General features: G+C 38.1%; 1 long non-coding RNA gene across 1 annotated transcript; it reads left to right on the plus strand.

Annotated features, from left to right (window-relative positions):
* The first annotated feature begins 19,504 nt into the window (after nt 1-19,504).
* On the plus strand, nt 19,505-57,858 carry LOC307108409. The gene is made up of 3 exons (XR_013814314.1): nt 19,505-19,546; nt 31,617-31,703; nt 57,386-57,858. It is a non-coding gene; the product is annotated as an uncharacterized lncRNA (long non-coding RNA).
* Nucleotides 57,859-72,089: the final 14,231 nt, after the last annotated feature.

The following is a 72,089-nucleotide window of genomic DNA, read 5'->3' on the forward strand; positions in this document are numbered from 1 at the left end:
AACACTCCTGGAGGGCAGACTTGTTAGCGCACTACCACAGGAATGTTGATTTTCTGTACACTTCTTCCAAACCGACCAGAGGCCAATTCCACCTGGAACCCTAACTTTCCAAACACCACTCGGCAGCTAGGCCAGTGGCTTGGCTTGGTGAAGGGGGCACGGCCAACAGGGAAGTCCCTGCTGCTGAGGACTCAGTATATTGTGGGGAAGGGAATTCATCTTTGGAAAAATATCTCAATAGTTACATTACACTCCTTAGTCATTGACTATTCTTTGTTTTGGGAGCAGATACATGGTCATACTGATGCTGGAGGTCTTTTTAGTGATCCTGGGAAAATTTGGATAACACCAAAAAATGGGTGAAAAAAATATCTATAATCTCACCACTCAGAAATGATTTTTATTAATTTTTTTTTAAATATATTTTATTGATTTTTCACAGAGAGGAAGGGAGAGGGATAGAGAGCTAGAAACATCGATGAGAGAGAGACATCGACCAGCTGCCTCCTGCACACCCCCACCGGGGGATGTGCCCGCAACCAATGTACATGCCCTTGACCGGAATCGAACCTGGGACCTTCCAGTCCACAGACCGACGCTCTATCCACTGAGCCAAACCGGTTTCGGCGATTTTTATTAATATTTTGATGACTATTCTTCCAGTTCTTTTAAAAAATGTTCTCTGTGTGTGCGTGTGCATGTGTGTGTGTATGTGTGTGTGTGTGAGAGAGAGAGAAAGAGAGAGAGAGAGAGAGAGAGAGAGAGAGAGAGAGAGAGAGAGGAATTTATTTGTCATAGTGCTTTGTAGACCCTTCTTTCATCTGTTAGCTCATTATGGACATTTTCCCATGACAATTAATATTCTCCTGTAACTGCCATTCTCAACTGGGGGCAATTTTCGCTGCCTGCTGCCTGAGGACATTTAGTAACATCTGAAAACAATTTTTGTTTCTGGCATCTATTGGGTAGAAGCTAGGTATGCTTCTAAACATCCTACAGTGCACAGGACAGTCCCCAACAAGGAACGATGCAGCCCAAAATGTCAATAATGCTGAGCAACCCTCCTTTATAATATTATTTGAAATAGTTATCTAGCATTCTATCCTAACGTAGGATCATCTATTGCTCCATTGATGGGAATTCTGCTGTTTCTACATTTTTGTTGGTATTATCAACAAACTGTTGAATATTCTTGGTCACATATATTTGAAGCATTACATTTAGATGGAATCTCTGGATACTGTGGTTGATTTCTAGTGAACCAGTTTTAGTAGACTTATTTCCAGCAGGACCAGCTATGTCAGTATTGAGCCAGATTGAACTAGAATAAAAACACTTAAACATGAAAATTGGTGCATCAAAGAAAATGTACTTCATTGAGCCTTTAACTGCTGTTCTCAAATTTTTCTGAAGAAAGGTGATTTCACATAATCCTCCCACTGGTGTGATATTCCTATCCTTAAGCCTCTTTTTGTTAGTAAAGTCAACCTCCTTAGAATGTCTCCTCGTTATTTGAAGGGACTTTTTAGCTCTTGCTTGAGTCACAAGGTTCCTCAGAGAGGGACAGGAGCAGGTCAGTCGCATCTATGGGCCCTTTTGCTCTGACACTCACAGCGAGTTGGGGGGTGACGAAGACGGTATAAGCAGAGGTCTGTGATGCTATTCTTATTCCTAATCTACCTTGCACTGAATGGATTGCACTGTGGCGGGGTCTCTCTTTTTCGTGTCCAGCACGGAAAGAGAGATGAACCGGTTCTGAATAGAGGCAGCTGGGGATTGAGAAATAAAAGAAAGAAAGAGACAAGACACAGAGATAGAAGGAAAAAAGCTGGGACCGGGTGGGACCACCGTCCTCTCTGATGGAGGGACAGGGACCCAGAGCCGATACAGCAAGTTTATTTTATACCCCCAAATACCAGGAAGTTTCACCAAAAGTTAGGATCAAAGGAGATTATTTGCATTCTTGAGTAGGCCCGAGCATTCCTGGTTCTCAACTGGATTTACATATCAAAAACCCACTACCCAACACCTGGGCAAAGATAAGAGTCAATGCTGATAACACCCTTGCCTTTTTGGCAAAGCGTGTTCCCAGGGTGTGGCTTTGCCTGTTTCCACTGGGTTCAGCTGACAATAATTACAGAATGCCCATGTGCCTTCCCAGGTGCTGTCTACATTGCATGTCTGGCCCTTGCTGTGGCCAATGGACAGAAAGAACAAGGGTTTGACCAGAATTTACTTCCAGGGTTTTGTCAGACCCAAATCTAAACCGTTGATTTAAAATGAATGGAGGGTAGGGGAGGGTGGGGGTAAAGGGGAGAGGTCAACCAAAGGACTTGTGTGCAAGCATATGAGCCTAACCAGCGGTTAAGGACAACATGGGGGTTGGGGCATGTGTGGGAGGGGTGTGGGCTGGGAATGGGGGGATGAGGACAAATGTGTGATACCTTAATCAATAAAGAAATTAAAAATAAAAAAAATAAATAAAATGAATGATACATACCAAATGCTTGGTATAGAGCCCCAGCTGTAATACATGCTTAATACATTTTGGCTACTTTTACTATTTTAGGGTGAGAACAATCAAGTCCTCTAACTAACCAACATTTTCTGTTAGGTGCTGCAGCAAGCCTAGTGTAGACGTATCTTCATTATTTCCTTGGCCATTGATCATCCTTTGAGGCATGACAGCTCTCTTTGTTCAGAACCTGCATTGCTAAACGTGGGTTCAAATCACCAGTATGTGCAGCTGAGCTTAAGAAATGTTAATCCCAAAACAAGACATCCAGCTTTTTAAAAAGGCATTTTCCTGTGACAGCATATCATATATTCACAAGAGACCAAGTGAATGCAGGTCTGTTTTTCTACTTCAAATTAGTCATTTCAAAAATTAATTTGTCAAATTATTAATTTGTACTGTAGTCGGATTATTTTTCTCTTCCTTAGGAATCATAGGTTTATCATGTCAACATTGACTGAAAATGCAATGGTAAATTTTTACATATAGTCTTCATAGCACTTTTTAAAAACCTCTCTTGACCCGTGCTCAGATGCCTGTGAAATACCTTTCTGGCTGTCCGGACGGACACATAAAAGCTTCCAGTTTCCACTAAACTTGAAACCCCTTGAGAGAAGAGTTCATGCCTTTTCATCTCTATACGCAGTGCCCAGCACTATGCCTAATGTATCATAGATGCTCAATATATGTTTATTGAAGGAAACAGAATGTGATACATTCCCCAGCATCTGGAATACCATACCTTGTAAAGGGTTAAACAATACGAAGAAAATGGTTGTTAGTTTTCATTCTTAGCTTATTGAATCAATCCTTCCATTTTCTTTTCTTCTCACCCTCTGTCCTCCCTCTTTCCCTCCTTCCCTCCCTCCCTTCCTTCATTTCTGGGGCTAGGCAGGCAGTGGAATGTAGTAAAATATCAGAATAACCATTTCTTTGGCTGTTTTAGATTTAACCAGTTGTGTTTACATTTGACCTCCAATATCCTTTTAAAAGATATAGTTAAACAGGAGGTACAACATGTCAATGAGTTTCGTTTATGCTGTTTTTCCTTAAAGGATGAGAAAACATTGACCACACACGGACTTTTTTTTCTCAGGGTTCTGAGAAAACATAGATGGCTATCACTGTTTTCAGAAAATGAAGCTAGTCTGATTCCAAAGAGTTCAAGCTATTATCTCATCAGAAACCTTGCATTGCCTAATATTGCACAATAAACACCAACGTTCAGAGCTACTTGGAGCGTGTTGTTCTCAGCTCTTCTTGAGATAGTAGTAGTATTTTCATGTCACCAGAAAATGTATCAGCTGCTCCTGCATCTGAGAAAGTATATTAATGCTGAGATCTTGAACCCCACCAAATTCTCTGTCCATTGCCTACATGTGCCTGTGTAGAAACCCTGCTTGGTTAAGATAAGCACTGTGCTATTGTTAGCTCTGTGGGATTACAGCAGGCATACTTGTCCTGTGGCTACTCTTACAGAAGAAATGCATTCACATTTGACATCTATCACCATATTGGACATTGCTTCTGCAGACACTGTCATGATCCTTTCTATTTCCAGTGTGCTTACAGTTTTTACGAAATCATGGGTGGTACTATATTTCACCTAATACCTCTTCTGCACCTATTGGAATGATTATATGATTTCTCTCCTCTAGCCTGTTAATGTGTTGAATCATTGATCTTATAGACTGCTAACCTTCTGTTTCAACACAAATTGGTCATGATCTTTAGCTTCTTATATTCATTGCTAGTATTTTATTTAAGTGTGATATGTTCAAGAGTGAGCTTGACAATTCTAATTTTCCTTTCACTTAGGGACCTCTGGTTTTGGTCTCAAATTTTTACTAGTTGCAGCAAATAAGCTTAGTAGTGTTTTTTGTTTTTCTGTTTTCTTGATCAGTGTTTTTAGGTTTTGCATATATAAACATTACATTGATTAGTAGTCCTTGCCTGTCATGTCACTTAATCTTGGTGTTTTCCATGTGGGATGATTGAAAACCATTGAACAATGTTACATATTTTAGTGTTTCTGTATTTTGAAAATTTATCCTCTAGTGAATTTTTAAAAATTTTTTTAAGTTATTCATTTTAGCTAAGTTTTCAATTTTAGTAATATAAAGTCATTCCAAATATTCTCTTAATAACCTTTAATCTCTGTCATTATGCCCCCCCTTTTATTACTGTTTGTGAATTTTCCTTTCTTTGCTTAGTCAATCTTACCAGTGTTTTTCTATTAGTATTTTTTCATTAAAAAATAAATACAACTTTTGTCTTCATTTTCTATTTGATTTTTATTCATGTAAGTAAATATGCCACTCAAACTATAGCCTTATTGATATTTTATCTATTAATTACTGAGAATATTTTAAAAATCTCCCACTGTGGTGATGGATTTACTAATTATCATTCTGTAGTCATATAAATTCTTGCTTTATGTATTTTGATCTATAGTATTAGTTTTCCACAAGTTTAGAACTTTTATCTACCTGGTGATTTAAGCCTTTATTATTATATTATGTCTGGACTTATTTCTAGTAATATTTTATGTTTAATTCTGTTTTACCTTACATTTATTTAGTTAATCCACCCCTTTTGGGGGGCTTATGTTTGCCTGATATATTTTATTCTATTCTTCCACATTATCTTTTTTGAAGGGCACAATTTAATGATTTTAGTAAATTTATAGAGCTGTACATCCACCACCACAATTTATCTCTATAAATTTGCCTTTTGAACATTTTATATAAGTGGAGTTATATATTGAATAACCTTTTACATTTGGTTTCTTTGACTCAGCATAATTTTTTACACTCATCCATTTTGTAGCATGTTTGCTATTTTCATTGGTGAATATTATTCCATCCCACGCTATGTTTAAGTTTTTTTTCTTTGCTTCAATGTTCTGCCATATTATTATGTATCTTGCTTGAGATTCACTTGGGTTCCTAATTCTAAAACTCAACAATTCTGTAAAATTGTCAGACATCACTTTCTTTAATACTAACTTCCACCCTACTCAATCTTTTTTGTATTACTGGAACTCTGATATGCATAGATACTAGGCCTTCTCATTTTATCCCTTCATGTTCTTTAACTCCTCACTGTATTTTTCTATCTCATTTATATTCTGAACACTTTCTTTAGATTTTTCTATTAGTTTAAATGTGTTCAAATCTTCCATTTCTAAGTTGTTGTCTAACCTATATATTGAGTTTTTGTATCCAAATATGTATTTTTTTATTTCTAGAAATTTGATATATTTTTTCAGAACTCCCTGGTTATTCTTTTATTTAAAAAATATGTCTTTATTAATGATTTCAGAGAGAGGGGAAGGGAGAAGCAGAAAGAGCAAGAAACGTGGATGTGAGAGAGTAATATCGATTGGCTGCCTCCTGCATACCTCCTACTGGGAATTGAGCCTGAAACAACTGGGCATGTGCCCTGACCCGGAATTCAGTCAGAGACCTCACAGTCATGGAACAATACTCAACCAACTGAGCCATACAGGCCAGGCCTATTCTTTTCTTATTTATACACGATTTCTATAGACTTATAAAACATTTACTTTGTATTTGGTGTCAGAGAATTCCAGTATCTGAAATTTGTGCATATCTAAATCTGTTACCTGTTGTTTCTGATAACTCTCATTCATGCTGCCCCACTTCCTTGTATGTATTGGGATTTTGGACTTTGAAATCATGACCCTTGATTTAATGAACTCTTTGAGTCCTGATTGTAAGTGTATTGCTTCAGAGCAGGTTTGTTGTATTTCTTCTTGGGAGGTTTGTTTTATAATTTGTTCAAGTGGTGGAACCAGGTAACTGTAGAGGGAGATTATATTGTCACTATCAGACATGACTTTTTGTTTCTTTTTATTTCTTTCCTTTTCTGTCATTTTCATGTTATGTAAATATAGTCTAGGAAAGCTCTAATGCCGTATCCAAATTTTTCCCTTTTATGAACTTTGTTCACTTTTTCATTTCTTATAATGTTTTTAGTTACCAGAAAGAAAAAAAAATCAGATTTTAAGCCAACTGAGGAGGTTTGAGGCCAAGTGCGTAATGGTAAATGCCTTAAATAGCAGATTTTGAACAACTTTAACACAGGCCAAAACTCCATGATGAGCTAATAAAGCAGACACTTGTCTCTCTACTTTATAGGGCACGGCTAATGACTCTGCAGTGTCCTCTCTTTATATCCTGCATGTTGTAATGGATGATGCCATCAGAAAGTCATCTCTTTGTGCAAGGAGAGGTATTAGCCTTTGGATGTTACTCAACCCACAAGCTAATTAAATCCTTATTCTCCGTTTCTTTTCTTTCCATAATTGTACAAATCACTTAAATGCAGTATATACATACTTTGTAGGCTTATTGTTAGGGACATCCTATGACCAAGTGGTTTCTTCCACCCACTTGCCCATATATAGCAAAAGCAGTATTTTATATACAGACTAGAGGCCTGATGCACAAAATTCGTACGTGGGTAGGGTCCCTAGGCCTGGCTGGTGATCAGGGCCAATCTTTGGGGTGACTGGTGGGGCAATTGGGGGGCCCCCTGCTGGCATCCCCCTTGGCTGGCCTGGGGCCTGTGGGCTGGGGAAGCTCCTGCATTGAGCGTCTGCCCCCTGGTGGTCAGTGCATGTCATAACGACCAGTCATTCCACGGGTCCTTCCTCCATTCGGTTGATTTGCATATTAGGCTTTTATTATATAGGATTTAAAAATATATTTTACAGTAAAAAGGAGCAGAGGACAGCATTGAATCTGAGTCAGATTCACATTTCTTATTAATTGCTTACACAAGACATGTATTTCAGTACTTTTTCAATACATTTCAGGGTTTCTTCTGGAGGAAAACATTTCTGTGTTTAAGGTACTATCATTATCTGTGGATCAGAGAATACTAAAATCAATATATTGAAAGCCAATGCTATCATGTAATACTAGAGGCTTGGTGCACGTAATTTGTGCATGGGTAGGGCTGGGCGGTGATCAGGGCCAATCTGTAGAGTGACCTGCGGGACGATCGGGGGACCCCCGCTGGCACCCGCCTTGGCTGGCCTGGGGCCTGTGGGCTGGGGGCAGCTCCTGCGTTAGCATCTGCCCCCTGGTGGTAAATGCGCGTCATTCCACAGTTCGGTCGATTTGCATATTAGGCTTTTATTATATAGGATAGTTGGGATTTTAAAGACAACTAATGTAAATGATTTTCTTTCTCTAAAATCTAACTTTCAAATAACTTAAATTATTTTCATGAATATGGGGATTTTTCTTTACTGCAATTTAAAAATATGTCCAGCCCATGTAGATGTTTAATAAACTTTTGTCCTGTGAATGAAATGAACGTCCCATTTTTGATCTGGGAATTCATGTTATGTGTCTTATCTGATTCTAAAATTTTGGAGGTATAACTTCAAATTCTGTGGTCTCGGGAAAAGCATTTTTTAAAATTCAAATAGTGACTCTTTACAATACACGTTGTAGTAGGATGTAGTAGTAGGTGTGTGTGTGTCGGGGGCGGGGGCGGGGGGGGGGGGGGGACTCTGCCAGTTATGGCATCTCAAATTAGTATTGAGGCTATGTGTAGAATTTGGAGGTAGTCCCAGTCCAAATTGTTTTCATCCAGACTGAAAGAATAGTTAAATTTTAGTATGTTTAAATCTATTCATGTACTTGATATAAAAAAGAAACATATTGCAAATTCTTAAATATGTCCATTTTGTTTCATTTTTTAGGGGAAGATCCTTGAATACCAGCATACATATTTCCTTGAACATGTCAAGTCTCACTGCACATGATAAGGTACCTGGTAAAAAGGGATTTAAATTTTTTGGTCCATCTAGCAATATATTTGCCACCTTTTGTGGGGTGGGACAAGATAGAGGGTGTTGATCACTGGCAATTTTAATTCCTGGAAGTGAAAATGTCTGAGGACAAACCATCTTAGGTTGGACATAGTCACCAGGATTGACACTTTGTTTACACAAACATAGACAGGTATCCACCAGCAACCCAAGTTCTTAGATAGAACTGTGATGTAATCTTCTGAGTATAGATACTGGGTCCTACTATGTTATGTTTACAGTTCAGTAATGTGAATGGAGGTGAAGGTAGTTCAAGTATGACTTGAATAAGGAGAAGAAATTGTTTTCTGAAAAGAGAGGATTGTATTAGAGTGTAACGGACAGAGGGTTATTTAAAATGGGTTAAGCAATACTTTGGGGAATATACCGCACCACCTTCCGGCAAATTCCACCTCTTGATCTTCTAGTTCTGCAACTGTATCTATCATGATAGTTAATCAATCTATTAAATTATTTTTTTTCAAAGTAGCAGCTCCACTTACAAAACAATAACACCCCCCTACTTTGCCCCTTACTCCATCCCCCTGTTTCTTGCTTTCAGTGTCCACTCTCTTTAAAGGTATTTTGTATGCTTAGCTTCAAATCTTGGTTTTGCTCCATTGATTCTGCTTTAGTATGCACTATACAGAATTTTTCTTTTAGTGTTTGCACTTCTAAGATGCTGCATTGCTCTCCTCTTTGAGTTCATATTCCCCAGAGCACATTCGTTACCTCAAGTAGTGATGTGTGCGAGGACTCCCTGGATGAGTTTAGTGGGGTGGTGGTTGTTACTTTTCCCTAGCAGAGTTTTTTTTAAAGGGGCTCTTGGGATTGGGGAGAAAGACAAAGTGGGAGAAGGAGAGTAGGAAATGCTTGAGGGTGGACAGATTTTCTTAGTCATTGTCATTTTGTTAACATTGCCTCTCAGGTTGACTAGAGCTCTACCTGAATCAGACTCCTCTACCCACAGGGGGTACAGGACTGGCTCCTGCTCTCCTGACTCCTGGTGGTGATGAGGGAGAGGGGAAGGACACACAAAAATGCTTCTCTTCCCCATCCACTGTGTCCTTGAAACTCAAGGGTTGCCCGAGTTCTCGTGGAAGACACTAGGAAGATGGGAGATTGCTAGAGAGGAGAGTGGCAGCTGCCGGATGACTCAATGGTGTGGCTGGATCTTGTGTGTATCAAGGAACAAGGAAGTGGATATTTGTGCAACACATATCACTACTTCCTGGTCTTTGCTATCAGCACGTTGGTTCTTGAAAACACTCTCTCCCCTATTCTTATATTTCATTACCCTTCCCCGAACAGCATAATTCATCCTGCCTGGGATGAATAAACAACTCCAGAAACCTTTCCTTGGACCCTCCTCTTCATTGCCTCATGGTCCACAGGGGGATCTATAATTGCTAGTGGGTCTTTTGTGTTTCATCATTTATGTTTCTGTCCGATGAGTAATCCTTTGTATTTTTTAGGCAGCTGATGTGGCGGTCGTATTAACAGGCAGTTATGAAAACCAAGCATCTGTAAATCCTTTTGATAAATATTTGTAAAGTTTCAAAATCCTTATGTCTGAGCAGTATAAGTCTGTCTGCAGGACAGTCTCCTAGGAAAGCCATTCTGGCCACAGGACTTCCTAGTAGGAGTGAGGGGTGGGGAACTCAGAAGGGTCTTCAGCAGAGATAAATTAGCCTTCACAGAAGGCAGACACTTTCAGACACTGATACTACACTTTCCTGAGATTACACAATATAAAGTCTTCACTTTGAGGACTGGGAGAGTTGGGGGGTCAAAAGTCTGGTTTAAAAAAGTCCAGAAGAGAAGTCCCTGAAGTTTACCCTCTGTGTCCCTTAGAACAGAAGTAAAATTCTATATAAAGTATTTTTATGAGAAAGAAAGATTTAAATGAAGGTTATATAAGTTAAAAATGATAAATTTGCAAAATAAATATACTTTAAAATAACTCTCACCTTTGAGATTTTTTTTTTTTTTGAAATTTTGAACATGGACAAAATTCATTCATTCTTTCTTTTTTATTGATTTCAGAGAGGAAGGGAGAGGGAGAGAGAGATAGAAACATTAATGATGAGAGAAAATCATTGATCAGCTGCCTCCTGCACAGGCCCTACTGGGGAGAGAGCCCGCAACCCAGGCATATGCCCTTGACCGGAATCAAACCCATGACCCTTCAGTCTGCAGGCCGACACTCTATCCACTGAGCCAAGCCGGCTAGGGCTCAGTTTCATTTCTAAGATATTAAAAGTATTGTCTGAACTGAACTGAACTTCTCATGCCCAGTTTCAAGTTTTTTCCTTTCTCTTGTGTCAAACCCAGAGAGTAGGGAAGGGATGTGGGGAGTCTCCTCTCTTTCTGGTTTCCTATCTTTTTCACTTGCCATCCTTTGCCTCTGGATTCTTCACGTTTGGATGGGACGGTGGAGTCAGACATGAAGGAAAGCAAAAAAAAAAAGTTGTATATACTTAGCTGGTGCTATTTGGAGCTGTATCTCAACTGTCAAGTGCTCTGGCGTGGCAGGCTCCTAAGGCTGGCTCTTCCTTTAATAGGGCACCCTGCCCCTCCCCCATCTCTGACCTCACAGCCTCTTGCCATGGGAAACATGCTCTCCAGCTAAGGCATTTCATCTTGCTCCCTTTGCTGCTCTAGTGGTACCAACCACTCGGCAGTTTTGCCTACCTTGGGCTCACTCAGTTGTTGGCAAGTGATGGGTTGTCTTGGGTGAAGCTCTTTCAAGGTTACTCAACCCATTGTCTCCCAACTCTGATCTGATCATTGAGGCCACTCCCTAGAAGTTTTCACCTTTTCTACTTATAGTACCGTATAGCATAGTGTAGAAAGGACCACTCGTTTCTTCAGCTCAGGAAGTGTGAGGATAGCAGCAGTGCATGCATGAGAACTCTGTTAGTATCCCCTTATCCAGTCGGATCCCATAGAAGGCACACTTTATATAAGTGGAACCAGGCATAGATAAACTAATTGGAGATACTTACATTGTTTTAGTTCAGTATCAAGACCAAATAGTCATACTAAGTTTTCATTGGACAAATATGGATGGGATAGAGTGGGAGAAATCAAGATTTAAGAAGGCATTTAAGATTTGTTTTGGAGACAAATGGGTGTGTTTTAAGACTCTACTAAATCTGGAATAAGGTCCGCCTTCTATATACCAAATACTATCAGTCTGAACACCATCAGTCTGAACACACACAGGAATTCCTGATAGGGTCAATTCAGTTACAAAGAGGGGTTGAGAATGTTTTTCTCTAAAAGTGCCTGTAGATGTCACTAAAGTAAATGACTCTTTTATCCTTGATTTAATAGTGGGGCCAAAAACCCACAAAAAAGTAAAGTAAAAAAAATGATATTTTGTCAAGTCCATCTTGCTGTTTGATTAACAACATCATGCAACATGGCAACAGCACCATAATTCACAGGAAGTTTACAAATTGTCCTTTCCTTTTCTAGCAGTGATATGAAAGTTTACTCAGTCTTCATTTTCTAGCGGGGAGGGGAAATCATCACTCTGCACCCCCCCCCCCCCCCCCCCCCCCCCGCTTCCCTCACAGATGTGCTCCCTTCAGGGCAGGAGACACATTTTTGTTTGCCTTTACCATTAGAGACACTGTCCTCTAAGCAAAGAATATTGATGCTCATGAAAGAAAAAGAAATCACATAGGCATTGACTGTAAAAGGAAAAGGAAGGTAGAGAACACATTTTAAAGCATGCTTGGAAAATGCTTTGCTTCTAAAAGCATTTACATGTTTGTGTGTTTTTTCCCCTCTGCACTGGTTGCAAAGATAACTGTAAACTTCGATCATTTAGAAAAGATCACCTTTCCTCTTTCCTTCCAGGGAAGGGAAACAGTGCAAAATGATCAACTAGGAACTGATTCACGGTGGTGGGAGTGGGGTCGTATTTAATGTTACCCAGGAAGCACTTGGCACCTGTATTTTGATACAGTTGAGGGTATCTTTTCTGCTGGGACCGTATTCTGGAGGCCATTCTTCTCATTAAAAGGCTACGACATTTTATCACAGGAGGCCAAGGTTAAGACCCACTGAGAGAAGAATGCTCAGTGAAGTGGAATTTACAGAGACTCAGAGCCCTGTTAACAGAGTGTGAACAGACTTTCTTATGTTAGCAAGAATGTTGTGGGCCTCATTGGAAAAAGGAGTGGTACTTAAAGTGAAATCCAAACAATTGGAAAAGTAGACAAGGAGAATAAGACCTCTGAAGAATAGTAATGTGTTCTGAAAGATGGCTTAGGGCAGGAAAGATAAAATACTGAGCATTATCAGTAGAATCTAGAAGAAAAAATATCTAGAGAGAACAAAGAGTAATCTTGTAGTTAATCTAGAATAAATATTATCATCTGTTCCATGTGAGGAAGGATTGAAAGTTGGTAATAAGACCCATTGTATATTTCTTATACTGTTGATGGATAAGCATATGTAACTGGTAAAATTCAAACATATATTTCAAAGAAATATATTTAGATTCTAATTCTAAGGAAAAATTTCAGCATTTTTTAATCCTATTTTTGTCTTTATAAAGACCTATACTGAAGAACTCTTGTTGGTATTATTATTAGATATTTGAAGATAATGGACCCTAAATGCATTATTGGTGAGACTACTACAGAAAGAAAATTATTTCATTCATTTGATTTAGTAAAATAAAAATATTATATGCTAAAGAGGTTTCTCAAAAAGTGAACAGAATTACCATATGGCCCAGAAAGTCCAGTCCTAGCCCAAGAGAACATATGCTCACACCACAATTTTTACATGAATGCTTAAAGCAGCATTAGTCACTAACCAGAAGGTAGAAACAACCCAAATGTCCAGCAACTGATAAATAAATAAATGAAATGCGATACACACACAGAGAATGAAATATTATTTGGCAACGAAAGGGAATGTGGCATTGATACCTGCTATAACAAGGGTAAACCTTGAAAATATTATATTAAGGGAAATAAATCATTCAAAAAAGACCAAAGACTATATAACTCCTTTCGATGAAATGTCCAGAATAGGCAAGTGGGTAAGTCTAGAGACATAAGGTAGATTAGTGGCTACCAGCGGTGGGGTTGGGGATTTGGAAACTTAGAGAACAGAACACTAGGAGGTGACTGTTAATGGGTATGGGAGTCATTTTTGGGTGGGGAAAATGTCCTATAATTAAATCATGGTGACGCACAACTTTGTGAATATACTAAACAAAATCACTGAATTGTACAATTCAGCACAATAAATTTCATGGTATGTGAATTATGTTAGGGGGAGGGAGAAAGGGGGGAGGGAGGGAGGGAGGAAGAGAGAGAGAGAGAGAGAGAGAGAGAGGTGGATTTTCTGTTGGGCATCATGATAAAATCAATTTGAGCTTCCTTCATTAATGCTTCTAGGAAGAAAAAGTTTCTCCTTTCATCAATTCAGAAGAAAAAGCGTAACTCACAAGATTCCACCTCTGGCCTTTTTCTTGCAGGGATAGGATAGAGACAAGCATCTAGGAGACATTCAACATGCTGGGATGGGAAGAGAGATGTAGTCTTTTATTAGTCACTCTGAAGAGGACCATTTCCCCTCTGCAGCCAGATCATTGAATACAAATGAGTCACTGCCCAAAGTGAATGAGTCACATTTAATTTTGGGGTGGAGGGATCCTAAAATAGACAGTGGACTTATATTAAACAATAACACATCTGCAGGTTTTGTGTGTATATGCATAGAAATTATATGGGAAAACAACTTAAATATTTCTTCTGTTTCTGTTTTTGTTTTATGTGTGCTGAATACAGTCACACCCAAAAAAAGTCTTAATAAATCACTCAAAAAACTACAGGCATAATCATTTTAAGGACAATATTTTAGCAGAAATGGCTTCTGCAGTAACCTTTTCCTTCTAAACAATATGAAGAAACTACATTCAGGTCAAGACAAGCCTATCATTACATAGTTTACTCCAGTGGCTTTCAGTATAAAGTGTGTTTATAAAACCCGATGGAGTTTTATAACTAGAAAAGCCCCAAATAGGCTTCTAACGATAACATGTGACGTCCACTCTGCAAACTGATATTTTGAAGTATTTTCTCATAGTCCTGGGACAGTTCCTTTGTGTTTCACCACGTGCTGTTGTATGTTTCAGCTATTTGGCATCATTATGCATTTCTACATGCATACATATATACATCACATATATATGTCTGTATATATATAACTGTGATGGCACTTCATGCTTATTGGAGTGCTTGTTTCACGTCATCCTTAGCATTTTTAATAGTGCACTTCAAAGGTATTTAGGTAATTTTTTTTTCTTCTAGGAACAAGAGAATAAATTCAAGAACAAAACTTCCAAATAATTAGTTGCATCATAACTCATTTAAAATATTTACTGATTGCTCGGCTGGTGTGGCTCAGTGGTTGAGCATCAATCTATGATCCAGGAGGTCACGGTTCGATTCCCGGTCAGGGCAAATGCCATGGTTGCAGGCTTGATCCCCAGTGTGGGGCATGCAGGAGGCAGCTGATCCATGATTTTCTCTCATCATTGATGTTTCTATTTCTCTCTCCCTCTCCCTTCCTCTCTCTGAAATAAATAAATAAATAAAATATTAAAAAATATTTACTAATTCATTATTATTCTTATTTCCAAAGGACATAAGGTAGCTGTAGTTATTTCACTGTGCTAGTATCAAAAGGAAAGTGGGAAGTCATACAATAAATGTATCTATAATAATAAAAGCATAATATGCTAATTAGACTGGATATCCTTCCAGACGTCCTTCCAGATGACCTTCTGGATGAAGCCACGGCGGCGGGGGCCGAGGCAGAGGCGGCGGTGGCGGTGGCTGAGCCCATTGCATGAATTTCGTGCATCGGGCCTCTAATTAATATATATATACTAGAGGCCCAATGCATGATTGAATCATGCACTTGTAGGGTCCCCTACACGCTTTCGTTTTTCGTGGTGGAGCTGCCTGCACCCAGCTCCCCCGCTTTTGATGGTCTGCGGCCGCTGAGGGGGGCTACCCTGCTGTTGAGAGGTGCAGGGGGCGGGACTTCCGCCCCCTGCGCCTCTCAACGGCCACTGAGGGGGGCTGCCGCGGACACCTGGCTACCCTGCTGTTGAGAGGCACAGCTGGGTGTCCGTGGCAGGCCCCCTCAGCGGCTGCGGATCTGGCCGTTGAGAGGCGCAGGGGGCGGGAGTCCCACCCCCTGCGCCTCTCAACAGCAGGGTAGCCCCCCTCAGTGGCAGCAGATCCGTGCCTCTCAATGGCCGGATAGGCCACCCCGAGTCCCGCCCCCCAGCCTCCCGCCGCCCAATCGTGGGCGTAGCGGAGTGATGGTAATTTACATGTTACTCTATTATTAGATAGGATATATATACACACACACACACACACACACACACACACACACACACATCTATATACATCTATATACATATATACAGATATGTGAATAAATGAAATATAAAAGAAAAAATATTAAATTTAATCTAATAATTATCATGTTTGAGAGATTTTAACCAGAGCAGGTAAGATGCCTTTTTACTTATATTAAACAATAATTTCTGATTTAAAACAGCAGACTTAGCAACAAGCATTTCTATTTCTTGAAATCCCAATATATAATAACAAGGAATCAACTAATAAAATTGAGAGAACAGGGGGAAAATTATTCTTGAAAAAGCTTCCAATAAATTTCCGGAAGATGTGAGGAAAAGATAAAATTCTGTTGACAGATTGAAAACAAGTAAGTCACAGCCGCTCAGAATACACAGGCAGGAATGCAACAATAAAGAGAGGCCTGAGCAATGTAGCAGAACTCCAGAGATGATCCCAGCCCCGGAGCATAAAAACGTGAATGAGAAGGGAAGCAAATCACGAGATTAAGTGAAAGGCTGACCATTGAATGAAGAGTAGGATTGCAATACCCGCCTCCTCCCTGCCATCCCATATCCCAAGATAGTGGAACTCAGGGCATTTCTAGGCAGCCTGATATATATAACTTGCAGGCAAAAACAAAGACAAAACAGTAACAGCAAAACAATCCTAAACCCTCTAAAGAAATCAAATGCACTGCAGGTGTAAAATCAGGTCTTCAAGAGAAATCCCTCCTCATTATATCATTTGGAAGCACCATACCCACCTTAGCCCAAGTGGGTTCTCCTTCATTGCACACTCAACGATGAAGCCTGCTAGTAGATCGGCTTTGCCTATATACAGAGGGTTGTCAGACATCATCTTTGTGTGGGAGACCTAGCCATGAAATTAAAATATATAAGCAATTCCCTAGGAGACTCATAGATTTAATCTTAGAAAATCAACCAATTTACTGTCCTTCTTTATAAAAATTCAGCCAAAGATGATTTAAAATATGAATAAAACTAGCAGCAAGGAACAACTCAGCCCTGGCTGGGCTGGTGTAACTCAGTTGGTTGAGTATTATCCCATTCACCGAGAGGTTGTGGGTTCAATTCCTTCCTAGTCAGGGCATATGCCCAGGTTGTGGGCTCGATCCCCAGTAGGGGGCATGCAGAAAGCAGCTGATCAATTTTTCTCTATCATTGATGTTTCCATCTCTCTCTCTCTCTCTCTCTCTCTCTCTCTTTCTCTCTATCTATCTTTATCAATAAAAGCACTTTTTTTTTAAAAAAAAAGAGCAACTAAAACAAGAATATTAACTTCAGAAGAAACAGATAATTTAGGGATAAAAGAAAACTATGAAAAAGTTAATTATCATCCTCATGAAGATTTGAAAGGATATTGCATCCAAAAGTAAGAGAAGGAAACTATAGAAAAAGGAATAATGGAGAATAAAAATAAGTTCTTTTATATTGAAGATATGATTTTAAAAACTTAAGTTATGAAGATGAAATTAAGAAAATCAGAAAAAGAGAAAAAAAAGCCACCTGCCCCCCCCCCCAATTGAAAAAAGAGAAGAAAATGAGAAACTTGAAGGATCAATCCAGGAAGCCTGATATTGACCCAATAAAAAAAAAGAACAGAAGAAAATGGAGGGGAGGAAGCTAACAATAAAAAAATTGAAGAAAACCTTCCAATACTAAAGTACAAGAATTCTTTAAATGGTAAAGGTCCACTGAATTCCCAGGATGATGAAAAAATCCATATCTGAAATTTTAGATAAGGAATTAAAAAAAAAGAGCTTAAAGTTCAGGGTTGGGATGCAGAGGACCTCATATTTATGATTCATGAAAATGAATCAGACTGATATCAGACATCTCACCAACAACACTGGGTCCTAGAAGCGATAAAACATTGTCTTTAAGGCTCTGAGAAAAATTCTAAGCTTAGTCACAATCCTAATCAAGGATGACAGTAAAATATAGCTATTTTCGGACTTTCAGAAACATTTCTAAGAAGATTATTTTTGAACTTGTATTCTAATTTTATGAACTTTTATAAAGTTTTCTACAGAATTACTTGGAGACATGCTTGAGCAAAACAAAGGTAAAAACCAAGAAATTGAAAGACCTTATGGGAAAATACTAAAGAATTAACCTAGGAGTTATCTTAAAACAAACCCTAGTACATCCATTACAGAGATCTAGAAAGCTGTTGGTCCTAGTTCCAGTCAGGCATGGTCATGGCAGAGACCAGCAAACCTGGATCAGAGGAAATGCCTGCAATCAGAGGGAAAGAACTAGGCACAGGGGCTGCAGATGTGTATGAGATAAGTTATAGTTCATTCAGACTGTGTGATTTTTCTAAGAGTAAATGTAGGCCAAATTCTAGAATTGAGAATTGTTGACAGGTAGAGATAATGTGATGCATTAATTAGAATTAGACTTGAAAGCATGTGACAGAAAATAAAATTAATAGTGGCTTAAAAAGTTTTGTTCTCTTCCCCAAACCAAGTCCAGTAATCAGAGTCCTACTATAGAATTTCCCTGAATTCATCAAAGCTGCAGTCTCCATCCACTTTTTTGTCTACTAGGGTATGGCCCTTGTTAGTATTGTCTTCCTTCCACCTAGCAAAAAGGAGAAAAATGGAGGCAACATGCCCTTCTTTTTAAAAAAATGTTTTTTAATTGATTTTTTTAGAGAGAGAGGGAGGGAGAGGGAAAGAGAGAAACATTGGTGTGAGGATGTGAGAGAAAAACATCAATCTGTTGCTTCCCATATGCATACCAACTGGGGATGGAACCCATAGCCTGGGCATGTGCCCTATTTGGGAATCAAACCAGTGACCTGGGCTGACACTCAACCAACTGAGCCATACCAGCCAGGGCATAAGATGTCCTTCTTTGGTGGAGATTGCTCAGACAATTTCTATGTACATCTCATTGACTGAAACTTAGTCACATGATTACACTTAAGGGTAGATGGGTGGGACTGTGTACCTGCTTGTATTTGGGGAGGTTGGGGGAAGCTATTTGTAAAGAAATAATGGAGAACAGATAACTGGGGGCTACAGAATGCCTTTTCCTCAGGTCCCCAGGAAAAGTCCTTTCTCTGGTACTTCTTATAGGTCTTAATGGCCTTACCCACTGTATTTCCTTTAAAACTTCCAATGTATTTAGGAAGACTTGGGATGCAAAGGTCTTTAGAAAATAAATAGATTTACTAAATCAGGGCATGAGACTTTTTAGAAGGGTGCATGAATTGATATGAATAGCAAATATTTTTATTAGACTAAAACCTAGCACATGTATTACAACTTTTCATGGGAATACACTCTGATTCACAAATACAGTTTCACTTAACTGGATTTATTGTAGTTTATTCTTGCATGCTTTATCAATGGATACTTGCACAATTATAATTTTTATCATGGCTATGGAAGAATAAATTTTAGAAAATACTTCCTCATACTAAAAAGTCTAGAAACCATTCTTATCAGATTTTATTATAAAGATTTATTTGAGTGTTATTTATTTTTGACTTTGTTTCATAAACTCTACCTTGTTTTCTTTTTGTCTGAATTCTTTCACTTTATTTTAATTGTCATGTTGCAATCTTGCAATGTTTCTATTTTATTTTTGTAAGACACTTTATATTATTTTTAGAACAGGTTGAGTATAAAGACAAAAATCTGATAATAGCTTTCCTTCTCTCTGCAGTTAGGTACTGGCTACTGGAGTCAAAGACTTCCATGTCTAGGAATTGCAAGAGGCTTGCCATCCAGGTGTAAAAGAGGTTAGTTCCAACTGGTACTGGCAGTGGACTTTGGCTGTTTAATTGTCCCTTGAACCCATATTCAATGTTGCCTTCTTCTTCTTTGAAATGGCTTCAAACTTGTCTTCAGCTGATTTCTGGTTTCCACTTTCCTGGAAATATGTTTTTCTTTTCTTTTTCTTCTTTTTTTTTTTTTTTTTTTTTTTTTTTTTTTTTTTTTTTTTTTACTTTTAGAGAGGAGGAGGAAGAGGGAGAGAGAAAGAGAAAGAAAGAGAGAGGAAGTTGATTTGTTGTTCCAACCACCCATGCATTCCTTCCTTGACGCTTATATATGTGCCCTGACACAGGATCTAATGTGCAGCCTTGGTGTATCAGATCAATGCTCTCACCGAGATGTATTCCCAGCATTTAAACCCTTCAAGAGTGTCTATCCGTGCTCACTGTCCCCAGACTTTGTCTGTGCATTCAATTCTTCACCACCTTATTGATCATGCTGTTGTGTATTTAGTTTCCCTCCTTCATTTCTTCATTTTGTTTTTGTCTTTATTTATTATTTATTTATTTATTTTTTAAAGGTCTTTTCATCTTTTATTTTTTTTCCATTTTTTTATTAAGGTATTACATGTGTACATATCTTCCCATTGCCCGCCCCCCTCCATTCCCATACATGCCCTCACCCCCCAGTGTCTTGCGTCCATTGGTTATGCTTATATGCATGCATACAAGTCCTTCTCTCCCCCACCTCTCCCTAACCTTCCTGCTGTAATTTGACAGTCTGCTTGATGCTTTACTGTTTTTGTCTCTATTTAATTATATTGTCATCTATGGTCAGCTCCTTGAATCCTGAATGGTGTCATTTGCTTTGTCTCCCCTTTCTTCCCCGCTAGGACGGGTGTGAGATACCAAGTGCTTTCCCTCCAGGACTTTTCAGTTCTCTTTCACATTTATTTTTAGCCTGCTCTGGGGCTATGAAATCCAGACTTCCTCTCAGTTAATCCTGCGTTTCTATGGATTATCTCGTCATCATATCCAAACATAACTGCCAAATATACAATCTTCCTTTTGGCTTGGGTCAATCCCCCTGATCTTTTATGAGCCGCCCAGAGACCTTTGAAGTACTATTTCCTCTCTCCACTCCTGGCTGCTGGCAGAGAGGCAGGCTGCCTGAGATTGGAGGGGGGATGGGCAGGCACCCAGGCCAAATAGCTGTGGTGTCATAAACGGTGCGAGGGCCTTGCCAAAGCCTAAGTGTTGACCTTGTTTGGCTCTCGGAGCAATGAGGTAAGGCTATCGAATAAGTTGGAGATTGCGAAAGATTAGATACCGTCAAATTCATAAAAGTAAGATAATCTTTCTCAACAGAGTATGCAAGAAAGTTTTAAAAGGAGGAATGATTGTCATTCTGTACAAACTTGGATTTTCTTTTGGCTTTGACATTTGCAGTGATCTATCGGAAGCGGTGTTGATGGATCCAGGCTGAATATAACCCGAACAGTGTAGTAGATCTAATCATGTCCAAACAGGACCACAGAGTGCACAGGAAAGGGATCATGTGGAAGGAGAGAAAATATACTGGGTGTTACATGTCTATAATTCACTTGATGTAGAGAATGCAGGCTTTGGTAGGTTAAAGTGCCTTGAGCCCATATTCAATGTTGCCCTCTTCTTCTTTGAAATGGCTTCAAACTTGTCTCTCTGCTGATTTCTGGTTTCCACTTTCCTGGAAATAAAATGTTTTTCTCTTTCCTCCTCCTCCTCCTCCTCCTCCTCCTCCTCCTCCTCCTCCTCCTCCTCCTCCTCCTCCTCCTCCTCCTTCTTCTTCTTCTTCTTCTACTTTTCTTTTAGAGAGGAGGAGGAAGAGGGAGAGAGAAAGAGAAAGAAAGAGAGAGAGAGAGAGGAAGTTGATTTGTTGTTCCAACCACCCATGCATTCCTTCGTTGACGCTTATATATGTGCCCTGACTCTGGATCTAACGTGCAGCCTTGGTGTATCAGATCAATGCTCTAACCGAGATGTATTCCCAGCATTTAAACCCTTCAAGAGTGGGTTTAACCCAAGTGCCTAGCAATGGTGCAAAAGTCCAAAGAAAGCCAGCTGGAGTTCTGATCAGGAGGTTCATAGCCCACCAGTGGCTAATATAAGTGTTTCTATTTTTTTCCGTCTCAGTTGACAAATATGGGAAGCAGCATAATCATATCAGAAATGAGTTTTTATCCGTGAAGTTGGCAACTTACAAATTAGCATAATATTAATGCGTAATGAAATGAAAAGTTTTAGGAAAAGTGATTTGGTTTAAAATGTTTTAGAGATACTCTGCACATTTATATGACAGTAAAAAGAAACCAGCAAGGCCTATACTATGTTCTTTACCCTTAAAATAGTACCCACTGCTTGATTCCTAAACAGTCCTGTGGCCAACCATTGTTTACAAGAGTTCAGCTTGACTGGAGTTGACTATCAGGGTATTGGGTCCTGCTTCTTAAAAGTTGTTATAGATTTGGCTTTAGTTAATTTTCCATGGAGGTTGGGGTCTGACCAGTTAAAAGGACTGAGCTGGCATTTTAGTGAAACTACAGTACAAATTGTTTTGGTTTTGCCTACTTGTTCATGAATGTTTGTTTACTAATTGTTAAGTGTGGGAGAATGTTATATAGGACTAGTTTTCATTGTATTAACCTGGTAGGGATCATTTTACGGAATGGTTAACTTCCAAACAACATCAGAAAACATAAGAACAAACTATGCAATATTGGCTATTCTTACTGTTTAAAATCTCTGCTACTCTGAAGAATGAAAAACATGTTATTTTCTTTAACAGCTTTTTTTACTTGTTTCATTATTTGTATGGGAGAACATTATCTTAACATGTTAGCCATGTGTATTTCCAATTTTGTCAAGTCTCAGTTCTTGTTGAGTTATTGTCCAAATATTTTACCCAGCTGTTTAAAGTTTGTTGTTTTTTTAAAATTTTATTTTAGATATTTAAATCTAGCAATCAGTTTCTTTGTTTTTGAGCCTAGGCTTTTGTTTTTCTTCCACAATTGGCAAATTTGCTTACTTAACTTTTTATTATTTTTTATGATGTAATTTATTATGATTATTTTTGCATGTAACTTTCATCATCCTGGAATTGTTTCAGAACTATTTATCAAACATATTTTCTCCTCCTCCTTACTCATTTGGAATGCCTTATTTATTACATGTTTAATTTTTTGTATATTTGACAGTCCATGTTCTTCACATTATTAGAACTTCATAACATGTTTTAACATTTGGTAGTTTTAAACTTCCTTCAGCCATTCCACTTCTTTTTCAAAAAAAAAATTTTTTTTAATTGGGTGAGTGAGGTGGAGATAAATGATGATAGAAAGGAGTAAAAAATTTCTTAACTTTTTTTTACCATTCATTATTTTATTTTAAACCTAAATTATTTTTCTCTAAATGCTAGTGGGAATTGTGAACATGCTTTGTCTATTCTAGAATTTAATTTATGAGGCTGCCTAGTAGAGTTTCTCTATTAAGAAAATGGCTATTAATTTTAGATAGAGTGATATTTTTACATATAAATAAAGCTTTTTCAGCCTAGTTTTTTAAAAGATTCAAATCTGGGAATGGAGCTGACTTTTACCAAAATGATTTTTAACAGCTGTGTTGAGATAATCAAACATTTTGTGTTTGTTTTGGGTGGTTTGATATGTCAAATGAAAAATTCCCAATTATTAAACTTCTTTTACCCAAAAAGAGATGTTTTCAAAGTTAAAACTCAATGAACCCAAGAATGCATAACAATTTATCAAATCTCTTGCATAAAGAACATAACATATTTCAAAAAGTGAACTTTACCTAAATGTTTTTTACTTTTATTAAATTAATAAATTAGTTTATTACAACATAATTGCTCCTCAATATATTGTAAATTTGAAAAAAACAATTATTTTTCTCTAATATTAAGGCTGAGCTTTCCCCACCTTTTATTTATTTATTGTCTCAGGCTCAGAAATGGATATTTAGTTTGGAAAGATTTTTTTTCTCTTTTCAATTATATTTGGACATTTTACTGTTTTTGCAAAAATGGTTTGCTAATGTTTTTCTTTCTTATTGCTTATTCCTCCTCAAACAGGTTTCAGGAAATTATCTGGGCCTAAGGCTGTTTTGTTATTTTGTTATATGTTATTTTTCTTCACTTACTTTTTTTTCTCCATCACCATTTATTCCCTCATACTCTTTTTTAAATACATTTAAAGGAAAAGATCAAAAGATTGAGTCCAAACAGCAGTGATGATTTAAAAATTGATATTGAACATTAATATTAAAATAATTATTTTTGTATAAATGCATTACATGTAATCCAGTTATTTTGTGAGTGATCAGGAACTTAAAGGTTTAAAATAGAAATTTGTTGGTTGAGGATGTCAATAGCATCTTTATGAGAAGCCCACATTAATCACATTTTTCTTGGGACTCATGTTTTTTGTTTCTTGGTAAGCATTCTGTACAAATTCAGTATAAATGAATGAGGTGAAGAGAGTCAATATATGTTTTAGAAAGTTCCTTCACTAGACCACATATCTGGAGTAACCCAAAGACCCATAGATATATCTTTGTAGAGTGCAAACTGCAACTCTTTAGTATAGTCATTTGTAACGTTTAAAAATGGAGCAAGTATCTGGAAGATATACGAGTAACTGGCATTGAACATTATATTGATTAAATATAATCTATTAAATCGGAGAATCTGAACAGCTCCTTAAAAAATGGAAAGTCAATCATATTATGAGAAAAAGAAATTCAACACTTAAAAACCAGATTAAAACCTATAGTTTGACAATAACAATAATAGCAACTTCAGGGCTGCTGTGTCATGCAGTGGGAAGAAGACAGATGAGGTTGTAAATCCCTTCCGTCACTTACCTGCAGAGTTGGACACAACCTCATTCAGTTTCAGTTTTTGATGAAATAGAGATAATAATAACCATCTCATAGACTTGCTGTAATTATTTCCTGTGTGTATGTGTATTTATTTTTCCCACAAATCCTTTGCTGTTCAAAGAAGTTCCAGACTAGGCCCGGCTGGTGTGACTCAGTGGTTGAGTGTCAACCTATGAACCAGGAGGTCATGGTTCAATTCTTGGTCAGGGCACATGCCTGGGCTGCAGGCTCGATCTCCAATGTGGGATGTGCAGGATGCAGCCGATCAATCATTCTCATCATTGATGTTTTTCTCTCTTTCTCCTTCTCCCTTCCTTTCTGAAATCAATAAAGATTTATTAAACAAAAAGAAGTTCTAGACCAGTAGCATGGACATTACTTGGAACCTTGTTAGAAATGGAGAATCTCTGCCGCACCTTGATCAGAATGAGCATTTTAACAAGGCCGCCCAGGAGGTTCCCTTGTACATTAAGTGTAGGTGGCACTTCCCTGTCTAGCACAGAGCCTAGCACAGGGTTATGCTCAGTTAGTATAGTTTTATTCCTTTCAAATTAATGAGTTTTAGCACATAAACTTGTCCCCCACACACATTTAAAAAATCTTCATCAACAACTATAATCACAAAATATAGACTGGCATCTTATCCCATTTGACCTTATTTTGAGTAGTCCTTCCACAAAGTGTATATGTTTAGGTTTCCCTCCTATTTTTCATTATTTGTGCTTACTTCTTGAAACAGGATGCTAAAATAGAGTTTTGAATAAGACACCAACCCAAAAATGTGAATTTTCAAACACAGTTCATATATACAGAACTAGAGGCCCAGTGCACGAGATTCATGCACTCAGGTGGGGGGTCCCTCAGCCCAGCCTGTGCCCTCCCACAGTCTGGGAGCCCTCGGGGGATGTCCAATTGCTGGCTTAGGAGAGCGGGCCTAAGCTGGCAGTTGGACATCCTTAGCGCTGCTGCAACCGCTGCTGCACTCACCAGCCATGAGCCCAGCTCAGGGCTTCTGGCTGAGCGGCACCGCCCCTGTGGGAGCACAGTGACCACCAGGGGGCAGCTCCTGCATTGAGCGTCTTCCCCCTGATGGTCAATGTATGTCATAGTGACTGGTTGTTCGGTCATTTGGTCATTTGATCACTTAGGCTTTTATATATATATATATGATATATATATATATATATATATATATATATATGATATATATATATATATATATATATATATATATATATATATATATACATACACACACATATACATACACACACACACACACTAAAAGCCTGGTGCACGAAAATTGTGCAATGGTGTGTGTGGTGTGTGTGGGGGGGTCCCTCAGCCCAGCCTGCACCCTCTCACAGTCCAGGAGCCCTCGGGGGATGTCTTTTGGCTTGTGAGGAGTGGGCCTAAGCCAGCAGTTGGACATCCTTAGCGCTGCCACGGAGGTGGGAGAGGCTCCTGCCACTGCCGCTGCTCTCACCAGCCCTGAGCCCAGCTCAGGGTTTCTGGCTGAGTGGCACTCCCCTTGTGGGAGCACACTGACCACCAGGGGGCAACTCCTGTGTTGAACGTCTGCCCCCTGGTGGTCAGTGGGCATCATAGTGACCGGTCGTTCTGCCATTCAGTCAATTTTCATATTACCCTTTTATTATATAGGATAAATAGATTTTCACATATGCCTTTATCAGGTACATTAAGTTCCCTTTAATTCTTAGTTTGAGGGGTGTTTCAAAATCAATATATAGCTGGATTCTTTAGGAGTGTTTGTATCTATGTTCATAAGAAATATTGGCCTATAGTTTTCTTTTACGTATGTCTTTGTGTAGTTATGGTATAAGACAGTGGTCGGCAAACTGCGGCTTGCGAGCCACATGCGGCTTTTTGGCCCCTTGAGTGTGGCTCTCCCACAAAATACCACATGTGGACGTGCACGTATAGTGCTATTGAAACTTCATGGCCCGTGTGCAGAAGTCGGTTTTCGGCTCTCAAAAGAAATTTCAATCGTTGTACTGTTGATATTTAGCTCTGTTGACTAATGAGTTTGCCGACCACTGATATAAGAGGAGTGCTGGCTTATAGGCATTCTTCTTCTTTTTTTTTTTTTTTTTAATCTGTAGAGTCTGTAGTGATTCCTCTTTTTAAAATTTCTGCTATTAGGAGTTAATTCCTTTTATCATTTTTCTTTATCTGTCTCCCTAGAGATTTTTTGTTTCATTAATCTCTAAAGAAAATGCCTCTTTTTCATTATTTTCTCTTGTTATTCTGATTTCAATTTGATTTTGCTCTTTATTATTTCCTCCTTTTACTTATTTTGAGTTTTTCAGTAGCTCTTCTCTTTTTAGACTATTAAAGTGAAGAGTTAGATAATTTAATTTACAATTCCTTCTATGCTAATAAGCATTTAAAACTATAATTTTTCTTCTAAGCACTGCTTTAGCTTCACATATACTTTGATGTGTCATGTTTTAAGTTTCATTTTATTCCAAGTATTTTCTTATTCCAATGGTGAAATTTATGTTTTTGGTCTTGTGTTTTCTTTGAAAAGTATTGTTTAATTTCCAACTATTTGAAGACATATCAAATATATTTTGGCTATTTGTTTCACTTTAGTTATTATCAGAGAAAAAAACTCCGTATAATTTTATCCTGCTTATATATTTTCCAATGATTTTATATATACTAGGACATATTTTATAAACAAACATATAGTGTATCTTGGTAAATGTTCCATGGGCAGCTCAAAAGTAGAAATACTCTGCTTTTGGTGGAATGCTCTATAAGTATTGATTAGGTCTAGTTGGCTATTAATGCCAATTAATGTTTCCACATCTTTACTGATTTTCGTTTTACTTATTGAATCAATTACTGAGAAAGGCATATTGAGATATTTTTTAAAGTTATAGTCTAAAAGTAACATAGGGAATATAGCTATTCTTTTTATTTAAAAACTTCAAAGTCAAAATATTAAATGTTAAAATTTAACTCTCGTTCCAAAGAAAAATGTTGATTTCAATTTAATAATATAAAAATTCAATAAAACAGAAAGAGGAATAAATGAATAATGTATAACTTGTTAATTTTTGGCCTATTTAAAATTTCCTTATATAGCACATGTGGTTTCCTTGATTTAAGTCTGATTGCTTGACAACTAAATTAAAACAGTTCAAGGATAATTCCACCCCAAATTTCGGGGTAAATAATTTACTTCTCTGTATCTCTTTTGTGGACTATTTTTCCAATTAGTGTTTAATAAATATCTAATGCCAAATATTGTTACATATGTTGGAACATACTGTTTCTACAACATGTGTTTTTACAGCAGACCTTATTTTTCACTGATATGGACCTGACACTTCCTTGCTCATTTGGAGAATATGATGAACTTAGATACCAGTTGAATGAAACGCTGTCATTTATAAACCTAAAAAGTATTAAGTTATAAATTATATTTTTAGTATCCATGTCCATTGCAAACATGCCATTTTCAAGAATACAACATGAAAAGAGAGTTTAAATAGTTTTTTCCCCATGTAATATGCTCCATGTTAAAGGACAAATTTGCCATTAAATAATCCAATGGAATATACAAAAATATTACTAAAACTAATAAATGAGTTTAGCTGCCTGAAACTAAGGCAACTTCAGAACTGCAATTTCAAAACAGGAATAGCAGAATATAGTGTATTTTGAGGCCAGTGATATGGACACTACTTGAATATGCCATGTTCCATGTACACACTAAAATGGAATTACATTTATCTACATATTAAAGCTCCACAACCTGACTTCAGTCCTTGTATGGATTGTTAGCTGGTAAATATATCTGGTAGATGAGATGATGAATACCTTTTGCATTGGTTTTATAATTTAATCCATTTTGCATTGGTTTATATATTTTAATTTAAGTTAATACTTATAATCCCAGAACTAGTTGTTAATTCATATTCATATTTTGAGAAATAATGCAAAGGATGCATTATTTGTTGTAGATAGAATATTTTTTATAGTGAAAGGTACCATTTCTCTCTTTTTCGAAATGTAGAACAAGCAGTATTTTTCACTCAGCAGCATTTATTTGTACTTAATTATTTTGGCCAATGTCAGAACTTGAAGTTAATAACACACTTAAAACACACATCTTGGGGAACACAGCATGGTGTTATTATAACCAACAGAAAAATGCCTTAATTGCTTAGTTGCATTGATATTTGTTTACTTCCATCATAACTCAAACACATTTTCAAAGAGGCTAAACTCCAAACATCTGTGGACATTCCCTACATCCATTTCTGAAAATAATCACTGTGCATCTATAGTTTACAACTATTGGCATAGAGTCTGATTTCCCCCCAGTATTTATATATTGTAAATCTGCCAAGCTGCCTGAGAGTACACGAATTGCCAGTATTTGAAGGGATAAAGGACTGAAGATGAGAGTTAATGGTTAGAAACTGGTAGAGAGTTAAAAGCTTTCTTGTTGGAATGAGATGAAGGATTTTAGAACCTATCAACCAAAAAAGAGACTGGCGCTTTGTCATTTAGTTGCTCCTATTTTATTATATATTATCCACATACCCAAGAAAATATGAATCAAGTTTAAAGGCAAAGAACTGAGCGTATGATAGCAGTTTATAAATATTCAAAGAGTACCTGGACACAGATAATAGTGTGGAGAAGGCCTGGGAGGGGTGGGTGCGGGGTAGCGGGGGTCAATGGAAAAAGCAAAACAAAGGGGACATCTGTAATACTTCCAACAATAAAGATATTTTTTAAAAGAAGTGATAAATATAAAAAATATTCAGAGTATAAATATCATGAAAAGTTTTAGAAATAACATAGAACATGAAAACAGTGGTGGAACTTGAAGCAAAGTCATACATTTAATACAAATGAAAATGTAACTTAAGCATTTAGAAGACATATTTTTTTCATGAATAATGATTTCCATTGATTATTTTGATTTAAAATACAATAATATGGTAGACAACCTGATGTTGTCCTTGCATACATCCTACGTCTCCTCTTACTCTTTAAATTTTAAAGAGCTCTGGCCCATTTAGAGGTGGGTGAAGCAGACATTTGAGCCTCACGAAGCTGAACCGTAGCAGATTAATTGGACACTGACCATAAAATATGCCACATGAATAGAAAAAGCTTTTTGGAGGTCCAGTTCTGGTGCTATTGTCAATATGACATGATATTTACAGTGGGGAGAGTAGCATTTTAAAATGCTGCATAGCAAGATAAAGCCTACCTTGTTATGTATAACATAAGTAAATTTATAAGGCATTAGTTTTACACACTGCCAGAAATATCCATCAGCATGTGTCTTTATTAAAAAGCTTTTCTGTGTCTTTACTTTTTTTGAGTTGTTAATAATTTGTTTATGGGCCTTCCCTGCCACCCCCAACCCTCTGCCCCATATACTTGTAGTTCCCTATAGTAACCATTTTTTACGCCCTTGAGATTGTTTATCGCATCTATCCCAGAAAATTATGAAGCAAGTGAATGAGCCATCAGAATAAAAATGCTACAAGGCCTTACATGTGTCTATCTACAAGCTCTTTTCTTCTTACCACAATTATGTCACATTGGAAATCATAGCAAAAGCCATTGTTTTAATCATAGCAACAATGTTAGTTACAAGTTTCATAAAATATTCTACCCAGAGCAGTTAAAGAGGAAGCCCCTATCATTCAATGCCAATTAAGCCATATCTGGATTCTGTAATTGTATTTAACTACTTTCATTTTCCATGAAATTGAAGTGAAAAGTAATTTGATGCAAAAAGACCCCATCCTGTAGATTGTTTTAGAAGAATGTATATGTCCTCAAGTCACTAAATATGAAGCATTAGTTCTTTTTATTTTTCAACATTATGTTGTGTAATTTCTCTCTATAAAATCACATGGTTTTCTATGCATTTGAGATATCATTAAAAGGTAAGCTTGGTAGTACATGGGGTCTAGAGAATTTAGAATTGTTAGCCAGCAATTTAAACAATGTAATATTTTGATGACAAATAACTATACAACCACCTGACAGTTTTGAATGACAATGTATTCTATAATTAAAAACATACAGATCAGTCTTATAACTGAAGGGTATAGACTTAGTTGTTTTTTAAAACAAAGGTGCATTAAATAATGTTGGCAAGTTAAATCTGGTCTGCTGAGTTGGTAATAAAATTCTATTGGAACACATTTTTTTTATGCCCATTTGTTTAGGTAATGTCTGTGGTGGCTTTCATATTACAGTCGTTATGTGGGCTTTTTACAGAAAAGAATTTTCCAACTTCTGCTCTAAAACAACATCGGTGCATTAGCCCTTTAATGTATAAAGAAAAATGTAGACTTAAAACAACCTTTAAAATATGATGTTTGCATTCCATTTCTGTCTAACCCATTCTTGCATTGGTTCTAAAATGCAAATTTTGCAGACACATTAATAGTTGGATCTTACATTAAGCTCCCACAACTTGCCCCATATTCATTTTCTGTTCCTGTCATCAACACTAATAGTAGTTTTGGTGAAAAGGCAAGAAATTCAGCAAGAAAGTAGTATTTTTTTTTTATTAAGAGAAAGTTTATTTAGAAAGTCACAGAAGTAGAAGTGAGCTGTAGAAGAAATGGGCTCAGGAAACAAGTTATAGAGGCAAAATAAGGAGTTTAGGAGAGAGAAGGGTAAAGGTAATGTTCCTGGGTGAGCAGAGAGGAGGACAGGAAAGGCGAGGGCAAGCTCCCAAGAGGGAGAGCACGCTGGGTCTTCCTTCTTGAGAGTATTTATCTGGTGGTCTCAGAGGAGGATCCCAATAGAATATGCATCAGCTTTCCAGGGGCCTTTCAGGGTCATGGTCTCTAACAATTGGTCGGTGCCAGGGCAAGGGATCATTAGTCCTTGCAGCTGGTCCCGAGGCAGCTAGGGTATCACTTGTTAGGTTTTACTGCTTTCTGCACCTGGAGTTGAAACTTAACTGAGACCTAGATGTGATCACTAGGGGTTAATGCTTAAGGGAGTGGTCATGTAAGGTCCCACATGGGAGTGCATGAGCCCACCATTCAGGAAAGTCTTCATAACATTTGTGAATATTTCCTTTTATAAAATCTGAAGTGATTTAAAAGACATTTGAATTGTTTGTTTCTATTTTTTGACACAGATGGAATTAAATCATAAAACCAAGTGATCCTGAGACCTTTTTAATGGAGGAACTTTAACAAGCGTTGTAAAATCTCCATTGGTAATGGTAAGTTCATGCTTTCTACTTCTTCTTGGGTCAAACTTTATATTTGATATTTGTGGGGATGTATATTAAAGTAATGCAATATGACTAAATAACTTTTACCTCAATAATTTTCACTATCAGGAAACTTGCCAATATAATTTATTACAGTAAACAAAGGATAAAAATCTAGATGTCATAGAGTAGATACTTGTGGAACTAACTTTTGGCTATCCCTCAATACCTGCTTGCCACATCATCAATGGTGATAAAAATCACAATTCCAGCCAGGTACATGGTTTCTTAGAATAAAGAATGCATTTCTGACTTACGGTTTCTGGTACAAGAAACTTGGAGGTTGTCACTCCATTCGGACAGCAAGGAACAGGCTGAGAATTGAACAACTCTACTTGGATCCGTAAAAGAGGAGAGGGCAAATGGCAAAGCACTGCCCCCGAGGTTGGAGAGTCAGGCCACGAGTGCAGGGTGTCACTGCTGACCTAAGGAGAGAGTCAAAGCTGCACCGGTCTGTGGGCACCAGTGCCTGCGGGAACCTGTGCCCGGGTAGGAGAGGCCTGAGCTCAGTGGGGCAAGTCTGAAAAACTCCAGGTTGACCCCGTCACAGGGACTGTCCCACAATATTGTGGCATTTAGCTGCAGGAGCTGACTGGGTTCCCACAGTGAATATAGAAGAAAAATCCCCTGGTGCTTCTGGCATGGGGAGGAAAAAAGGATATCAATAAGGTATTCCATTATGTGTGCTTACGTATATGTCTTGTGTGTATATACATATATTATACGCATATATATGTGATTATGCATGCCTATTAAATGAAATACTCCTGAATACTCTGTCCTTTTTAAGACCTGAGCTTAGGAGAAACTAGCTAACAGGGGCCTAACTGGTCTGGGGTTGGGGGTGGGGAATACCCAATTCCGGGCCACAGTAGCCATCTTTTTCATCTCAGGGGGAGGAAAAGACTTGGGATACACTTGTGACATTCACAGTTCATAGACTGAGACCTAATTATAGGACTATAGAATGTTTTCCCTCGCCTAGTACTTCACCACCAGGTTCCAAAAGGCATACCAAAGGCAAAACACACATAAGACACAGAACCAGACATGGCAGGGATGTTGGAATTATTAGGCTGGGAATTTCAAATAACTATGATTAGTATGCTAAGGGCTCTCATGAGTAACGTGGGCAGCATGCAAGAACAGATGGACAACGGAAGCAGAGAGATGGAAAGTCTGAGAAAGAACAAAGAAGAAATACTAGAGATAAAAAAACAACAACACTAACCATGGGCTAATTGGTGGACTGGATGCAGCTGAGGAAAGAATCTCTGGGCTAGAGACCTATCAATAGAAAAGCAAAGAGAACAAAGACTGAAAAACAGGGGCTGTGTGTCCAGGGACTGGGAGTAGATAGTGGGGGATGACATCTACAGGAGATGTAACATGCTAATGGAAGGACCACAGGAAGAGAAAGAAAAGAACAGAAGAAATACTTGAAACAACAATGACTGAGAACATCCCCAAACTAATGCCAAACACCAAACCACAGATCCAGGAAGTGTAGAGAACATCAAGCAGGCTAAGTTCACAAAAATTATACCAAGGCATATCATTTCAATGTACAGAAAATCAAAGAGAAAGAAACATCCTGAAAGAATCCAGAGGCAAAAAGCACCTTACCTACGAAAGAACAAAGATAAGAATCGCATCCCACTTCTCAGAGAGTGTGCAAACAGGAGGGGAGTGGAGTGAATTTTTGTGTTGAGAGAAAACAAAACAAAACACACCAACCTAGAATTCTGTGAAATTATCCTTCAAAAGTAAAGGAGAAAGACTTTCTTAGACAAATATTAAGGAAATACGTTGTCAGGAGAGCTGCCTTGCAAGAAATATTAAAAGAAGCTTTTTAGAAGGAAGAAAAATAATATAAGGCAGAAACTCATATTTAAAGAAAGGAAGAGTACTGAAAAAGAAATATGTGAAAGTAAAATAAAAACTTTCATTTTTATTATTCTTAATTGATCTAACAGGTAACAGTTCATTCAAAATAATAGCAATAATAGCAATAAGCAATAATGTATTCAATTATGTATGCATATATATATATATATATATATATATATATATATATATATACATGTATGTGTGTGTGTGTGTGTGTGTGTGTGTGTGTGTGTGATTATGCATGCCTATTAAATGAAATGAATGATAGCAATGCTACAAGGAACAGAAGAGAGAAGTTAGGATTATTTTGTACCTATAAGGACTCACATTACTTGTGAAGTAGTATAGTGCTATTTGAAAGTGAATTTGGGTTAGCTGTAAATGCATACTGCAAACTTTAAGGCAACCACTAAAAAAAGTAAAAAAAAAAAAATGTTAGGCAAGGAGAGAAAATGGAATCCTATAAAATGCTCTCATTTAAAACCATGAGACAGAAAAAAAATAAATAAATAAAAAGGCTGGAAGACGGTTTCCCAGCCTCCCATGCATTTAGGCAGGGCCAGGTGACTAATTTCTGACCAATCTAATGCAAAAAAAAAAAAAAAGTGGTGTGTGTCATCTTTTGGCAAGGCTTGTCTAAGGGTGGGGACTTGCCCTTTATTTTTCTATTGTCTTCTTCCAGCTGGAATTACAACAGGGTGACTGACCCTGAGGCAGCTCTGGCACCACAAGCTACTTGTTGAGGTGGCAGAACAATAGGATAGAAGGAGCCTGGGTCCAACTGCTTGAAATCTGTCCTACCACACCTTGACTTACTGCATTCATACAGCAGAGAAAAGTAAACTGCTGCGTTTTAAGCCTCTGTGAGTTTGGCTTACCTGCTACTCACAGCTGAACTTGATCTATATAATAAATACAGTGGGGGGAAAAAGGACTCTAGACTCTAATTCAGCAGGTGTAAAAAAAAATACTCAAAGTAAAGGAAAAAATAAAAATAATTTACTTAAATTAAGGAAATACCATTCACCAGAAACCAACAGCTAGTATCTTTGTATATGGTAGAATACTAAAATTTATTTAAATTACTAGAGGCCCGGTGCATGGCATTCGTGTACTGGAAGGGGGGGGGGGGCTCAGCCAGGCCTGCGCCCTCTCGCAGTCTGGGACCCCTTGGGGGATATCTGCCTGCGGCAGAAGCAGGAGAGGCTCCCACCACTACTGCTGTGCTTGCCAGCTGTGAGCCCGGCTTCTGGCTGAGTGGCACTCCCCTGTGGGAGCACACTGACTACCAGGGGGCAGCTCCTGCATTGAGCATCTGCCCCCTGGTGGTCAGTGCGTGTCATAGCGACCAGTCGTTCCACCCTTCGGTCGATTTGCATATTAGGGTTTTATTATATAGGAAAATCAGAGACTAAATAGCTTGATTACCATAGCTTTGTTGGTCCTTGCAGATGTAATAATATAAGAAAATATAATAAATTATCATGAAATAAGATATAAATTTCTCTATTTTGCTGATGACATTATATATTTGTAATGAAACCCCACTGGCTACAAGGTAAGTATAAACAAACCAATACTTCCCCTCCCTGCTTTGGTGCAAGCAACAACAAGGTGGGGAAAAAAGGGAAAATATTTCATTTAAAATAGTAATAAAAACTGTAAAAAATACTTAGCAGTAAATTTAACCTGGAAGATTTAGATCTAGTTTTATAGAGTTTTATTAAAGGTCAGAAAAAAATTAATCTTAATTAGTAGAAGGCATACTATATTCTGGGATGGGAATACTTACTGATAAAAAAATAAAAATATCAGAGTTATATTTGCATAGATATGTGAATATAATACAATTCCTATTAGAATCTCAATATAATTTTCTGTAATTAATTGCGTTAAATTATTTTTAAAATATGTGGGAAAATTGATAGCCAATAATATTAAGGAAAAGAGAACAATAATAATAATGAAAGGGTAGTTGCCTTACCAAACATTAGGATACAGATTAGAACTTCCTATGATATCAAAGTGGTTTTGGTATAATACATAGAAATGTAGATACGTGTAACAGAATCAAGAATGATCTTCATTATATATAAAAATGTATCCCAACTCATAGGGAAATATATAGCTTAGTTATGAAGTTGTGCTACACACTAACTATCCTCCTGAAATAAAGTAGGACCTCTACATTTAATCTGTGCCACACAGGGCTTGAGCTCATTTCTGGGCACACCCCAGCCCACCTTGTCAGGCTCCATCCACGCTCCCCACATATATCACACTCTTGGCTACCTCTGGGGTTTATGGGACACAAATTCCTACAGACTTATCTGCCCCCTTGAGGGATAAACTCAGGGAAGAGCACACTTGGGCAGGAATTCTGGAATCCTAGTACCTACAGCACAGTCCAGATAGTATACACTCAGAAAGGGGATGACCCTTTGGCCCTTCTGACAGCTTCCTCCATTAGGAGGCACGTGGCCAGGCAAGGGCCAGGTTAGTGTCTTCTAAAGAGTGTAGACTAAAGCAGGGTATCTCTTGTGTGGGTCTAAGCTCAGTGGTGTCACTAAATTATTTTTCCTTCTGTAACAACCTCTCCAAGATCTAGGAGTAAAGATAACTTGGAGCAGAATTTCCTAAAATGGAAACATATGATCAAGAAATAAACCATTATTGTTAATATTTGGGTCATTTGTTACAGCAACATAACCTAACCTTGTCTTACACTCACGCGTGCATATTTACGTTTATGAGCAATATATAAACATGGACATTTATCAACTAGTTTGTTAATGTGGCTTATGCATCAGGAATGAGGTGTTGCAGAGGTTGGAAGAATAAAATGAAATGGGAAGAATAAAATAAGCAGAAAAAAAGAGGAAAATAGTAAGACAACAGACTACATTTAAAAACATATATAAGATAAAATACCATTTATCTAACATGATATATCTAGGGGTATTTGTGCAAAAGGAGATGCATGAAAAGATGGGCAATAAGTGTCAATATGATCATTTCAGGCTGGGATACCAAGTGATAGCTTGCGTAGAACTTGATGTCATTTGAGTTGTCTAAACGATCGTGTTGTTTAAGTAGCAAGAGAAAAACAACCAAGCCATTTTCTTTATAGAAGAAAAAAAGATTCTTTTGGGAGAGCATGAGCCAGTTCCTCTCCTTGAATTAAACTGCCTGACTTCCTTCTGGTCCCAATGATTGTGACCTTCTTTCTTCTGGTAAACTGTGTTTTCCCAGAATTTGCTCACAATCCAGCTGTTTTGTAGAATGGAAATCGTGACATTTTCCCAGTTTCCCTAAGCAGATTGGCTAATTTGTAATTCAGGTATTCATGTGTGCTGTCCCTAGGGACATGGTAACTTAATGTTGAGAGTGTATTTTTGGCTTATCGGTTGATTCAGTTACCTCGCATCAAGGGTTCCTCATAATAGTCAGACTTGCCATTCAGACTGATTTCACAATCAAAAGATTTATGTAGGGAGAGAATTTAGGACTCATTTGTGGAGATCTGGAAAAGATGTTGTAAAACCCATAAGAGGAAAAAATATCTTTCAACATTCCTTGCTTAGGGCCTGGACCGACCTCCCAGATGCATCCTTTTAGCCAATATTTATTTCTGTTTGCCAGTTTTAAATGTTGGGTAACATTGAAAAGAAAACATGAATTCTTTAAAGTAGATAATAAAATAATCAAGATAATGTAATAAAGTAAAACAGTAAGATAAAGTGGTATAACATAAGCACTATAAAGTGGCAAAGATAAAAGTCAAGAATTAAATCAACTGTGATAAAAATTAGAAATGAGACAACCAAAACTGGAAACTAAAAGATTAAAAAACAAAAAGCAAATGCTATTAGCTAGAGGAGCAAACTCAATGAAGTCATAAAAGAGAATGCATAGATGAGCTTACAGAATATGATAAAAATGGTTAGAATCATAAATGAGGACTGAATCCAGGGATGAACTGGGATCCTTGGGTCTGAGGCTGCTGAAAACAGACTCTGAGCATCCGGCTTGATTCTTCTTCTTAGGCTGGAAGATGTCTGGGTTTGAAGGTCCCAGATGGATGGTTTCAGGAGAGCAGAACCCTAAGGCTTTGGCCATGAATCTCTCTTCTTGTATTTTCCCTATCATAACCTCAGCCATCACTTCCAGTCAGGCAAAGTTGACCCCGGTTACTCCCCAAACATATGACTGATGCAATCTTTATTTAAACACATACTCAAATATTTGCATTTCTTTGTACTGGTTTCTTTGGGTAAAAGGAAAGAATAAAAAAAAACTTAGCAAAAGCCCCTAAATTTTACATTAAGCCTTTCCTCCCATTTTAAATTAGATTGTCCTGATTTGTAAAGCTGGTAAAACTGGTACTTCTGTGCCAATATCAAGTCATATTACAAAATTATAATGTTTATTTCATTTCACATATATGAAGTTCTTAAAAATCTAATTTTCCTCTCGTTATCTACTGTATAATGGTTTGGGTCTCAAAAATCTATGAATAAGTTTACCATAATATGAAGTCAACATTTTCATTTCAGTTCTCTAAACAAATAAAAAGCAAACTTTTCTTAAATGGAATTGATATCACAGAGGTATGAACAATTAAGAAGTTTTTTCTTACTTGGACTAGTTTGAGATCATTTTATTTGATCAAACTGCAATGATTCTGTTATAAGCAAAATGATTTGTATTCAACAAATGTCTTTGACTAAAGTTTCACCTTGACTTGATTCCCATTTAACTAAATCTGTTGTAGTAAACCTCCATGTTGCATGTAAACAATACCACATGCATCTATTCCCTATAAATAGGCAACAGATGGTAAACATCAGACTGAAAGTGACACAGAAGAAGGAGTGTGGTTTAGAAAGATCATGAAATCTGGGCACATTTGATAAAGCCTGTTGCTCAGTCGGAGCAGGCCAGCAATGGGGCCATTTGGAGAAATATGCATTGACTATTGTCTCTGATTCATTCATTTCTGAATTAGTGACCAACTTCCTTGAAGTAAGATTTCAGCAACGGTATTATCTATCATACCCCTTGGGAAGTATTCATTCAAGAACAACGGACCCACCTAGGATAGTCTCTGAAGGGCTAGCTAAGGTTAATATTTTAGTTCAACATTTCAAACCTGGAATGGGCTTATCTCAAAATAGTCCAAACTGGTTTAAACTGGTTTTGAGGTCTCAGTTCTAAGGCAAGTCAAGGTACCGGTGGGCTTATGGAAGCTGAGAAAACAGCAAGCATGGTGGTGCTACCACACACATTCTGTGACAATATTGGCAGGCAGAGCTCTGGAGATGCCCTAAAAGAACCACAGAATTCACCTGCATTGTCAGGGCCGCTGGAGCTCTTCCTATGTCATGAGTCATTTGACTGAACCAGGTTAACATGGATTTCAGACGCTTCTAGCTCAAGCATGCTTAAAAAGACGCATGTATTCTGGATTCACAAGCACTATGAGAAATGGTACTGTTATAGAGTTTATTTTTTTTAAATAAAATACATTTTTTATTGATTAAAGAGAGAAAGGGAGAGGGAGAGATAGGAACATCAATGATGAGAGTCCTGCATGCCCCACACTGGGGATCGAACCCGCAACCAGGGAATGTACCCAAACCAGGAATTGAACCATGACCTCCTGGTTCATAGGTTGATGCTCAACCACTGAGTCACACCAGCTGGGCATAGAGTTTATTTTTAATTCCCTTTCATCACAAGTACTTGACATCATGACAGTCATGGTGGTGAACTGAACAAGAAGGTCTGTTTACCCCTTTTATAGGACACTAGAGGCCCGTGCACTGGTGGGGTCCCTTGGCCTAGCCTGCAGGGTTCTGGCGGAAACTGGCTCTCCGACATCCCCTGAAGGGTCCCGGATTGCGAGAGGGTGGTTCTCAGGTGATGCACCCCGGAATCGGGCTCCCTCCTCTCCAGTTCCAGGTGCGTTACCCAAGAACCGCAGCTGCCAAGTCACTGCAGCTCAGCAGCTCCTGCGTTGATCATCTGCCCCCTGGTGGTCATTGCACATCATAGCTACTGGTCAGATGGTTGAAAGGTCAGATGGTCGCTTAGGCTTTTATATATACAGATTATTGATCTCAGACAAAACAGCAAACTTCTGGCAGGAAGCATTTAGCTCTACAGCCTACTCAAAACTATTGTTTTGAACCCTGGTCTCCTGATCATGTCTTTGTTTCAGAAGAAGTACTTGAAGTAATTTGCATAATGACTTACAAATTTTTCTACACCCTGAAGCAGAACAGACCCCTCCACTGGAATTACAGGTGTTACTGGTTTCACCTGTAACTTCCCTGCTTTGCTCAATGAACTGGATTGTGTCCAGTGCTTAGAAAAACTCATACAGGCAGTCCTCGGGTTACCTCGGAGATCGTTCCTACGGCAACGTAACTCGATTTTCACCGTAAGTTGGAACCCACCTACATAAGCACCTACGTCACTCACATGGAGCACATACACAGCAGTAATGAAGTGAAACAGTAACAAACATTTAAAAGAAATATAACAATTCCTGACCTTTACTTGTGGTAAATAAATAATAAAAACCAGAAAGCACATATGTACCTACGTCGAAATGACGGAACTTTTTTATTTTTATAAATAAATGGGAGATGGCGACGTAACCACGAAACGACATAAATCGAATCCGATGTAACCTGAGGACTGCCTGTACTCTCTGGTTTCCCCTGCATTATTGTTGCTGGCACCCCACAATGGGGAGAATCCATGGGCTCAGAAGACCAGATGTATATTCTTGTTTTGTCTCATTTGTACAGGTCAGTCCTGCCACAATTTCAAGAACAGGTATCCAGGCCTGTTTTGACCAATGTTACTAGTATTATTGCCCTGCTGACTGCTTTGCTCGGCCTAACAGGACCCTTCCATGTAGCTGTAGCCTTGAAGCCTGCCACAGTGAGAAAGAGGAAACCAGAAGGTGAAGGCCAGGCTCCCTGGGCTCCCAGAGCTCCACAGATATAGTGCCTGAGGGAGCAAGAGGAGCACTCAACAGAGGAGCTCATCTGAAAAGTCTGCTCTAATCCACACTTGATTTTTCCGTATAGCTTTGCCCAGCCTGCATTAAAGGATAATGCTGAGTCTAACTCACTTCTTTAAAAGCCTGGTCATGACTCCCCACCCCCCACTCCCCCCTCGCAAACTAGGCTGCTCATAGAACCACATCCCGGTGGATGCTCAATGTTTGCCAACTAAAATTCCCTGTTTGTATTTTCTCCATACCTGTGTACCATTCTCACAGGCAGTTCATTCTGGGCATGCCTCACTTGACAGGCTGGTATTGGACAAGGCTAAGACCAAGAGAGGATCGGTGAAAATGATTCAGTCCAATGTAAGTTAGTTCAACCCAGTTCTAAGTTGAACAAACCAGGTTCAAAAGGATTCAAACTCGGTGAGAGTAGTTCAAACTTGTCTTTTAACAACTAACACAGTTCATATTGGAGATGCAATTCTTCTTCATCTAGTTTAAGTTCGGGTCAGTGGCCTGTTTAAGATGCAATAGGGATCAGTTGGAAGAGGAATGGTTTCTTCTTTGGGCACCTTAACGTCCTGTGAGAGAATTATTTACTCCAAAATTTATCATGTTTATATCATCAGCCTCTTTTGAATATAAGGTAGTAATGTAATTTTGAAAAACATCAGGTGAAATAATTTAATCACTCAAAGAGGAAGAGGTTACCTGAAATCTTAGAAAAATAAAGATTAGAAAAATAGATACCAGTTCCAGTATTATTCCGTTGAATATCTAAATTTAAAGGTAAAGTCATTCATGCCTGAGAACATGAAGACAGAAAGCAGCATAACTTTAAAATCCAATATTATTAAGGGAAATGTGGAAAAGACAGAGGATGTTGAAACTATGCAAACTATTTCCATTTGAGATAAAATTCTTAAATTTCCCAGCTTTGACCCACACTTAAAATATTGAATCAACATCAAAAAGTCTATACTTTTAGACGCCAAGTTGTTCCAAAGTCTAAGGAAAGGAGTCTTTTTCTATTAAAAAGATAAATATGGTGTAAAAGTTATTTTTCTTTCAAGCAATATTCATATCCAGGTTTTTGTGTTGTTTTTTTTAAACCCACCTAAACATTTTTTCAGGCGCCATGTTTTTTCAATCAATTTTTGGCAACATATCTTAAATTTAGAATTGAAACTGTTCCATTGAACGCTCCCAGAAAAGAGAAAATGAAATATTAAGTGCTGATTTCAGGCTTATTGAAGTCTCTGCCTAAATCTGCTTTTGAGAATTAATAGTGCCAAAGTTATTTCATTTGTAACTTATTTAACATTTGGCTGAAATGAAAGAATAGAAATTATCTTATCATATCTTCGCCTCTGGGGCCAGCAATTTCCTTCAGTGAATGCCTCCTAAGACAGTAATTTTTTTAATAGAAAAGTGATGTTTATATTAGGAAGCAGATTTTCCCTTGGTCTCCACTAGAGATGTTTCTTCACACTTAGTAGATAAAAGGATGCTTAAACTTTGTACTGCCCTTTGTGAAAAGCTTTTCAGTACTTCTTGTATACCAGGCAAAACAATCAAGTAATTGTGAGACGTTTTTGCCTTTAAGACGTGACCTAAGAAAGGAAAATAAGTGGTATCACCACATGACTCTAAGTGATCTGTGGGCAAATGCCTGGGGAAGAGGGAGAAAGCAATAGATTATTGAATCAGAACATTAAGGGATGGAAAATATCTTTGCGATTATGCAGTCCAAACTTGTTTTAGTTAGGGTCAACAAAATTAAAATCTAGATAGTTTTGGATTATGCTCCAAATCCCACAGATTGTTTAAGGCAAGCATCAAGCCCAGCTTCCAGAGTCTTGTTCTGGAAATGAATAAAATAAATGTTCACAGTGTACTTTTAAGCAAAAAGGAATCTCTAAAGTTGTTCAGTTGCCCACAAGCACTGTCAGTCAAGCTGTATATTGTGAATATCACAATTCAGTTAGAAAAAAAACAACAACACTCCACTTCTGTTTTTATTTGAAGTTGGGCCACAAATACTCAAACATGCAGTTGGCAGAAAGCTAAATTTCCATCAAAGAATTGTGGTTTTTTAGCTGATTTTTCCCATATGATCCAATGGCCAAGCCAGCCAATTTTGAACTTCATTTTAGGGCAATATCGGGTAGCCCTAGATGATTATAATAATAATTACTACACTTAATTTGTGAAGCTTACTACAATTCTTTGGATATAGTTTCATTTCTGAGATGGCTAACAGTAATTTTCAATCTTGAGTGAATATTAGTATCACTTAGGGAGCTTTGAAAGAATGAATGGTGTGCAGCCTGTGTGGCTCAGTGGTTGAGCATTGACCCATGAATCAGGAGGTCATGGTTTGATTTCTGGTCAGGGCACATGCCTGGATTGCAGGCTCGATCCCCATTGTGGGGCATGCAGGAGGCAGTTGATCAATGATTCTCATTATTAACCCTTTGCACTCGCTTGCTTTTTTCTCAATTCCTTTATGCTAATGCTATCAGTGTCGAGACACACTCGACATCTGAGTGCAAAAGGTTAATGTTTCTACTGCTCTCCCCCTCTCCCTCTCGGAAATCAATCCTCCCATATAATAAAAGGCTAATATGCAAATAGACTGAATGGTGGAACAACCGGACAACCGGTTGCTATGACGTGCGCTGACCACCAGGGAGCGCGCGTGGAACATGGCAGGCATCAGTAGCAGGCAGCAGAGCACGGAACATGGTGGGCGTCAGCCGTGGAGGGATGGTGGAGGAGGTGAGGGGGGCGCCAGACCAAAGCGAAGCACCAGTTGCTGTCATCAGGGCCAACCTCTGGTGGTTACTGAAAATTCCTTGCTTCCACATGCCGTGGTCCCGCCCAGCATTTGCACCTGCTGCCAGCGTAAGCCCCGCTCATACCCGCTGCTGATGCCAGAGCCACTGCTTGCACCCGCTGCCTGTGCCTGGCGCCGTCCTTGATCACTTGACGCCGTCAGTGGGTGCAAGCGGCGGCTGCTGGCCCTGATTGCCCCTCAGAGCTTCGCCACCTCCCCCTGCTCCTGAGGGGAGATTGGGGCAGCAGGCCTCCCCCTGCTCCTGAGGGGTGATTGGGGCAGCAGCCGCCACTCCCACCTACTGATGGCACCGGCCCTGCTTGCACCAGCTGCTGGCACCAGCCGCAATTGCTTCAGCACGTGGGAGTGGCAGTGGTGGGAGCGGGGCTGCTGGCAGACAGGGTACTGAGGACCGGGGACCAGGGGCCGCGGTGGTAGGGGCCGGGCGGGGGCACAGAGGGTGGGCCAAGACCTGTCTCTGTGCCCACAGCAGCCTCGCAGCCCACAGTTCCTTTCAAGGTGCACGAATTTATGCACTGGGCCCCTAGTAAAAATATATTTTTAAAAAAGAATGAATGTTTGGATCCCAACCCCAGAGATTTTTATTTAATTGTTTGGGAGTACCACATTGGCATTAGATTTTATTTTGAAAGCTCTCTGGGTGATTCTAATGTACTAAGTTGAGAACCACTGGGTAAGGAAATACGGTTACTCTCATTGTAGTTAATTAGAGGCCCTTGAAAATCCCAGCTTTCCCTCCAGTCCTCTTAAAACTCTATTTCTGTTTTTGTGGCTCAAAGTTAATGTGGTGGGCTACTGTGTTTGGGGTCTTGAAAGTGTGGGTATGTGTGGGGGGGCTGATTTCACTTCTCGTGTTGACCTTTAAGGAGCCTGTTCCTGAGGAATTGCTATTGGATTCTAGTATTCTCCCATCCTACTGTAGCTTAAGTGTGGGAATGTTCAGTGCAATGTCATATTGGGTCAGAATTCCCCATGCCATGCTGCCTGGCCATTAAGGGGCACACATTGCTATTCTGAAGGATACTTAAGGTCAGCAAGGCAGTGCAATGACACATCCCTTTTCTATTTCTTTTAGACCTTGGACACAGTTTGATATTGTTTTGTATATTGTTGTTGTTTTGCATGATTAAGGTACTTAATCTTATGAGTGACAAAGAGAAATAAAAATGGATAAGGTGACAATGTGAAAAGTACCTCCTAGTTGCCAAAGTTATAAAAGGGGCTTGTTGAATTTTTCTCTATTCTGAAACTATCTCTAGAGTGTATGTATATATATATATATATATATATATATATATATATATATATATATCTGTTCCATTTGCAAAATATCTCTAGAGTGTGTATATATATATATATATATATATATATATATATATATATATATATCTGTTCCATTTGCAAAATAATCCCTTCCAGACTACTCTAATTTTATACTAGCTAACTTCCATGTTAGCCATGGTAAATAAATATATCCCTGATACTAACTTTAGAGCTCTCTGGGTAAAGTTACCTGTGTGGGATGGCACACCTTTATAAGTCAAAACCTACCCCTGCAACTTGCAAGATGGGGTTTGCACTGAAATCATGTTTTGTTTGGCTCATAGTATTTTTTTTAAAGTTTATTTTTAAAATCTGTATTGTTGAGAGTATTACAGATGTCCCCCTTGCTTCCCCCTATTGGCCCCCTTCACCTGGAACTCGCCCCAGGCCTTCGCCACCCTATTGTCCGTGTCCATAGGTAATGCATATGTGCATATAAGATCTTCGATTAATCTCTTCCCGCCCCCCTGAACCCCCTTCCTTCTGAGATTCATCAGTCTGTTCCATGTTTCCATGCCTCTGATTCTACTTTATTCATCAGTTTATTTTGTTTATTAGATTTCTTGTTCGTCATAATATTTTATATTAATATCACTTCCCTCCTGTTGGGCTGTCCCCAGGCCTCTGGTGCTGTCTCAGTTTTGGTTTCCAACAGTGAATACTATTCATGTCACATGGGTTGGCTTTCAATTAGAGTATCTCAAACATATCTTCCAAATTTGGGGGGAAACTAACTTTTAATTTATAGTAAGGTAATAAAAATGAAGTAGCCACCTATGTAATTATATTTATATTGATGATAAGATCATTAATTTCACAGGTTCTAACAGACCCAATGACCTCTTTTTCTAACACTATTTTGTAATCCCCTTTTTACTTGTCTGGAATGAAATTCATGTAATACATAAATATATTCACACCTTAATTTAAAATAATACATTTTCGCCCAATATAAAGAACATGAAGAAGTGTCAGAAAAGAGCTTTATAATAAAATCATATATATGCCAATATGCAAATGCAGTCACCAGTTCACTAAATGTAAACAGTCTCACCCATTTCCCAAAGGTACCAAATGGCCAGTCTTGCCTCTTTGAGAGGCATTGCCTGTGACGTGTGCTTCCTACTCCAATGCCCGGTCCCAACCTCCCAAACTTCTCCGTCGTTTCATTCTTAAAACTATTCCACTCCCCACCACTGTGTCCAGTTTTTCTCTTTGCACGAAAACAATATGACTTACTGGTCCTGGTCCTTCTCCCAGTGTTGGTAGACAGCTCTTTGAATTCGTACATTGGCGTTCGGTGCAAAAGTGTTCACTCAGGTAAGGGAAGGCCATGATAGAGTTTGAAGTCATTTAGGAAAATAGGCAGTTTTCTAAAGAGAGACCCATTTTTTTAAAAGTTCAAGTTCTTAGATTTCACTGGTCTAACTCAGTGAGAAAGAGCTGGGAATCTCAGTTCCTACAGGAAAGTTCCAGTTTCTTTTGCTAGGCTTCTGATTTGACAGCTCTGGCTGAGGCGGATCTGGGCAGCCAAGTTTAACATTTTAACAATCTGACCTCTTTGACAGAAAACAAGCAGATCTGTTACAGATTGAAAGAAAATACATTTGAAATCCATGTGAATTACTGTTTTTTTCCAAACTATTTACTCATTATATATTTAAAGGTCACCCATACACATCAGTGTTTCAACTTTCTGGGAATTTATTCACTGCTAGTAACTTCAATGTGGCTGCCCTGTTTTTCATTACTGGCTGGTATTTTTAAGTCTGGGAGTTCTGAACTTCTAACTTAGAAGGAGAACAGAATAAATAGCTTGGTTGCAACATTCTGAATCATAGCAAAGAGGTTTCATATTTCCAAGAGAACCGTCAGAATCGGATGCGATGTTACCTCCTTCGGCAAGCAACATTATCCCAAACAAGAGACTCATATTTTTACCACATTGGGCTAAATCTGATGGGTGTAAGTTTCAGTTAAGACATTGCCAAGTTTCTGTTTGAGCAGGATGAAATGCTCTCTTTCAATAATTTGTTTTTATTCTCTCTTTAGAAGCACTGTTATTTGGATGGAGGAATAAACAGTTATCAATAGTTCTCTCCACATGATGGCCTCATGTGTGGTTTCCATTTGCTTGATTAGGCTTTGCCATATTTTAAAATGTATCTATATAAACAAGATTTTCTTTTTTGCAATTAAAAGGAAACCTGTCTCTCTCCTACCCCCCCACCCGCCCCCGGTCATTCTGGGTAAGGGTCTTGAGGAGGGAATTGGCTGAAACTCTAGTGTTTCTTATACTTTCATATGCACAGAAAACACCTGGGATGCTGTTCAATTGCAGGTTCTGATTCAGTAAGTCTGAAATCCTGCATTAACCAGATACAGTTTTTGGGGATGCTGAGGCTGCTTCAGGAACTTGGGGATCACTGCTCCAGGGCCCTCCTCAGCATCCCCTGGAAGCTTGTTAGAAATGCAGACTCAGGTCCTACTCTAGACCCACTAAATCAAAACCTGCATTTTAGCCCAACTGCTGTGGCTCTGTGGTTGAGCATCGATCTATGAACCAGGAGGTCATGGTTCGATTCCCGGTCAGGGCACATGCCCGGGTTGCGGGCTTGATCCCCAGTGTGGAGCGTGCAGGAGGCAGCCAATGATTCTCTCTCATCATTGATGTTTCTCCCTTTCCCTTCCTCTCTGGAATCAATAAACACATATATATTTTTTTAAAAAACCTGAATTTTAACAGGATTCTCAGGTGATTTCTGCATTACAATTTGAGAAGCACTACCTAGATAATCCCTAAGTTCCTCTAAATCAGTGACTCTCAACGTTCGCCTCCTGTTATAATCAACCTGGAGCTTTTGAAACTCCTGATGCCCCGATGAACCTCAGCCTAGTTCCATCAGAACCTCTGGGGGTGGGGCCATGACATCATTAGTTTCTAAAGCCCCCTAGGTCGTTCCAATGTGCAGTCAAATTTGAGAACCACACCATAGATGGAACTGGAGAATGAAAAGCGATCTTGTTTTTTTTTTGCCAGTAGATGAAGGTTTGAAGGCACTTGTTTTCTATGTTGCCACCCTATTAGACAATGAGTCATCAGCCACTGGGCCAACAGGAAACATTGTGGGCCAGAGCATTACATTGCTTAACTCCACTGGATTTCAGGAACCTAATAGTATACATTTGGCTCTGTTGCCTGGCCTCACTTTACTCTAGCTTTGTCATACATAAATAGGAGCTGACTATTCCTGCCTTCTGCTCTCTCTGGGTGAAGACCTTAAAAATATAGTCTGTAGGCATTTAGGTTATTTCACCCTAACCTGGTATGCTCTGTTCTTATCAGATCTTAACGGGAACAGAAAGATCTCCTGCATGGGTAATTTGTACCAGGATGCGGATTAAGGTACTTTAGAGTGATAAACCGTACATTACTTAAAAGATATGGGTGGTATTTTATGTGATAGAGTAAGTAGATTAAAATGCAATCCTTGACCACATATGGGTCATTTTCCCTAAAAGCAGAGGTTAAACTTGTGTGGGCATGTGAGTTGGAACACTTGCTCTGTGAGCCTGTCCTAATATTCGCAAGCCTTTAAACCTTTCCCGGGCCAGCCAAGTGTTTGTGGTTGATTGTTGATTTTGGAAAGAAATCATGCATTACTCACGTATGAAGAAGTGTTAGATTGTCATCATTCCTAGGGGTAACAAAGACTGCTTTTAATTCTGGATAATGTTTCTTAATTTTATGTTCCAGGAAAGGGTGAACTGCATTTCCACATACTTAGCATAGGAATTTCTGTGTGCAGCGGGGCTGTGATCTATGGTGTTCTGGCAAGAGCTGCTTAGTTTAAGAAGAGGATGGAATTTATTCTAAATCCCTTCTCAGAGATGAGGAATATGTTTGAACTCTTTTTTTTTCTTCCTTTATATCTTTGTCAACTTTTAAATTTATTTAACTCTCTGATTCAAGAAATACCACCCATCAGGCTAAACCACCCATCAGGCCTAACGTTACCACCTGTTGTTTGAATTTGTATCCCTTTCATTTGCCCTAAGTTTCCTTACCCCAGTAAGGCCGGGTCTGTTACCTTCCTTCTCCCCTATCATCCTGATCCCAGTCCCCAAGGGGGTCTCTCCCAGCATCTCGGCATCTGTTTCAGAGAGTGGGGTTCGCTGTGGGATGCCCCCACTCCATGCTGGCTTTCCCGAGGATGGCAGCACAATTACACACAGCGTTCCAGACATGGGTGTGATTGTGGTCAGGACACAGCCTTCTTCTTGGTTCCTATCATCTTTCCCCGATGTGCCCAGGAGCGTGTTGGTTTTGGGGTAAAGCGTTTTGTTTTCCTGGGGGGTTTATTCTGTTGTACATTTGGGATGTGTTAGAGACAAATCAATTCCTCTCAGCTCCCTCTCCTAGCTGCAGCTGGGGAGTCCAATGGCATCACCCTGTAAGGGCCAGAGGGATTATTTTTTCCTAACTCTATTTCCCAGATTAGTCAAGTTAACCAAATGATTACCAAATGGCCCTTTCCCTGTGGCTGATGGGACGCAGTCACAACTTCCTCAGAAGCTGAATGAGATGAGTATCCTGTAAGAGATCAGTGAGCACACAATGCCCTATTATAAACTACAGATGCTATGCACCCATCTCTAGGATTTATTAATCTAGCACAACAGGAGCTCTATCCCCAACTGAATAACTTCCCATTTTCCTCACCCCCAAGCCCTGGAAATCACTATTGTGTTCTCTGTGTCTATGAGTGATGACTACTTTAGGCATTTCATATAAGGAGAATAATACAGTATCTGTTCTTCTGTGACTAGCTTATTTCACTTAGCATAGTGCCCTCTAGGGTCATCCATGTTGGCACAAATGGCAGGATTTCCTTCTCTTTTAGGACTGAATGATATTCCATTGCATGTGTCACGAATTTTAAATGTCCACTTATCTGTACATGGACACTCGGGTTGTTTTCATGTCTTGGCTGTTATAAATAGTACTGCCATGAACACAGGAGTGCAGAACTGTCTTCCAGAGCCTGATTTCAATTCTTTTGGATATACACCCAGAAGTGAGATTGTTGAATTATAGAGTAGTTTTGTTTTTAAAAATTTTTATTGTTGAAAGTAATACAGATGTACCCTTTCCTTCCCCCCCCATTAACCCCTTCTAGCCCACCCTGCCCCCACCCCAGGCCTCACCACTCTGTTATCTATATCCATGGCTTATGCATATATGCATACAAGTTCTTTGGTTGATCTCTTCCCACCATCCCCACTTTCCCTCTGAGATTCGACAGTCTGTTCCATGCTTCTCTGTCTCTGGATCTATTTTGTTGTTTCACTTTTAATTTTTAAAGGGCTTCCATATTGTTTTCTATTGTTTGCTGCAGAGTAGATCACACATTAAGTGTTCTTACCATACACACACACACACACACACACACACACACACACACACAAAGCCCCCCAAAACAAACAAACAAAATCAAGCCACAAAAACTAGGGAACACCAGAAACTCTGGGAGGTGGTGAAGATGTCTGCTACCTTGACTGTTGGTGATGGCACCAGGGGCGTTTGCATATATCTAAACTTACCAAAGTGCACACATCAAATATGTGCAGTTCTTTGTATATCAACTATAAGGCTATTTAAAAAATAGACAAATGTATAAGTGACTCCCATGCATGGCTTTGTGGCTAAGGGCGAGAGAAGGGACACAATGAATCTCATAAGGCAAGAGTCAAAAAGTTGAGGGAGACTGGATACATGGGTGTTACCATCACATTTCAGTGATACTGGACCTCTGCAAGGGAAACCCTGCCAGTATTAAAAGCTGAGAGCCCCAAACCAGCCGGTAGTCCCTGGTTAAATGCCCTCATCCCATATTATCTAAGACCTTTCTCTGCCAACCATAGAAGTAGAGGTTTAATCCTTAAACCATTGCCAAATATTGTAGGGACACCATTTCTTTCAGCTTGAAAACAAAATCCTGCCATAAATATAATCGAGATACTTACAGAATAAAACAAACAGTAAACCATGGCATTCTTATTACATGAAGACTCAAAAATAAAGGTCCTCGGGCAATCCTCCTTGTTTCCATAAGTGTTAGTAGATGTTAACAATCATGTTTGGAGGTGGGGGTGAGGGAATAGATCTGTAGCATTTGATCATTTCTGTGGTATAAAGACTCCCATCATGACTGATTTCAAGCTATTGAGCTGTTCACAATACACTCATGCAAGTACAGAGTCTATTGCCCAGCACCATTGTATACTAGGAACCAAAATATTTGTGATTTTTTTTCTTTTAGACCTCATTTTCCTTTCACTTCCAAATGCCACAGAGATTTATTCATCAGAGGGTGTCTCAAAAATACATTTTCCCTGGCAGATGTTATCTTCATAATCTACTCCACTACTCTCTTCTTTTTCAGGGAGGGGCGGGGATTAGAATCACCCAAGGACTCTTCAGTAAAGTGTATTTTCCCACCTGGCCAGCATTCCCAGAGTTCCTGCAAAACTCTTGAGTGTGAAAAGCAAAGCAGCCCAGTTAGCATCTGACAGTATGTTCAGCAGTCAAGGTGCAGAGCCGGAATAATAAGTTAAAGTACCAAGAATGCGTAGGGCTGATTTAAAAGTCACCTAGGGCCACGTTTCTCAAAAAAAATATTTCTTCTTAAATCCATGTATGTCCATGGCTATTAAAAATAAACAAAAATATGATGGCTGCCTAGAAATGATATGTCCTCCACCTCCTAGTTGAAACCTTAAAATCTGTGAATATTGACACCAGTTGAGACTTTGCCAATTTTACAGTCTGTAATTTAAAATGTTTAAAAAATCTATTATACTCAATATGATTTTTAATATTTTAACATTTCAATTACAGTTGACGTTCAGTATTATATTAGTTTCAGGTGTACAGCATAGTGGTTAGATCACTTATGAAGTGATCCATCCCTCTGGTAAGACTAGAGCCCCCCTGGAACCATACATGGTTATTACAGTATTGTTGACTATATTCCCTATACTGTACTTAATATATATATATATATATATATATATATATATATATATATATATATATATATGCCAGCTCCCTCCAACCTCAAGACTCCAAGATGCTTGAGAAGGGATGAATAGCAATGTGATGGATCCCCACTTGTATCTCTACCTCCCCCTGAGAAAATCTGATCTAACCTGCCAGAGGTCAACTAATACAATAACTTGGTAGGTAGCCCTTTCCAGGTTGTAGAAACAGATAGAACACAACTCTTCGGTTAACTATACTTCATATTAAAAAGTTGATATACATATGTTTACATTTTATTTGATCCTTCTGAATGCAAGTACAGAGTCTATTGCCCAGCACTAGTGAAGTCTTTTGGAAACTGGTTTAGTAATTTGGAAGGTAAAGCATTCAATTAAAAAATTTGCTCTTATGTTCAAATACAATGTTTATGGCTAGGTAAATCTCTTTCAGTAGCCAATACAAATACAATTGCCGAGGAAGTTAAACACATTAGAAATTGTATGGGATATATGGCATGTTTCTTAGGCTAATATTAAAATTGCATTGAATATTTGGACCCACAAAATAGGCATACTAACCCTGAGCAGGATATTATGAAAGGCCTGATTTGGCAGTAATATATTACATCACAAAATTCACATTTTCTCATTGTTAATTTAATAGCATTGTTTGGATATCTCAAGATACGGGGAGACTAGAAAAATGAGGTGAACATGGCAAAATTATCCAAAGTAATCCACTAATTTATACACACACACACACACACACACACACACACATATATATATATATATAATGTATTTGTATATACATATATACTAGTATTATATTTGTATATATTTTTCAAAATAACAAAGAATCACTGTATGCATGCTGTTTCATATAAGTAAGACCTAGATTTTGCCACTATTTTGTGCACTGGCATCTGAATATATGAAATGTGAATTGCTATCATTTTTTACTAAATAAAGTACAGGCTGAGGGAACCCTTATAATTGATGTTTGTGGTTAATGCTTTTTATTATTTTCTGGTTTTCCATTATTCCAGAATTATTTTGTTAGTTATGACATTCTTGCTCCTAAGGAGGAAAATTATTAATTAGTGAGCAATGTATTTGATGTAGTTTTCTAATAAATGTATTCCAATTCTGGTTAGTTTTACCTTAACAGATGCCTTTTCCATCAGCATAAATATGGTAGAGTTTCAATACAATATTGTGGAGGCAAATGTATACCTCCAGGATTGGCTTATTTTCTTACTGAAACAAACAGTCCTACAATCATCACTTAACAACTCAGTTTCCAACAATTTATAAGCCCATGACATTTCTCTGTATGTTTATAAATTGTTGGTGTCTTTACATCAGACTTAGATAAACTGGAGTTTGAATTCTTGCTTCGATACTTTTTCAATGATGACTCTGAACAAATTATGTTCCATTTGTAAATTCTGTTTTTAAATTTGTAAAATGGGACAAACAGTACAGTATTTGTCTTGTAGGTTTGTTGTGAGGATTTTTCTATGTGAAAATGAACATAGAGCATTTAACACAGCCCTGGAACTTAGCATATAATATATGTGCACATTAAGGCATACTAGTAAGTTTAGAGCTATACATAGAGACATACTTGTATATGAGTGAATCAACATACACTGAGTAGCCAGATTATTATGACCACCCCATCAATACTTCGTTGGGCCACCTTTTGCCTTCAATACTGCGGCGATTCTTCTGGCATTGACTCCACGAGATGTTGAAAGGTGATGCGAGGAATCTGACGCCATGCCTGATGACTAGCACTGTCCAGTTCTGTGAGATTTGATGGTTGTGGAACCAGCTGCCTGATGGCTCTTTTAACTTCGTCCCACAAATGCTCAATTGGATTGAGATCTGGTGATTGTGGGGGCCACGTAAGCAAGGTAAAGTCTCCCTCATGTCTTTAAACCACTCCTGCACAATATGAGCACCATGGCATGGCACATTGTCTTGTTGGAAGAAGCCATCTCCATTGGGATACGCCATCAACATGATAGGATGAACTTGATCAGCAACAATACTTAGGTATGTTGTGCTATTCAGATGTTGTTCCACACGAATTAAAGGGCCTAAATCATGCCAGGAAAACATGCCCCAAACCATACACTGCCCCCACCAGCTTGAAGAGTTGTACTCATGCATGTGGGGTGCATACTTTCATGCTGTTTCCACCAAATTCTCACTCTTCCATCTGCATGATGCAACTGGAAACATGATTCATGGGACCACTTGACTTTTTTCCAATGCTCGACTGTCCAATCCTTGTGTTCCTGTGTGAATTGAAGATGTTTTATCTTGGTAACTGCAGACAGCAAAGGTGTTCAAACAGGCCTTCGGCTTCCATATCCCATACGATGCAGTGTACGGTTAATTTGCCTACAAACATCAGGTGGTCATAATAATCTGGCCACTCAGTGTATATATGACCCTACACACACTGTGATTAAAGCCTTTTGCATAGTACCTGCACAAGTTGGCCTATTTCTCTTGGAATCTTTGGATAGATTTTTTAAAAATATATTTTCATTGGTTTCAGAGAGAGAGAGAGAGAGAGACATCGATGAGAGAGATCGACTGTCTTCTGCACTCCCCCTGTTGGGGATCAAGCCTGCAACCCAGGCATGTGCCCTGACCTGGAACTGAACCTGGTGTATGGGACAACACTCAACCAACTGAGCCACATGGCTGGTCTGGATAGCTTTTATAGCCTAACTGTCATCAGAGATGATGTCAACTACTAAGAAGAAGGATAATACATTAATTCTTTCATGAACAGAAAATAACTATTGTCTGTGATTAGACTTGACAAAATTTGGATTCACAAACCTGTTTTATAGATTGCTATGTATAAGTAAGTGCCCAGTGACCACTGGAACAGGGGAACTAGATGTATAGAATGAGAGCTGGAGGGGTGGCAAGCATCATCTAGTCCAACCTCATTTACCAGGAGGAAACTGAAACCTAGAGAGCTAGAAAAATGACATTTGAGGTTTCACACTTTGAAATCAAGTACAGAATTATTTGCCTTTTCAAGTTGACAATTCTGAAGAATGCACTTCTTGTGAGGACTTGTATGATTATAACCCCAAAACATTTAGAAGACAATGGGAACCATCCAATCAGGGGAAAATGAAACAAGTTCTAAAGATGAGATATCTCAGAACCTACTTCATAGCTTTCAATTGGAAGTAAGAAAACAGCAGAAGCAGGGAAAGATCTAGCCACTTTTTTTTCTGAAGGTCATGTGTGTTGGTAGATTAATTAGTATGAATTTTGTGAGGGTAGGCATGGTATCTAATCCCATTTTGGAACCTGGCTAATAGGAGGCACCTCAAAGATTATATAATGAAGCATCTAAATATTCTAGGTTCCAAATTAATGTGTGAAACACTTAGCACATGCTGAATAAATGTTTGGTAAATTAAATGTAGAGGTTGTGGTCATGCCAGGCCTCTTGGCATCCTGGTAATGATTTTTGCACCAGCATGCTCATAAATTCTCTGACATGGAAGAAAACAAGGGAAACGATGAAGAGAGTAAGGAAAATTTTTCCCCCACATCTGTCTTAGTCCATAAAGTACAATTTACATACAGATGCATAAAATAGAAATAACACAAGCTAAAGAATCACATTTGGAATGCCATTAAAGAAAAGTCCATTTGTGATGTGTTTGTGTTTAAGAGTTTTACTCTTGGCAAAACCAACTTCTTTTTGAAAGATAAAAGGTTTATTTTTCAAATGGTTTCAAATGCAGTTAGTCTGCAGAGCAGTTACCAATAGCATCATAATGTATTAATATAAGTGAATACAAAATATGTAAACCTGAACCTCCTGAATTCCCATGTGACACAAAATGAATGGAGAAGATATTTGGCCCTAGCTGGTTTGGCTCAGTAGATAAAGCGCAGGCCTGTGGACTTAAGAGTCCCGGGTTCGATTCCGGTCAAGGGCACATGCCTGGGTTGTGGGCTAGATCCCCAGTGGGGGGTGTGCAGGAGGCAGCCAATAGATGATTCTTTCTCATCATTGATATTTCTATCTCTCTCTCCCTCTCCCTTCCTCTCTGCAATCAATAAAAATATTTTTTTTTAGAGGAAGGAACACTTTCAATCTCTTTTTTATGAGGCCAGCAGTATCATTTTTTTAAAAAAATATATATTTTATTGATTTTTTACAGAGAGGAAGGGAGAGGGATAGAGAGTTAGAAACATTGATGAGAGAGAAACATCGATCAGCTGCCTCCTGCACACTCCCCACTGGGTATGTGCCTGCAACCAAGGTACATGCCCTTGACCGGAATCGTACCTGGGACCCTTGAGTCCGCAGGCCGATGCTCTATCCACTGAGTCAAATCAGTTAGGGCAATAAAAATATATTTAAAAAATAGTTTTAAAAAATTAAAAAAAGATATTTGAATAAATACTTTTGAATCTTTAAAATGGACACAGTTTTGTAAGTAGCCTGCTACTTGAAGGATCAAAAATGTGTATAAATGTGATATCCTTGGTCAAGCACCCATTCATTGCTTCTACACACTGTCATTGAGAACCTGCAGTGTTCCAGGGCAGCAAGCAATTGCTATTGAGGCATGGAACAAAATACCCCATGAAGGGCTTTGAAGTTTGGACATCCAAATTAAGAAAATGTTCTCTTGATCCTTTGTAATGGGGTGGGAATTGTGCACATAGCACAAAACTCTAATAATAGTAGTTTAAACAAATAGGGGCCTTATTTTTGTCATGTAGTTCAAGTCTACAAGTGGACAGTCCAAGATTGGTGGAGATGATTTAAGGATCTCACCAAACACCCATGATTCCTATTTCATCATTCTTGCATAACCTTAGCATGAGTCCCCTCAGATTTCCGTGTTCTAACTCTGGGCTTACAGCAGGTTTTCTCAGCCTGGACACAGATGTATCTGGGGCCTGATAATTTGTTGTGGAGGCTGCCCCTGTGCATTGTAGGATATTCAGCAGCACCCCTGGACTCTACCCAATAGATGCCAATAGCAACCCCTCCCCCATTCCCTGCCAGTGTAACAACCAAAAATGTCTCTAGACATTGCCCAACAATTCCTGGGAGCATAACTGCTCCAAATGGAGAATCACTGGGGTGAAATAGAAAACTTGATGATCGCCCATCCTAGTGTTTTTGCTGATAGCGAATTCTACTTATACGTGAAGACAGGAAGCAGGTCATGTGGGAGCTACAGGGGACCCTTCAGAGTGTTCACGTCTGCTTGACTCCAGGCCTGAGAATACACGTGAAAGCAGGCCCCTTCCTTTATTTGGGGGCGCTAACATCAAGAAAGAGAGAAAAGCAGGAAAATAGCACATATACCAGAAAGGTACCCCTGAATCAGGGCTGACACGGCAAGAGAAAGGCCAGTGAGAGTTCCCTTTGAGATTGTCTTCTCTTTTTGGTGAGTCACCTTTTTTTTTTTTTAACAGAATCATTTCATCTGAGTTGGGAAAGCAGTAAATAATTAAGCTAAAAGGAGCCTCCAGAATCCGCCATCCCATAATTCTGAACAGTGAAGTGGAGCGCAGAGGCGCGGCCTCATCAGTGTAATGGGCTGGATGCGGGGCTGGGGGAGAATTGACTTCAATTATTCATCCTTGACATCTGGAAGGTCAGTTTGGCTTTTACAGTTTGATTACATTCCGGATTAGCATACACTCTGTTGTCAAATGTTCCTAAGGCCACGCTTAATTATTTAAGCACTCTTAGATTACTTAAATCCATGGCTAATAAGTATAGCAATTTAGGCTGGGGACAATGGCTACACAGGGATCCCCTTTTCTTACATAGTCTCTCTGCCCTAATGAAGTTTCCACATCTTCCATTTTTTATCTTTTAGTTATTTTTTCCTCCTCTGATCCTCCACCTCCTGATCTCTTTGTTCGTGTTGCTTTTCGTGTTTACTGTCACTGTTCCTCATTAGGGATTCTGTCCTGTCCTAGGAGTTTAGCCATTGGTCTGCGGAGCCCTAGGTAGTCTGTGGAAAGTCTTCCCTAGAGTCCTTGAAACCTAGGTAAAATTATTTGCCACAATTTGAGTGGATGAACCTGCTTTTCTCTGCAAAACGGGTCCTTAGGGACCCCTTCCCCCATCCAACACAGATTCCCAAAGGGTCCTTGACCTGGAAATGATTAAGAGCCAGGGAGGAGCATTTGCCCCCAACTTTCAGCCTAGAGGTAGAGGGCATGTGTATGGGGGCACTTGCTATAGGCAGGGTCTTTGTCCTGTTTTCTCATTTAACCCACACAACCTCTAGATGCTATAGGTGTTATTGTCATAGGTATTTGAGGATTCCAAGACCTGAAGAGACTACACAATCATCAAGGTGATCCAGCTTTCATAGTGGCTCAGAATTTAAATGATTCTTTTCAAGACTAAATAAAAAAACCTTTTTCTGGACCTTCAAAAAGATTGGGCAATTGATAATCAGGCTGAAGTGGAGGAGAGGGAGGAAATAGAGGAGGTCTCACGTCCTGTGCATTTCCCAAGGACACAATAAGCAGGACTCAAGTGGGCCAATAAATGGGCAAAGGACATAAACAGACACTTTTTCAAAGAATATATTGAGATGGACAATAAGTATGTGAAAAGGCACTGAACACCACTAATATCAGGGAAATGCAAATCAAAACCACAATGAGATACAACCTCATACCTGTTAGGATGGCTATTATAAAAAAAAGACAAGATATAGCAAATGCTGGCAAGGATTTGGAGAAAAGGGAACTCTTGTACACTGCTGATGGGAATTTAAACTGGTACTGCAATATGGCATTTTCTTTAAAAATTTAAAAAATAGAACTGCCATTTGAGCCAGCAATCCCACTTTGGGGTATATCTGTAAAGGAAACAAAATCATATTGAATTATGTCTGTACTCCCATGTTCAGAGCACCATTATTCACAATAGTCAAGGTATGGAAACCACCTAAGTGTCTATTGATGGATGAATGGATCAGTAAAATGTGGCATATACCTACAATGGAATATCATTCAGCCTTAAAAAAGGAAATCCTGTCATTTGCAACAACATGGATTAACCAGGAGGACATTATGCTAACTGAAATCAGTCAGACAGATAAAGACAAACACTGCACTTATATATAGAATTCTTTTTAAAAAAAGTCAAACTCATAGTAACAGAGAGTAGAAAAGTGGTTACCACAGACTGGGGGTTAGAGGGTGGATAAGAGAGATTGGTAAAGGGTATAAACTTTCAGTTTTAAGATGAATGCAGTCTGAGGATCTAATGTATAACATGGTGACTATAGTTGATAATTAAATTTGCTAAGAGAATAGAACTTAAATGTTCACACATACACACCAAAAGAATATTTGGGAGGGATGTAAATGCCCTTACTGTGACTAAATGTTACCAAGCACATTGAAGAGCTATTTCATCATGTGGTCCTTTGAACAATGGCATACAAGAACAAGTGTCAACACCAGTGGGCTGCTGCCAAGAGTGGCATTTGGTATCGTGGAGGATGGATTACAGGCTACCACAGCAACAGCCACAGCAGAAGTGTCCCCTGTTGGGATTACATGAACCCCTTGCCTGCCGTCTCTCATCTCAGACAATGTGACACTGAGCCTGGTAGCTATGCCAGGTGAGAGTGAAGGCTGTCACATCTAGCCTCCTGTGCTTCGATGTGATCTTTCTTCTCTCTTCTCTTTGCTTTTTCTCTACAAAAAGTGGCAATGAACATGTCTGTTGAAGGGGAAAATGACATAAATCATTGCAAATGAAAATAAACCAGTTAATGGAAAAGAGGAGCTGATCTGGAAACCAAGGGATATTGTGTGTACAATGAAAAGTTACACTCATTAAAAATAAAACTTTCTGGTTTTGTCTTATATTCTTTGTTTTTTATTTTGTTTGGTATTTTTTTAAGTGCATGTGATAGTGTTCCATGTGTTTGATGAAAAAAATATCTTATAAAAGATGAATAAGAGGTGTAAAGAAAGAACTTTTGAATCTAGAGTCTCTTGGCATAGATATAATGAAATGTACTGATTCTTGAAATAGGGAACTAAATAGAAATTATTGTTATTGTATGATTATTTTATTATGGCATATAGTGGTCATAAATAGTGACAGAAAATGCATGAGCTTGACCTTTAATTGTGTGTGAAGGTTGTTTATAAGACTTAGAAAATCTCATATGCCAAGAGAATATGTGTTTTCTAGACTAGGAGTTGATGATATGAACTGACAACTCTGGATTCAAATTTAGTGGGTTTTTTTGTTGTTGTTTTGTTTTTGTAAAGAAAAGAGAAATTTTAAACAGAAATAACTGGCTCCTGGTACATTGATACTTAATTTGAGACCCATTTTAATACCTCAAGTCTAAATGAATGAAAACCATATGGATTACATCTTCCTTCAAATATCCAAGTGAAAAAAAAGAAAACAGAGAATACGTATTTGACAAAATGATGGAGTGTATTTCAAGTTACTAACACCCGCACACATTCTGGTTGATTTAACCATTTGAAATGGATTTCATGCTTCTATTTGTGGAATTTGTTTTCTGTCATTTATATACTATTTTAGAAACTCTGTGATCATCATTTTAGGATATTTAAGTGAACTCAAATATCTCCTGCATTTAATTCTTTTCAATGCAATGCTAAAACTAAAAGGAATGGAAATAGCTTAATTAAAATATAGGGGGTTTGGGAATGTTTTAACTAACACCTTATCCCTGTTAATAAATCTATTACTTTTTTTTTTCTTCTTCAAAGTCTACTTGTCTTAGGCAAATATATTCATTGTCCTTTCCTGATAACTTTACTCCCATTTCAGATACGTTTCTCAGGTTAGATCTGTGTGTGGAACCATGTTTTTCCTTCATGTCTCTCTTTGATCTTGAGAGTGGCCTTGGGTTGAGAGCGGCTGTTGGCCCAAAGACACATTAGAGTTGTAGATCTAGATGTGAATTTGAGAACGGTGCGTCATCAGCATCTTTCGAATGCTTGGTTATGAGGAATAAAAAGTCCTTTTCTGAAAGTGGTTGAGAGAGCCTAATCATACAGCTTGTTATTACGGCCCAAAGCCACACAGAAATTTTTGACATAGTCAACTTAGGTCAGTATGCAAGAGTTTGGCCACATTGTCTCTTTAGAACCCACATATTCAAAAACAAATAGGAAAAAAAAAGACACATGTCCTTCATTTGCTATAAATATTAAGTCTTTAAGGAAGCAAATATATTCCTATGTTCAAGTGGTATGGATTTTTGCAAAGCTTTTAGAAATCATTAATCAGATATATCAATTCTTATATACACATAGTGTCATAAGAAATAAACTCTGGTCAAGACCTACCAGACAATGTTTTTCTACTTCTTTCTTCTAAAATAAGAATTTAAATGGTCTGAATTCCTTTATTACACAAGAAAGTATAAATAATAGATAAGAGTCCTCCCACAATCATTGGCTTAATTTCTGATAAGATGCCATCCTCAGTCTTACTTTGAAGAATCTTAGATAACATTTTTATGATTAACATAGAAATATCTGTTAACTTTTCCTTAAAGGAGTCCAGAAAAGGATTTTATTGAGTTGACAAGAATACAGGTGGAAGTTAAAATACAAAAGGTAATGGCATTTATTACCGATTACTACTGTTTATTACTGATTACTCTTTGTGTATTCATAGTTGATAAATATTCTGATCTTGAAACTGAGTAGTAAGTTTTCAAGTTCTCTTTTCAAGTACTGATTCTACCAATTACCCAGTGAATGATCTAAGCCTAGGCACCCGGTGTGTCCTTGCAAACATTTTTTTCCCCCTCAAAATCTTTGCTCTCATAGAACATACTTTCCTGAGGTAGAAAATATGAATAAAAATAAAATATTTCCCTCATGGTATTGTTGAGAATCAAGTAAGGGATATTTGTGAAAGAGTTTAGTTAATTTTAAAAAGATAATATTACTGGTTGGGTTAAAAAACAAAATTGGCTGCACCAGTCTGCATTCCCACCAGCAGTGCAAGAGGGTTCCTTTTTCTTTTTCTCTGCATCCTCGCCAGCACTTGTCCTTTTTTGATTTGTTGATGATAGCCATTCTGACAGGTGTGAGATGGTACCTCATTGTTGTTTTGATTTGCATCTCTCGGGTGATTAGTGACTTTGAGCATGTTTTCATATGTCTCTTGGCCTTCTGTATGTTCTCTTTTGAAAGGTGTCTATTTAAGTCCTTTGCCTATTTTTTTTATTGGATTGTTTAACTTCCTTTTGTTAAGTTGTATGTGTTCCCTATAAATTTTGGAGATAAAACCCTTATTGGAGATAGCATTGGCAAATATGTTCTCCCATGCAGTGGGCTTTCTTCTTGCTTTGTTGATGGTTTCTTTTGCTTTGCAGAAGCTTTTTATTTTGATGTAGTCCCATTTGTTTACTATCTCCTTAGTTTCCATTGTCCTAGAAGCTGTATCTGTAAAGATATGGCTATGACAAATGTCTGCTATTTTGCTGCCAATGGCTTCTTCTAAGATTTTTTAAGTCCATTTTGAGTTTATTTTTGTGTATGGTGTAAGTTGGTGGTCTAGTTTCATTTTTTTGCATGTATTGTCCAATTTTCTCAACACCATTTATTGGAGAGACTGTCTTGACTCCATTGTATGCTCTTGCCTCTTTTGTCAAATATTAATTGAACATAATGGCTTGGGTTGATTTCTGGAAAAACAGTATGGCATTTCCTCAAAAACTTAAAAATGGAACTTCCATTTAACCCAGTAATCCCACTTCTAGGAATATATCCCAAGAAAACAGAAACACCAATCAAAAGGGATATATGCACTCCTATGTTCATAGCAGCACAATTTACAATAGCTAAGATTTGGAAACAGCCTAAGTGCCCATCAGCAGATGAGTGGATTAGAAAACTGTGGTAAATCTATACAATGGAATACTATGCTGCTGTAAAAAATAAGAAACTCTTATCATTTGCAACAGCATGGATAGAACTGGAGAGCATTATGCTAAGCAAAATAAGCTAGTCAGAGAAAGATAAATATCACATGATCTCACTCATTTGTGGTATATAATGAACAACATAAACTGATGAACAAAAACAGAACCAGAGTTATTGAAGCATCGAATAGACTGTCCAACCTATGAGGGAAGATGGGGGATGAGGGGGTAAGAGATCAACCAACGGACTCGTATGCATGCATATGAGCATAACCAATGGACATAGACTCGGGGTGTGGGGAAGAGGGAATAAGGGAATGTGCTGGGGGTTGGGGCAGCTGGGGAGAGGTCAATGGGAGAAAAAGGATACTTATATAATATGTTAAACAATAAACTAAAATTTAAAAAAACAAAACAAAACAAAATTGCACTGAATAAATTTTAAGGATTTTATTGGCTTTATTTGGTGATTCATGAATGGGGCAGCATCCAATCTATCAGATAGAAAGGAGCTCCGAAGAGCTGTGAGCACTAGCTACCACAGGATATGTAAAATGTATTCAACCAAGACTGGATTTTCTTTAGATTACATTGTTAAATATTTATACTGTAGATCAGTTGTTCTTAACATATGTAACAATCCATTTTTTAAAGAACCAGAACAATTTGGATTGCCTTCTTTCCCACTGCCTACAAATATGTATCCATTTTGGACAGGTAAACTATTGAATGAACGTGTTTTTATTAAAACATTTCAGCACTTTTTTTGTTTTTCTCCTTTTGGCTATTCAGTCATGGTAATTTAGGTTTTATAAATTAAGAGTCAATTTGTCTCTCTTAAAAGTAAATATGTTAACAGATATTTAATGAGATATTGTGAATAGGCCCCATTAGTTTCTATATGACACATACAATGTCTGATATGGTCTGATCCTACAAGTCTCTTATCTTATAATTGGAGAAGTGCGACATACATGCCAGAAAAAAATCCATACTAATACAGGGTAATATGTGATAAATATCAAACAAGTGTAACTGACATCAGGGTGTGTAGAGTTTAGGGAATACGGAGAACACTTTGAACATGATGCAAGAGACACTCGGTTCTTTATCTTTCATTCAATAAATATTTATTGAGAACCTTTTCTAATCTTGGCATTCAGCCAGATAATGTCCCTGTTTTCATGAAGCTTACTTCCTTTAAGGGAGGTAGACATAATAAAAAGAAATAAGATAATTTCAGATACTAAGAGTTTCATTAAGAATATGAAACAGCACAGGACTTACATGCATGCATATAAGCCTAATCAATGGACACAGACAACAGGGGGATGGGGGCATGAATGGGAGGTGGGGGGCAATGGGGGAATAAGGACATATAGGTAATACCTTAATAAAGAAATTTTTAAAAATTAAAAATTAAAAAAATTAAAAAAGAATATGAAACAGGGCAAGGTAGACTAAGTGAGGGATCTGGATACTATTTAATCAGTGAGGCCTCTCTGAGGAGGAGACATTTAAACTGAGATGGATGTCAGGAGTCAGCCATGATGTGTAGAAAGAGAATAGTAAACAGAGAGGCCAGCCAGTCTAAGATAGGAATAAGTTTAAGGTGTTCAAAGTTCTGAAAGAAAACAGTGTGGCTAGAAAAATTGTAATAAGCAAGTAGAGAATGGTAGAAAACAAGGTTAGATATGTCTAGATCATGAAAGATGATGGAAGTCAAGGGGAAAGGTTTTCATTTTGTTTTAAATGATGTGGAGAGACATTTCAAGATTTTATGCGGAGGATTAAAGTAATATACACGTCTACTAAAAAGACAATTTGGCTGGTAAGTGGAAAAAGGGGAGGAAAGTCAACAGTGTCAGTGCTGTTGTGAGCACAAGAAAGTCGTGGTAACATGGAAACCATTTGGACTTTGGCAGGAGCCACTTCAGTGGACTGGTGGCATGTGAATTCCCAATAGGAGTTGGTTGAGGAGAGAATACAAAATGAGGAAGTGGAATCCGTGAAACACCCCCAAAACAACACGTTTTAAAGCAATATGTTTTCAAAGTTAGAAGGAGCTGTAAAGATGATCTAGCCCAACCCTTTCATTTGACAGGTAGCTGAAAGAAAATCTAGGGAATTCAACTAGTTGCAGAAGCAGGGCCAGATGCCTAACTTACAGTTTGCCATTCTTTTTGTAAAATTGGATTTATTGGGGTGACACTGGTTAATAAGATTATATAGGTTTCAAGTATACAATTCTACAATACATCATTTGTATATTATATTGTATGCTTACCACCTCAGTTCAGATCTCATCACCATTTATTTCTTCTTTACCTTCTTCTACCTTCACCACCCCCCCACCCCTTCTCTCTAGCAATCATCATACTGTTGTCTGTGTTCATGAGTCTGTCTTTCTTTTTTTCTTTGCTTAATTCCTTCATCCCTCTCACCCTGCCCTGCTAAAATAATAATAATAATTACATTTATTGAGTAATTACTAGGTGCCAGGTACTATTCCAAGAGCTTTACATAAATTCATGAATTTGATCTTCACAATAAACCTATCAAGAAGTTCTATTAAAATCTCCATCTTATAGCTAGGAAAACTAAGGCACAGGAGCTTGCAGTATCTTGTTCAAGGTCATACATCTAGTAAGTTCTGGCAGAGCCAGAATTCAAAGCTCAGATATTGAGATGCAATAGGTCATATTCTTAACCACTATACTATTCTATTTATTACCCCATTTGGTTCCAATCCTTAAGACCCCTTTTAAATTATCTTCATAATTTACTGTTTTAAATTTCTTAGGTCTCCAATCCCTTTTAATCTCAATACATCCCATCATTAATTACTCTTTGTAGAAAATACTATTTATGTTTAAATTTCTGATTGAGTGTTCTTAATTTTTATTCATTTTTACCCATGGTAAAAGTAACTACCATATTGGCATGAAGTCATTGCTCATTGAAACAAGCTTTCTGTGAAATTGCTTCATCATTGACTGACCACCTTAAGAAAACTGTTGGTGGAGAAACTGATGTAAAAAATCATTACTCATGTGTGTGCTTGCCTGTCTCTGAACTTCACCTCTAGCAGGTTACTCATTAAATTGCTTCTTGCCAACATTTAAATTGTAAAAGAAGTAAGATCTCTTAGGCCAGTGGTCGGCAAACCGTGGCTCGCGAGCCACATGTGGCTCTTTGGTCCCTTGAGTGTGGCTCTTGCACAAAATACCACATGCGAGCGCCCAAGTACAGTGCGATTGAAACTTTGTGGCCCATGCGCAGAAGTCAGTTTTCGGCCTGGGCGAGTCTACTTTGAAGAAGTGGCTTTAGAACACTCAAGGGGCCAATGAGCCACATGTGGCTCTCGAGCCGCGGTTTGCCGACCACTGTCTTAGGGCAGAAACTTTAGAGCATCTACCACATGGTTCTAGGCAGTAGAGATTCAAAATTCTTCCTAAGAATAAAGGTTGTTGTTTTTTTTTTTTAAAAAAACCTCTTAAATAAAATAGGGAAATTTCAGGAAACAATAGAGCTTCTCTTATGTCCCTTGATTTTTTAAGATCTGAACTTTATGATCCAACTGAATTTTCATTGAAATTTCCATGCTCCCCTCCACAGCTGTGGTCTCAAAATATCACTTCCATTTATTTTAGCCCAGGGAATAACTGCTCGGCAAAACCACAGTCAATCAGACTCAAAGTGCCCCAAATCCTTCCTGCCTTGGAATTTTCCATCTACAGATCAAAAGATTTTATGCCCGTCAGCAAATTTTTAAATGCATTTGCTCCTCGTATGCACAACTTCCATTTAAAGACTTTCCTTGGCTGACTTCTCTGATGAAGTTGTCTGCTTGCCAAGAAAACAACATTATTGCAGAAGTTTCAAAGGGGCCTTCAGGTCCTGTCTGACAATGACCTGATGTTTCAGATAATGTCCAACTTCAGTTCTGGAGAAACCCCTGTTCTTTGCACCAGGGGCAACGGAATTGGTTTCCAGTGTGTGCAAACTGTGAGATAATAGAAACAAATATAAACCGCTTCAATGAGCAGGTCATTTAAAAAGAGAATTAAACATACAAGAGAAATCACTGTAATCTATCAAAATAATGTCATGTCATTAACAAAATAATGTCATGGTTTTAAGAGAAGTTTTAAGCTTACATATGTGTAGTGGGGTTGAAAGAACTTGGAAATGTTTCTTTCTATCATTTTTTTTAACTGAATTTATTTGAATAATCTCAATTGCCTTCTTTTAATGACAGGAAATACAATACATGTAACAATAGATTTGGAAAAGAAAAACAAATTCGCAAGGGTGGTAATCTTTTGGAAAAAGTTACTATTCATGAATTATGGGAAAGTGATGGGAGCCAATATCTCACTTTTCTTTGCTCCAAGTTTTAAACTCTCTGCTACAGCCAAACCAGGCCTTATAATAAAATCATGATGACTTTTCAAAGCAGGGAGGGCAGCAAACACATATTATTGAGCCTTTATAACCTCAACAATAATAAAACACCTTAAGCTCATGCTGTCTTCATGTAAAACTTCCATCTATTTTTTAAATTTTTATTGAATTTATTGGGGTGACATAGTTAATAAAATTATATAGGTTTCAGTTATACAATTCTATAATACATCATCTGTATAGCATGTGTTCACCACCCCAAGTCAATTCTCCTTCTATCACCATTTATCCCCCTATACCCTATCCTACCTCCCCCACCCCCTTTCCCTCTGTAATCACCATGCTGTTGTCTGTGTCTATGAGTTTTGTTTTTTCTTTGCTTAATCCTTTCCCTTTTTCACCCAGCTCCCCCAACCCTCCTCCCCTCTGACAGCCATTAGCCTCTTCTCTGTGTCTCTGAGTCTGTTTCTATTTTGTTTGTTTATTTTGTTCATTAGATTCCACATATAAATGAAATTGTATGGTACTGTTTTTGAAGCAGCTTTTTATTTCATTTCATCAAATCAGTATGTTGTACTAAAAATGGGGTTGAATAAAATTTGACCTATATATCCATCTTTTATTTCTGTATTTGACTTAATCAATACAACAAAGGTCAGATAAGCTTGCTAATTTATTTACTGAGTGTTTGTTCTGTACCATATAGTATTTATACTTATACAAAATGTAGAAATAATTTTCTGCATTTCTCAAGAGTTCCCATTCTAAGAGTGCTAGATTAAACAGATCTAAATCAGTCTTTTGTCCATTTTCATGTTTTTTCCTTCCCTTGGGAGAAGAGTTATAGTTTCTGAAATGATGGAAACTTTTGGGGAACATTTTTTATGAAGAAGGAGGGAATGAAGAAGTGAACAGTAGGGACAGCAGGGCTTGCTTGGATGGCAGTGCGGAGATTCACTACACAGTGAGAGAGAGGGTCCCTCTCAACTTTATATAGATCATTTTTCCAGGAAGAGATACATAGCCTTGGGTTTTTTTTTATCTTGTTCTTTCATAGCAAAGAAAAAAATGTGTTCACAGGACCACTTTGACAACATGCAATGTTCTCATATTTTGTTTGTTTAATGGAGTCTATGAAAGTACAAGAAGCTCAAGTCTATAAAATTAAAGCTGAAAATCATAAGGGTTAATCTTAGCAACAGGTGAGAAAGAGATGTACTTTGTCTAATGTCAGATGGGAGTGACCCAAAACTAATTGCTGATTACCCAAAAACATGTGTATATATTTTTAGCAATTAGTGGAGCGATCAATAGAAAACATATATTTAATTATCCATATGGTTTGTTTTACTAGAATTGAAACTGCATGTCTCTCCCACTGTGTCAGGCTTTTATGACTTCACAAATTATATCTATATACATACTTTTATTTCATCCATTTTGATTCAGAAAAGTGAGTAGAATTAGCATGATATCCAAATCATATTTAGTTCTATTGCTAGAAAAGTAATTGAATTATAACAGAGGTATTTTTATTATTTTAGAAGTAGTAAGAAGTCTGGAAACTTTATTGGTTTCAAACTATTTTAATTCCTTTACATATAATAGGTAATACGTTAGAAATAGATGATTTCAAGAATATTGGCACATTCAAGCTCAATAGTCAGGTTCTATAGTATTGATTTTCAATTTAATCAAACATCTACAAAATCTCTGGTGTAATGTGTATCTTTTCCCCATGCCCAACACAAGCAGCCATGACCACAACAATTATTTTAATGCAAGTTACCTCTTGAAGCCTTATAATGAAGAATTTACTTTTCTATTCATGGAATATTAGTCCTGTCTGCTCTGAAAAGCTCCTTAGAAATGTAAGAAAGATAAGTTATTTTTTTTCTGAACCTAGTCATCAACCTCATCTTTTTTAAATGCCAGACAGGTACCTTCCCCTTGTCAGGGCTCCATTGTAGACCCATCAATATCAGCTTTGTCTGGATACAGAGGCAGTGATGCTATCTTGGTATACTTAATTAGGTGATCCTTTCTATCAATTATTTTTTTCCTGTTCTTGATGTCATATCCTTTTTCTCCTATAGAACAATCAAACCAATCACAGAGAAACTGAAATGAAGTTTCTCAGGCAAGAAAACCTAAATAGCACAACTCTCAGATCCATTAACCCCTTTTATATAGCAAAATAATTGATACCTTCTCTAGCAAATTAATAATGTTCACTCAGGCAATTTTTTTTCAGGATGAAGGTGAAGTCTTATAAGTCAAAATAACAATGAAACTCATGACAATTGGACCAAGAACTCACTCTTGACTCTAAGACAGTTTTCTTGAATTGTTCTGTCTTTAATTAGTCCAAGAACTCATGGTGCCTTTTTTCTAGCTTCTTCAACAACTGTAATTAATCACAGAATTTGGCATTAATCTTTCCACCAATGCCATAAATACTCTTTGAATGAATGATGATTTTTTTTTTTTGGTGTTAAGTCTTTCTGCCCTGAGGCTATCAAAATTTCATATTTGAATTTCTTCACATTCTTCAAAGCTTTCTTTCAACTTTGGCTAAAAACAACATGATGGGACAAGATTCATGAAGTGGGTCTTTGAGTTAATCTGCATTCAAATACTTTATGATTATAGCATTTAAAACTGTTAATCAGAGCTCTTGGCTTTTGGAGAAAGAGTCTTTGAAAGTTGTGTCTGTGAGAAAGGTAGAAAAGACTGTGACTTGATCAGAGTATTTGGGACAAGCAGGCAACCATTCAGATAGACTGTTGAGACTAGGGTCAGCCTCCCACAGAGCAGGCAAAAAGAGACAAGAAAATCAGAAAATAGAATTAGTTGTCTATTTTTATTATTCTGGGATTCCATTTCTAGATAACCAAAGAATCAAAGTCATTTTCACCTCTTCCTGTATTGACATTTAGAACTTATTACCAAGTGGTGTGGCAGGACTTAAATGATGAAGAAGATTCAGCATTTTCTATCTGGCTTTTAAACTTATTGTTTGTGTAAACTGACTCTCTATCCTCCCATTTCATCTGCTTGAAATGGAAACCAGCCAATGCCCCCCTCTCCTGATCTTAATCTCTTTGTATATGACAACAAACTTCACAATTATTGCTCTTTCCACTTTTTTTTTTTTTGGTTTGTTTTCTGTTCTCCAATTTCCCTTAACCACACCTGAATTTCTTTCTTCTTTTCTCTTCCTCCCTCCTTCCTCATCTCTTGTATCTACCTGCCCTACCCCATAGTTCTAAATGCCTTTTAGGGGGCTCCATCACACTCCTTGCCTGTTCTAGTCTTTTTCAGTTGGCTTCCCCAGAGACTTCTCAACATAAAGAAGTAGATGATAGATGAGAAAGGGAAATATAGTTAAGCAGCTTAGGGATTTTTTAGCTTTTGGAGAAAGTTCAAAATAAAGTTGCAAAGCCTATGGGAAAGGTTTAGAGAAAGTAAAATAGCCTTATTGATCCAGAGCTAATGGGAACTGAAGATTGTTTTACAGTACACATTGATTTAAAGTGCCTGAAAGGAAAAACTGCAGATTAGTTCCCAAAATAATGATATGTAGGAAAATATGTGGTCTAATTGATATACAGTCTATGTCATTATGATAAAAAAAATGTTTGGGTGGGTAGGAAACAAGAGGTAGAACCAGATTCAAACTTAAAATGAACCATTCAGCCCTGGCCGATTGGCTCAGTTGGTTGGAACATGGTCCTGTACACCAAAACGTTGTGAGTCTGATTCCTGGTCAGGGCACATGCCTAGGTTGTGGGTTCGATCCCCTGTCCAGGTCCCTGTGGGAAGCAACTAATCAATGTTTCTCTCTCACATTAATGTTTCTCTTTTCTCTCCCTTCCTCTCTCTAAAATATCAATAAGAAATATATCTTCAGGTGAGGATTAAAAAAAAAGGAAGAATAAATCATACATGAAGATAACTGTATTAAAGCCAAGCAGAATAAATCCTCCACAGGAATACTTGTCCATTGCATTTTAACATTACTAATTTGGACAATTGTTTCAGTGCCTACGTCTACATTGTTTACCTGACCATGTGGATTATTCTCACTCATATTTGTTGTTCATTCTGTTATGTGCCAGGTGCTTGAAAATAAGTATGGTTCTAAAATTAATTGACTACCTCCCTGTACAGGCCCCATATCAGATGCTTTATATTTGATAATGTAATTAATCCTATCCTGAGAGGTGAGTTGGATTATCCCTATTTTACAACAGATAAAACCGAGGTTCAGAGTGGTTAAACAAGGTCGCATGCAACTAAATATTAATGACTGGACTTCAATTCATGCCTATCTGACTCTATTGATAAGCATTTCACCAGTTACTTCTATGTGCAGTTCTAAGTCCATTATCAAAAACCATGGTGTCCTGCCAGGAGATTTGGGGTTTTTAACATCAAGTCCGGGAAGGCTCAGAAATATATAAAAGGGAGTTGTAATTTTCAGGTCAAATGTTGTAACAGGGTCAATAGATCATGCAATCTTTACTCACTTGTCTAAAACTGACCCTTTTAACTGGCGTAGGGAACAGTGAAGGTTCCTTAACTATTTAAGGATTAATCTCCTACCTTGATTTACTTAACAGTTATAAGGAGCAATACAGGGCAATGTGATAGACAATGGCAATACAAAAGAGAGAGAGAGAGAGAGAGAGAGAGAGAGAGGCAGGCTCAGACTTCAGGATGGGGGCGGTTGGAGATGGGCAAAGGGGGTAAATGGGAGACATCTGTAATAGAGGCAAAAAGAAAAAGAACAGAGTGTGCTCCAG

The sequence above is a fragment of the Cnephaeus nilssonii genome, assembly GCF_951640355.1.
Source record: "Cnephaeus nilssonii genome assembly, chromosome: 12".
NCBI classification, from domain to species: domain Eukaryota; kingdom Metazoa; phylum Chordata; class Mammalia; order Chiroptera; family Vespertilionidae; genus Cnephaeus; species Cnephaeus nilssonii.